The following is a 72,089-nucleotide window of genomic DNA, read 5'->3' on the forward strand; positions in this document are numbered from 1 at the left end:
AAAGGCGGGATATCAAGTCCAAACTCTTCTTCTTCTTCTTCTTCTTCTTCTTCTTCTTCTTCTTCTTCTGCTCCCATGCGGTGACAGCGGAAGAAACGGCACGGTTGTTTGTAGAACACATTTTTAGGCTGCATGGCGCCCCCTTGAGGGTTTTATCTGACCGCGGAAAACAATTTACTTCCCGGTTCTGGAGGAAGCTCATGAGCCTACTGCAAGTCGAGGTAAGCTTCTCGACAGCGAGACACCCAGAAACCAATGGGCAGGCGGAAAGGGCCAACAGTGTACTCCAGCAATACTTACGCTGCTACGTTAGCGAAAGGCAGAATGATTGGGTAGAGAAACTAGCGCTAGCAGAATTTGCGTACAATAATGCTGAACATGTGTCCACCGGTATGAGCCCCTTCTTGGCCAATTATGGGTGTCATCCCAGGGCGTTCCCAGGCAATGAGGAACAGAGCTGGAGTGTGCCTGCTGCTGAACAGTTTGTGGAAGAAATGGAAGCGTTACATCAACAGCTCAAGATGAACCTAGAAAGGGCTAAAGCCAGTTACAAGAAGCAAGCAGATAAACACCGGAGGGAAGGGGAAACCATTAGGGTGGGGGATCGCGTGTGGTTGTCCACTCAAGGGTTACCCTTTAAGGGAGGGTGCAAGAAGTTGCAGCCCAGAAGACTGGGCCCGTTTGAAGTTATGCAACAGATAAACCCAGTGGCGTTCAAGCTCAGGTTGCCCAACAACATGAAAATACATCCCGTGTTCCACAGATCCTTGCTCTCACCACACAGAGAGGGGCGGGAATTCGAGGGGCGGGAGGTAGAAGTCTTGCCACAACCACAGGTAGAAGAGAGGGAACACAAGAGCTCGGCCGCAGAGATGGTGGATTCAAGGTGGCGAGGGCGGCAGGTGCAGTACTTGGTGGCGTGGGAAGGAGAGCCCTGGTCGGAAAACACGTGGGTGCCGGCAGAGGCAGTTGGCGACGAGCAAATGGTGGAAGTGTTCCACCGACGGTTCCCATATAAACCTAAGTCCTTAGAGCGATTCTGGGAAGAACAGTTCGGCACCACGGAGGAGGAAGAGAGTTTCGAAGGGTTTTCAGAATCTGAAGAAGAATCGGATTGGGAGAGTCATTCCTTGGGTGGGAACCTTAGCAGGTGGGAAGAGGTGTTCACACCCACAGATGAGGAGGAGAGCTCTTTCAGGGGTTTCCTTGGCACGCCGACCAGAGAAGAGGCCGCAACAGAGCACCCGGGTCGGAGGGGGAGTGAAGGGGGCCCTGGGAGGGAGGTGGATGTCAGGGAACTGCCATCAGAGGCACGGGAGAAGGAGAGGGTCTCTGATTCTGCAGGGGAAGGTCCTAGCACTAGAGGGAGACTTAGCCGGGAAGAAGGGGAAGAGAATGAGTGTAACACCAGGGATCCAGGAGAGCAACGGGACAGGGAGGTGCAGGGGCTCCAGGACTCTTCGTTGGAAGTTAGCGAGAAGAGCCCAAGCACCCCACTGCCCACGCCCACCCTGCGCAGGAGACTCCCGCGCAGTGAGAGGCGAAAACGATTGGGCGTCAAACAACTCTTATGTTGGCAACGCTTTAAGAAACGCCCACAGTCAGATTCTACAAGTGACTAAGGGCAGCCACGCTACTATGGGCTGCATAGTCCGGAGGGTTTAACCAGGCAATCCGATGCTCAAACGGAGCAGGATTACGCACGAGTAACTCCCAACCATTACACGTAACTATTCATAACACATTTTTTAATAACTAGCTGGACTTCCTCGCATCTCCCTTCCCTGCGTTCTCTATAATAAAGTTGAAAACAGCAAATTATTACCTTATTTCAGTTCTTATTTTGTACTTCTCAAATATTATATCTCTAAGCTTCAAATAATTTTTATCAAATACTTATCATCTTAGTATAAACATAATATTACCTCAAATTTCAACCTTTCCTTAAACATCACTTAGTCCCCTATATCTTTCAACTATTTTGCTGGTGCCATATTATTTTCAATCGTGCAATTTCTTAGCATTCATACAGTTTGTGCTGTTTTTGTAAATAGTCCTTAAATTTTTTCCAATCCTCTTCCAATGTCTCTTCTCCCAAATCTCGGATTCTGCCAGTCATTTCCACCAGTTCCATGTAGTCCATCAATTGCGTCTGCCATTCTTCCAGCGTGGGCAAATCTTGTGTCTTCCAATGTTTTGCAATAAGTATTCTTGCTGCTGTAGTTGCATACATAAAAAAAGTTCTATTCTTCTTTGACACTTTCTGGCCAACAATGCCCAAGAGGAAGGCCTCCGGTTTCTTGGGGAAGGTATACTTAAATACCTTTTTTTAACTCATTGTAAATCATTTCCCAGAAGGCCTTCACTCTTGGACAGGTCCACCAGAGGTGAAAGAATGTCCCTTCAGCCTCCTTACATTTCCAACATTTATTATCAGACAGGCATTACATGCCGTGAACTTCACCCCGGTGGTCCATAACCGTTCCCAGTCATCAAACATAATGTTGTACCCAATATCCTGAGCCCATTTTATCATGGCTGATTTAACCGTTTCATCCTGAGTGTTCCATTTTAGCAACAAGTTATACATTATTGAAAGTACCTTAGTCTTTGGTTCTAACAATTCTGTTTCTAGTTTCGATTTTTCCACCTGGAATCCTATCTTTTTGTCCAAATTGAAAACCTCCTTAATTTGAGCGTAATGTAACCAATCTCGCACCTTATCCTTTAGTTTCTCTAAACTCTACAACCTCCAAGTGTCTCCAATTTTTTCTATTATTTCCCAATATTTCGGCCATTCGGCCTCCATATTGAGTCTTTTCCGGGCCTTAGCTTCCATTGGTGATAGCCACCTTGGGGTCTTATTTTCTAATAAGTCTTTGTACTTTATCCAGACGTTAAATATTGCTCTCCTGACAATATTGTTCTTGAACACTTTATGAACCTTTACCTTGTCGTACCACAGATAAGCATGCCATCCAAAAGCATTATTGAACCCTTCCAGATCTAGGACATCAGTGTTCTCTAAAAGTAACCAATCTTTCATCCAGCAGAAAGCTGCAGCTTCATAATATAACCTTAAGTCCGGCAGGGCAAATCCCCCTCTTTCCTTTGCATCAGTTAGTATTTTAAATTTTATTCTGGGCTTTTTGCCCTGCCAGACAAACTTAGAGACGTCTCTCTGCCACTTTCCAAAACATTCCACTCTGTCCACAATCTGTAGGGTTTGAAACAAAAACAACATCTTTGGCAATACATTCATCTTTATAGCGGCAATTCGACCCAACAAGGAACGTTTCAATCTTGACCAAGTTTCTAAATCCTTTTTAATTTCTAACCAACATTTTTCATAATTATCTTTAAAAAAATTCAAATTTTTGGCAGTCAAGTTAACCCCTAGGTATTTCACCTTTTTAACCACATTTAAGTCTGTCTCTTTCTGAAATCTTTCTGATTCCAAAGGTGTCAAATTCTTTTCCAAAACCTTGGTTTTTTGTTTGTTTAATTTAAAGCCCGCCACCCGACCAAAATCCTGAATCAATTCTAAAACTCTTTTCGTACTAGATTCTGGCTCCTGTAATGTTAAAACCAAGTCATCTGCGAAAGCTTTAAGTTTGTACTGTTTCGCTCCGACCTGTATTCCTTCAACCAACCGGTCCCCTCTGATCATGTTCAAAAGCACCTCCAGGACCGAAATAAATAGCAGAGGGGATATAGGGCAACCTTGTCATGTTCCTTTTTCAATTTTAAACTCTTCTGTCACCACATTGTTAACTGTCAGTTTAGCTTTTTGCTCTGAATAGATTGCCTCTATCCCATTTTCAAACCCCCGTCCCACTCCCATCCCTTCAAGGTTTTTCTTCATAAACTTCCAAGAAATATTGTCAAAGGCCTTCTCCGCATCTATAAAAATTAACACTGCTTTTGTATTGATATTCGTTTGCAAAAGTTCCAAAATGTCAATAATATTCCTAGTGTTATCAAACAAATGTCTGCCTGGGAGAAAGCCTGCCTGGTCTTTACGAATTACTTCATTTAACACTTTTTTAAAATCTACTTGCCAAAATGTCTGCAAAAATTTTGTAATCCACATTGTCCAATTGTTCTTTCCTCAATACATGAAATATTCTTCTCCTTTTTTCCGGGGAATTTCCTCCATTAATGTTCCAACTGAGAAGCTGCAGAGACATCCTGGACCAATCTGCTATTCCTTTGATGGTGGCGTCTCTTTCTTTTGGTCTTCTGATCCCAAAGGTGTAGGTATAGGCGGCGGTGGTGGCCAAGACCCAGGTCCTGCGATTCCTTTCTGAAGGTCCTCTCCGTGGTCGTTTACAAACTTTTCTTGATCTTCTGCTGTTTTAATTTTAACTTTCTTTCCTTTGAAGTTGAAGGATAATCCTTGAGGAAATTCCCACCTAAAAGGAATTGAGTTACTCCTCAGTAATCTTGTTAATTCTGTGTACGTAGATCTAAGGTCCAAAAGTTGTTTCGGGATATCTTTGTAGATTTCTGCTCTGCTGCCTTGAATAACAAGTGACTTTTCAAAATGAAGACTTAATATTTTATCTCTCTCTTGCCTGGATCTCAGGATAATCAAGCAATCTCTGGATCTGTCTTTTCTTACCACTTTCCCCAGTCTGAAGGCACTTACAATTTTGAAGTCCTTATCTTCTTCGATAGGCCAGAACTTTGAAAATTCTTTTGTCAAATAGTCAATTAAGTCCCCTTGATCAAGTTCTGGAATGGCCCTCAGTCTGAGATTATTTTCCCTATTTCTAAGTTCAACCATAGACAGATAGGCCTGCTGTTCACTAATCTGCTTATGCAGAGGCTTTACCTCTACTTGTAATGCTTCGGCCTTTCGGTTGGCTTCCGCAGCTTTTTGGTTGGCTTCCACAGCTAGTTTGCGATTCTCTGCAGTAGCTTCCTGAAGATTCCCAATTGCTTGTGTATGTTGAGCAACTTGTTCCGTCAATTTATTAATACTGGCTGCAGCTTGATCAATTTTGGCCGAATGTTCATCTGCTTTTTTGTCTAGGCTTTCCAATTTTCCCAAAATTTGTTCTAAAACTGCAGCAGATCCTCCTGCAGCCATACCTTCTAATAATGTCTGCTCGGTTTCTTCCTCTTGTGTCCCTAAAACAGCTGGGACAGATGATCTGCGTAGCTGTGAAGTCAGGTTGTTTGTGTTAATTGTTTAGCTTTCGCTTTAGCCGCTCTTGTTTTTCCCACGCCACTCATTCCACTCCTGTCTACGTGCCAAGGTCAAACTATATGTGCTCCCATGGGAATCCACAAGTCCAGAGAGTAAACAACAAGGCAGTAGAGAATAAAAACAAAAAGCAAGTCCCAGCCAGCTGTAAATCCAAGATCCTCTAGGGGGAGTGTAAAAGTACCTCAAAGGAAAGAATAAGGTTGTTCCACCATTAAAATCCAAACGGCTTTAAAAAGTGCCTTCAGCTCCCTTTTGACAAGCAGAGCTTGTCCCCAAAGTAAAACAAAGTCTCTAAGAAGGTGCGCGAAACAATGTCTCAGTTGTATCCAGTCTAATAACGCTCCAATGTAACAATTCCAATAGTTAGACAGTATCCGCAATTTGACAGTTCTGCTTAACTTGGCAGCCCGAGAATTTGGGCTTCTCAGTCATTTGTAAATCCACTAGGAAGAGGGAAAGTCAAGTCCAAAACCGACAGAGGATAAGTCAAATTTGCCTCTCTTAGTCTCTTAAAAGCAACTCAAATGTTGCACAAATAACGGAGCTCTAAAACCACTTCAAAGGTTTCCAGCTTGTCAAAGTCTTTGCTTTAATTCCTTAAGCACAGCCGGGAGACAGACTTCCTGGTTACATCTCCCGCTTTCGCCAAATTTAATCAATTTAGTCCCCAAATTCTTCAGTCCCTCTTACTCACGGGTTTGTAGTTTTAAGTCGAATATTCCAGGAAAAAAGGTTGGCGCTTATCGGCAGCAGCTGCGCGGCTTCACTTCCGCAGAAAGAGCGATCGACTCACAGTACCGCGCCAGCCCTTCCACATTCCAGAGCCCCTTACGGGGTTCCTTCTTCGTTTCGGGGGGCGCTTCTGGTACCCGCCGAGTCCCACGGCCACAGGCTCACTCTACCTGTGGTTTTCCGATGTGGGTCTCCGCTTCGCCGTAGCGGACGACCCGTTTCTGCAGAGCTTCCCCTTCACAACGCAAAGGGGACCGCCATTGCCGTTTCGCGCCGCCTCCGGAAGTCTCCTGTTTTGTTCCTTTCTAAGGAATCAAGCTCAGCCTTCATGGCACTTAACCATGGCTCAGCTTCCTTTGAATCCAAATCCTGGATTTCTTGGAAACTTGAAGGTTCAAATACCTTCTTGGAGCCTTTAACAGCTGCTACTGCTGTCTTAGCAAATTCATCAGCAAATCTCTTTGGAGGTCTGCCTTTTGTGGCTCTTTGTGACCTGCGAATTAGCCTTAAGTCCTCAACACTTTCCTCTTCCTTCTTAGGAGAAAAGTGGCCTATTGTGAACAATGGTTCTTCCAATTCTTGATCAGAGCTTTCAGAGGGTCGCATAGAGGCTTTCGCACTCTTGAAATCCTCTGAAACATCCGATTCAGTTTCAGACTCAGAATCAGAACCTTCATCAGTGGGTGTGGGTTGTTGCGGCTGCTTTTGCTGTTGCTTATCCTCAGTCTCATCACTGTCATCAGGATAACATTGGAAAATTCCCACATTCTCCCCCCACTTGGCATTGTACTCCACACTTCTTGTGAGCTTAATTGTCTTAGAGTCAGTCATCATTATTCTGTAAGAACCTTTCTGATAACCTAGAAAGATACCATGCAATCCACGCTTGCTTAACTTGGAGCTTTGTGGTGTGTGAACCCACATGTCAGAACCAAAAATTCTCATGTGTTTGATGTACGGTTTCTTGCCAAACATCTTCTCATAGGGGGTACAACCAATCGCTGATGATAACCTGCGATTGTAACTGTAAACAAAACACGAGAGAGATTCGGCCCAATAACTCTCTGGAAGATTGGCATCATGCAGCAAGGTTTTTAACCCTTGAAGCAATGTCTGATTTGCCCTTTCGCAAAGTCCATTCTGCCATGGCGAGCGAGGACTGGACAAATCGTGTTGAATTCCTTTCTCAGTCAGAAAAGCTTCAAACTGCTGAGAAGTGAATTCTCCCCCGCGATCAGTGAAAAGAGTCTTTATCTTCTTACCATGCACATTTTCCAACCAAGCACAGAATTCCTTGAACCTTGGAAAAGCCTCTGATTTTGCTTGAGATTGTACACATAAATCTACCTGGAAAATGCATCAATGAGAACCATGAAGTACCTATTTCCACCCAAAGAGGGCGATAGTGGACCAACTAAATCAGCATGAACAACCTGGTATGGTTCTGTAGCTTGCCTACTAGACACCTTACCTTTCGCAGCCATTTTCACCTTGTTTGCTGCGCATGCCTTGCACTTCATGTGGTACCTGCAGGGTTTAATAGTCATACCTTCAACCAAGGCAGGCATTTTAGATACTGCCTCAAAATGCAAATGACCAAATTTCCTGTGAAAATCGTGAACACAACCTGCATGCAAACTTTTGTTAGAACCTGCAATGCAACAAGTCTCATTCTGCACCACATCATCATAATACAAAACAAACAAACGATCAACACATTCAGCATGCAATACATAATCGTTTTTCTTTGTGATGGTGCATTTCTTGTTCTTGAAGGAAACGTCAATGTTCCGTTCATTCAGCTGCATAACACTGAGTAGATTGTGTGTGGCATCTGGTACGTAAAGCACATCTTGTATCGATAAGTCCAAACTGTGAAGAACAACAGTTCCGTAGCCTTGACTGGGGATCGTGTGGTCATCTGCCTGGTGAATCGCACCTTCCTGCGGTGTAAAAGACACGAACAGTTGCTTATCGTTGCACATGTGGTGGGTCGCTGCTGAGCCAACAACGAAGAAAGATCTAGACGTCTTCTGGACCTTTGCGACCTTTGGAGTGAAGCGTGAGACCATTGCCTTGTGCTGCGTTGTCCTGGACACTGGACCTTTGCCTTTGCTTTGGCCTTTTCCACGCGATGAGCTTCCGCTGCGCTGCCCTGTCTTGGCCCTGGGATATCTGCATTCCCTCTTCATATTGCCTAGACGTCCACACGAGTAGCATTTCACTGCCTTCAAAGCTTTGGCGCCATCTGGTGGTTCCACTGCAATCTGGGATGACGTCTGTGAAGACTCCCCCTTACCCATGCAGCTAGCACCCCGGCGGTCTGCTTCATTCAGAATCACGGCAGTAACATAGGCTACTGTGAGCTGAGCAGTTGACTGAACAGCAATCTGAGTGGCAATGGACTCCCAACTTGGACCCAAAGAATGTAGTATCATGAAGGAATACACAGCCTCTGGAAAGGTGAGTCCTCTCTGTTGCAGCTCATGTCTCAGATTCTGCATCTCCATCAGATGTGTACGCACATCTCAACCTTCAGCAAGAGCCATACCATGCAGCTTGGCATAGTAGTACATTGAGGAACCAGCTTCTGTTCTCAAGTGAGCCTCTCTTAAAGTGTCCCAAATTTCTCTGGCTGTGGTCTTATCACGCAACAGACAGAGCTCTTCTGGGGATACTATCAATGTAAGAGTTCCCATCGCTTTGGAATCTTTAGCTTTCCACTCGTCTGTAATTGGAGCTGGGGGGTTGTCTGTAATAACTTTATACAGACCCTCTTTCCGCAGAATAGCCTCTGCATAGAGAACCCAGTACGCATAGTTTTTCTTATTGAGCTTAGGAATCCCAAAAGCATCAGCCAGCTTTGCATCTGCCATCTCCGCAGCGTTTAATCAAGCTGCGTCACTGCTGCTTTCAAACCTCATTCCAAAAGCACTTTCAAAGGTACTTTCGGTTTTCAAGCCTCCCAAGCCTGTGAGCTTGTGCCTTAGAGCCTTTGCCTGTACCGCGGCAAAAACGCTTTAAAAGTTCAAAGTCCAGCCATAAAGCCATCAACTAGAATCTGGCAGGCTGCCCGGAGCATGAGCACATACCTCTCAACAATCAACTCGACGCACAGAGCAGATAACGCCGATCCGTTTCTCTGTCCCTCTGCATTCAGACTCGGCTTTTGGAGTCCATCCTTCAGTTTGACTGCGTTTTTCTGGGCCCGGAACCAAAAATGTTGTAATTGCAGAGTCCTGTACACAGCGGAAGGATGAGCAGTACGTGCCACATGCTTAACTTTGCTTTATTTTCATTTCAATGTTGAGAGATTACAAACATGCATCTTGCCTCTGCGGGAACAGAGAAGCAACCTTCTTCTCCTCGGAACAAAGAACACCCAAGAGAAGAGTGAAAAACAGGAAACCAGTGTACGTCACATCCAGTCTCCCATTCCCGTGGGAAAACCCAACAGTACTCTGTGGAATGCAAAACATTGTCCCGTGACAAGCACTTCGCTGCACAGTGAAGAAAGCAGAAACCAACAAAGACTTCCTTTAGGTCAGGGTATGGTGGTGGCACCTCTCCCTTTGTTTCCACCGCCAGCCCAGCCACCCTGGCCACTGTCATTCTTGGGGTCACCCCCCCAGACAGTGTTCCAAACAGTAAGCTGACCAAAAGGTTACTGACTGCTGATGCCATGACACTACTGGATCATGCAGTGCCAGCCAGCTCATTCCCAATATTATTGGGGGTCCTACCAGTGTGGCCACGTGAAAGGCAATGGTCTCCGTTTGCCTGGAAACCCTCATTCGCATTGGCGGGGTCTGGTGTGTCACTTCCCCTCCCAGAAGTTCCCTGCCATCGAATCCAGGGGCAGCAGGTGTAGTTGGTGCTCCAGAGCGAAGTCCCTGCTGAAGAAATTGCAGGAGCTGCCCGAATCCAGCAGCCCCTCAACCTTGACTGGGTGCCCATTCGGGAGCTCTAGCACCACTTCTATGGCTATAGCTGCCCTGGGGGGGTCAGGCTGGGCCACTTCTATTGGTTGCTGGCCTGGCTGCTGGCCCCGCTGGTTGGCAGCCAGGCGTTGTCGTTTCCCTGCGCCTGCCCTTCCTCCCCCTTCTCCTCACAGCCAGCAGCCCCCACCATCCCTTGCCAGGCCTTTCTTTGAGGGCAGACCCTGGCAAAATGTCCTGGCCGTTGGCAGAGAAAACACTTCTTGGTGGTTTTCCAATCCTTTCCCTCCCTCTTGCGACCTTCACTGGAGTTTGAAACCTCGCGCGCGCGCGTGCCATCTATTTCCATTGGCTCAGCCGCCTGGGAAAGCTGTCTCGGTATTTCAGGAATGCGGTAGTCATGGCAACGTTCCCCTCTCACTTCGCGTTTCTCCTGAGCCCGCGCTTCCTGCCGCACTCCAATCGCAAGCACAGCCTTGGTCAGCTGATCCATCGACTGTGGGCGGGGCGTGCGGGACAGCTCATCCTTCACCGTTGGGGACAACCCTTCCTCAAACAACATTTGAATAGGTTCAGAGTCCAGATCCCACCCGAGACGGTGAATCAACATTGCAAAGTGCGACCAGTAGTCTCTAACTGACTGGCTCCACTGCTTGCACCCCATCAGTTCTTGCCGAGTCACACTTTGCTGGACTTCACTGGAATACATCGCATCCATCGCCTGAATTTCTTAAGGTCCTTCAAGGCATGATTTTGCGTCGCATTAAGGAGCCTGATCCATTCCCTTGCCCCATCCTCCAGATGCCCTACAATGTAGGCTACCCTCTGCCCATCGTCAGCAAAGTCATCATGCTGCAGTTCCAAAGCGTACTCTATTTCCGTTTGGAACACATTGTAGTCCTGGGGTTTCCCCCAAAACTTGTGTACCAGCCCCGGTACCTTCCTTGCGATGGGGGTGGGTCTGGCCTGAGCATCCTGAGCTCGTCTTTCGTCCAGCCGCACCGTCAGGAGAGCTACATGCTGTTCCAAGTCTCGGTTTCTCTCTACCAGAACTTGCACTGCAGCCGCTTGCTCCGTCTCTCCGGCTCCTCTGGTCTGGCTCATGGTGCTGCCTCTCTGGAGCTGCGCACAAGCAATGTCAGTGACTGACGGATTGCTGTAATGGATTTAGGGGTTGCTCGTGCGTAAGTTGCCGCCACTGCTGGCGAGGTTACCTGGTTAAACCCTTTCTGACTGAACAGCCTCCAGCATCGTGACTGTCTCAGTCGCTGGCAGAATCCGTCAGTGGGCGTTTCTTGAACCTTTTCCAGCATAAAAGTTGTTTGACGCCAAGTCTCCTCCTACTCTCCCTGTGCGGAAGTCTTCTGCGCAGGGAGGGTGTGGGCAACGGAGTACCCGTACTCTCTCCGCTGGTCTCCGGCGAGGAGTCTTGGAGCCTCCTCTCCGATTCCCCCATCTGCCCCCCTTCTCCACTGGTGTTATGCTGATTTCCTTCCCCAGCAGATGGGCTGCCTCTCTCCCTACTGGGACCCTCTCCAGCATCCCTCTGGAGCCTTCCCTCCGCCTCTAGCTCCGATGGCAGTTCGTTGACATATGAATATGGAGGGGAAAACTCCAGACTATTAGCAAACAGATGTAGGAAAAAAGCACTCAAAACAAGAATACACTGTATCACCAAAAAAGATGGCAACATAACATTCTCCCCCAAAGAAATAACCTCAGAATTTGCAGAATTCTACTCCAACCTATACACCTCTCATAATCCACCAGAGGAGGAAATCAGAAAATTCCTAGCAGGACTGACCATGCCTACCTTAACTGATGAGAAACAGGAATTCATGGACAGCCCTATCACCCCAGAGGAAATAGATACGGTCCTCAAAAATCTGAAACCACACAAAGACCCAGGCCCAGATAGCTTCACAGCGGAATTCTATAGGAAATTCAAAGAACCCTTGATGCCCTACATGAACCGCCTATTCAATGACATAATGAAGGGGGGGGGGCATCCCCCAAACCTGGACCCACTCCAAAATAGTCTCCATCCCAAAACCACTGAAAGACAGCCTCAAAGTAGAATCATACTGCCTAATCTCATTAATAAACCAAGACTACAAGATATTCACATCAATCTTGGCCAACCGCCTAAAATTTTTCTTATGCAAGTTAATAGCCCCAGACCAGACCGGCTTTGTCCCTGGCCGCAATATAACAGACCCCATCAGGAAACTACTGAACCTGATCGAACACAGTAAGGCAACTAAACTCCCACTGACAATTATGTTCCTAGACATCCTCAAAGCCTTTGATTGCTTAGAATGGAAACACCTATTAGCAGTACTAACTAGCATGAAATTTGGCCCCAACTTCCTACAAATATACTCCCAAGCCTCAAAAAAATGCAGAACTAACAATATGGACTCTAACACTATAGCAATCCAAAAAGGCACGAAACAAGGATGCCCATTGTCTCCCTTCTTATTTATCCTGGCTCTGGAACCCTTAACAATCCGAATCTGAGCAGCCACAGTCTTCAAGGGAGTGGAAATAAAAGGCAGAACCTACAAAATAGGGTTCTTTGCAGATGGCCTAATGGTCACAACACCAGACCCCATAAACACAGCAACCTCCCTAACCAGAGAACTCAACACATTTGCAATGGTGTCGGGTCTACAGGTAAATTTTGCAAAGTCAGAAGCTATGTGCTTCAAAAGCCCTCCTTACACCCAAAAAGAATTCACTAATGTCACCAAGATAAAACTTTGCCACACCAAGTTCAGATACCTAGGGGTACAAATAACCAGAAACCTCAATAAGTTATACTTCCACAACTACAAGCCCCTGTGGCGACAAATAAACAAAGACCTAAAAGGATGGAACAACATGAACTTCACCCTCTCAGACAAAATAGTCATGATCAAAACGATCACCCTCCCAAAACTAACCTACCTATTCCAAACCCTCCCAATCTGGATTCCCCAAACCCAACTCCACAGATAGCAGAGAAAACTACACTCCTTTATCTTCTCACACAAAAAACCAAGAATAGGCCCCAAATGCCTGCACCTCCCCACCTCAGAAGGAGGATGAGGAATCCCCAACATAGAAGCATATTACAGTGCCAACCAAATATGCCATATAATCCCATATATACTAGAAGATGAGACAAAACAATGGATACACCTAGAAAGGCACACAATTGAAAATACCTGCATCACAGCATACCCACTCCTCCCAAACAAACTAAGGAAAATCCCCACAACACTTAACAGGTACACACAGACCATGCTCAAAGCATGGAAAACAGAAATAGGCAAACTATCCCCAACCCCATCCCCACTAATTCCCCTGGTGTACCACCCATTATTCCATCACACAGCACAAAACCTCCAGATAAAAACCTGGCAAACCAAAGGCTTATGCCATCTAATATACTTCTATGAAAATAGCAAACCTTTGTCAACACAAGAAATTCAAGACAAACTAGAAGACACCCAAATGTCCTGGTTAACACATCACCAATTACATGCCCTCTTAAACAATCCAGTAGTAAAATCAGCAGGAACTAGGCCCCTGACAACCTTCGAAAACCTCCTAACAACAAAGGGACACGGTAAAGGGATGGTATCCGCAATATACAAAATGCTACTACAAAATCCCACAAACTCCCTAGACACAATCAAAAAACAATAGGATGACATAGACTATGAGATTATCCCCACTCAATGGATCAGAATGTTGTCTAAACCCCCCTGTAAATCCATATCAACAAAAAGAAAAGAACTCACTCTGAAAATCACCTACAGGTGGTACCTAACACCAAGAAAACTAGCGCTAATACACCCAGGAACCTCACCAAAATGCTGGAGAGGGTGCACCTCCACAGACACATACCTCCACATGTGGTGGGAGTGTCCCAAAATCCAGCTATTCTGGACAACAGTCATACGAGAAATATGTAAAATAACCAAGCAAGTTATTAGAAATCACCCCAGAAATGGCCCTACTAAACATCTTCCAAGACAACAATGCCCACTTACACCACAAAGAACTCATAACCCACCTACTCTCAGCAGCCAGAAACATCATAACCAGACACTGGAGAGACCTGTCAGGAATAAACATGGACCAATGGTACCAAATAGTATGGGAAACAACCTTACTAGAAAAATTGACCAATAAACTGAAACTGACCCAGACAAATAGAAGATGCCTTCACCCTGGTATGGCTCCCCTTTATCACATACACAGCTCAACAAGACAATGACAAAAATCCACCAACAGCATACAAATCAATATGGCTAACCTGATCCAAAACACCCACCCACCCCACTCACACATGAAAACAAAGACCACCACAAATGAACAGCCACACCCTAGGCCAACCCCAACCTCTCTCATCACCAAAGGAACACAAGCGAACAGCAGAGAACCCACATAAGCAACACTGACACAAAACCCCACATATATTAAGTAAAATAGAAACATCACCACCTGACACCCCCCACTCATCTTTTCCCCCTCCACCTCTTTCCCCCTATTCTTCCTAATGTCTCAACAAATGAAAATGATTTGGTTTTTTTAAAAAATGCTACGTGGGGAAAAATATGCGAGACATTGCACACACCTTTGTAAATCAAGAAAATCTTTAATAAAAATACATTTTAAAAAAACAAAGAAACATCAGCCTTTAAACACATCAGCATGATGTGCAGTTGTCACACGGCTACGAGCCCATTTCTCATAGGCCATTAATGCAGGTCTGAATAGTGCTCCTTTGGGAACCCCCACCCTCCATGCAGAAAAAGAGCATCTGCCCCTGAAATCCTTTCATTTTAAAGTGTATGAATGACAGGCAGCTAAAAAACTGTCTCCTCAGATATTTGGGTCACGTGTCTCATAGAACAAACTCTGTGGATGAAAACAGCCTCCCCAGAAATGTGAGCTGACTTTAATCCAGCCTGCCATGAAATATCTCAGAAGTGAAGCAGGAGAAAGATCCGCAGTTTATGGCGGTGAGCTGACTTGGTTTTGAATAGGAGGGTGTGCGCTGCAGGGGACTGGTCGGCTTATGTGAATAGGCTGGTATGTAGAGTTAGGCCAGATGGCAAATCCTTAGAGTTGGGGTCGGGATGCATATGGATATGAATGAATGAATTTATTAATACGGTCACAGACCATCAACACACACAATATCACAGATCATAAAAAAAAATATCAGAAATACAGAGGACAATATGAATATAACAAGGATTTAAATATAAAAAATTAAAATTAATTATTAGTATGCCCCCTGTAATTAACATTTAGGGGTTTGGTATATGGATATGGAATGGGTTGGGGAAAGAGATATGGCCACTTCCAATCTACCAGGAAGCATTTTTTCTGCTAGAGAAACAGCTTGCACCAACAGAAGGAGGCAGCACTCCACAGAAAACCTCTCTGTCATACAAGCAGTCCTCTACAAGGAGATCCTTGGGCTGGGAGGGGGCTGGAAGTGACCATATTCCAGATGAGGGGGAGCATGAAGCCAGGCTCTGGGCTTTCGTTTCGTGTTGGAATGGAGATGTAAAATCACTTCTTTTGTATTCAGGTCAGGACAACAGATCCACGCCTGGAAGCTTGACGGCAGCTGAAGGGATCCACGGTGACCCAGGACAAGCTGCACTTGCTGGTCAGGTAAGGCCAGAAGTAGGCTTACCAGGCATACCCGGTTGCCAGGGACAGTCCCCGGATTCAGCAATCTGTCCCCGGCAGAAATTTGTCCCTGGAATGTCCCCAGATTTAATTCATGTCCGTGGACTTATGCCTTGGGACTTCCTACAATGCAACATGGCTAACGCCATGGCAGTAAGCAGCATCGGAGGCCCCGACTGTTGGGATCCTGTTGGGGAGATGGGGGCATTTGGCAGGCCCCCAGCTGGCTCCAGCTACCATCCGGCAGCCGGGCGATCTCCAGTCCTCGGAACAGCATCAAACAGCGACACAAGCCCCAGATACCTTTAGGGACTTGGCACACTCCAGTCAGCAGAATGAATAACTTCTCACAACGGAAGTGGTGGACAGAAACATGTGTAAGCATTATTTACAGGCGTTTATTCAGCATAGTTCAGGAACAAAGGAAAAACATGTCTGCTTCCTTTCGTGTCCAGCAAACAGCAGAATAGCAAAAGCAATATACAAACGGAAGTTCCCAGCAAGCCTGTGCTGGAAGTAAAATCCACTCCTGACTTTAGGGAAGGGGTGGAGTTGCAGGCTCACGCCCCCAACATCTGCGCGGGGCTGGCAAATCCTCAGGCCGCGTCAGCCCCAGGGCCAGCCAATCTCCTGGCCCGGGGGGCATGGCCTGGGTCACTTAAGGTCGGCGCGGCCCCGGGATCTCCCCTTTTTGTCCTAGCAGCAGCTGCGGTTTGTCTCTCTAGTCCTCCTGGTTTTCTTCGCTCTTTTGTTTGCTGCTGGTAGTTATTTTTCTTGTATTTTGCAGGTTTCCTTGTTCCCTCCACGAGAACTGCTCACGAGCCTGCCGGCTCACTCTCTCGTGGCGTGCCGTTCTCCTGGTTACCAAAGGGGCCGTTTTTCTCTTCAGGGGCTTTCTCGCTTGGCTTCAACAAGGGCTTTGCCTCCTTGCGACCTACATAGCCGCCGATAGTCAAATGGACCCACATAGCCGCGGATAACCTTGTCAGGCCCCTGAGGCTCCCTGCGCACAACATCGTCCGTCTCCAGGGCACCACCGCGGCTTGTCTTCGCACGGCGTAGAGCCTCTGCCGGGGCACCTTTATTCGCAGCTTGCAACTGTCGGGGGCACCCCGGAACCAGCCCACGACTTCGCCACCCGGTCACAGAGACCTTAGGGGCGGATCTTCGAGCGTGGGCTGCTGCAGCGCTCACGGCAGGTTTGATCTTAACGCAATAATAACCAGCGGGGGGGTCCAGACGCTATGGGACCGAGCTACTTTAAATAAGCGTTCCGGCGCGCACCGGAGGGTGCAGAAGAGCTTAGTGTAACGGAGTGCGGCTTTCTGCCTTTTTTTTGCTATTTTAGCCCACCGCGCGGGTGACATCGGCTGGGGGCTCCCGCTTTTCTAAAGAGCCGTCGGCTTTTCTTTCCAGAGCTGTGGGAACCACGTGGCCTCCCGGCTTAATACTAGGCACTTTCATACATGCCGGGCTCGGCTTGGAGTGGCAAGCGTCCTTTATTAATTGTCTTCAGCCTGCCTTGGTTGCTCTCTGGGCTCTGTGCGGAGCTAAGCGTTAGTGGTTGCCGTGGCTACAGCCGCACTCAGCCGCCATTTTAGGCAGACCACGTGGTGGCTCTACAGCGGCCATTATAGGTGAGGCAACACTCTGCCTGCAGTTTATTTTCCCCATATCCTTAAGGGCTACACTGTGTCCTCGTTAGTGTTATTTTGTGAGGACTGCCGCTACATTGTGTCCTTGCTAGTGTTATTTTGTACGGATTGCTGCTACACCTTCCAGAGTCGCTAGCATTTCCCCCTTATAGCTTCTGTTGCCACCAGCTGTTACTTTGTGTGTGGCTTTCGTAGCTGTCCTGTAATAAGCTTCGCTTTGAGAGACAATTACTGCATTTAAGCTGCTTTTAATTGGTTTTAATTTATGCAGCACGTATAAGGGGCAATTATAGGTGCTGCGCTTAGCAGCTGATTGTTATTCCCCTGCTGCTTTTATAAGACTGCCCAAATTATAAAGCTCAGTTCATATTGCTCAAGTTTAAAGGCTTCATCAATAATTTGTTGCGGCTTTAAAGCACATTGGATTGGACAATTTTAGCTTCTCTGTCGGTACAGGGGATCTTGCTTGGTGGTGCAAACTGATCTCTACAATTCCCAAGGCCCTGCAATTCAAATTTTAAGTGCATATTTAAACTGCAATCCAATTTAAAGGGAGTGAATTCATTTTGAAAGTGCTTAGCTCTGCAATTCATAGTTAAAGTGCATTGGTTTTAACATCTTTAGTTACTCAGTTGGCATGAAGGGTATAGCTCTGTGGTGCATTCTAATCTCTACAATTCATTAAGTTGACCATATTGAATACTTACCTTTAATATTAGAGGGCATAATTCCTTGGGCTCATTCGTAGGTGGGTTAACGTAGTTCTGTCCTGGTTTGCTGGGCATTTGAGGTGTATTTACCTCCTTTTACACTTCGTGGTTCACATCGTGATCTGCGTTGCTTCCTAATTGTTATCTGCTTTTGCTGCCAAGTTTTGCTTTAGGATTGCTAACAGGGGCAATTCTGAGGCACCAAACGCGGGGCAAGGTGGTTCTCAAACTCCCGCCATGCCTTGCAATCCTCAAGCCATAGCTCAATTCTTTTCTGCTATAGAAACCTTTTATTTACAATGCAGGCCAGCGGCTGCCGGTACTTCCTCATCAGTGGCGGCCTCCCAGGACTTTATCCCGGACACCCTTCCCAGTGAGCAGGTTCGTGCAGGTTCTTCAGGTTCTGCTTCCAGCACGGCACAAGCTGGCGGCGGGTCAGGCAACCGGCCTCAAACACGATCTCAATCTTCGCGTGCGCAGAAGTTGAAGTCCGGTGCTACAAAAGCCAGCGTTTCAGGGGCAGGCCCCAAATCATCAAGGCCTGGCCGCTCTAATGCTAACCAGCAGATAACTGATATACCTAATGTATTTCAGGATTCACCATCTCAGCCCATTCCTTCCGAGGGCGCATCAGGGTCCTCCTCAGAGGAAGAAGTACCTCCTCAGCAGTCAACATCGGCACCCATTGACCAAGCCCCTGAGGGCAGCAGTACCCAGGGAGGAAAGAGAAAGGCTAAGAGAAAACACGTCTCCAAGAATAAGAGAAGCGAGCCGTCTGATTCAGAGGATGAAACAGGTACCTCTTCATCAGATTGTGATAGTGACGCCCCCATGGAGAGCTACTGGGGGCAGGGGGAGGATATTGCTGGGGTTCCTCTGTGGATACACGAGAGAAGGGCCAATTCGCAACAGAAAACCTTTAACGGTACCCTGGAATGGAAGGGCGGTGCATTAGTGGAAGATGTTAAAATTTCTACTAACTTGTCTACTGATTTCATCTTGGGTAACCACCTTTCAAAAAGGAAAAGGACTAAGATACTCAATGGTGACTACATAGATATGTTTACATTGCTACCACCAGCCCATATGTCGGGGAAAGGGGAGAAGAAGCAGTTTTACAGGAAGAAAAGGTATAGGTCACCCTGGGCGGAGCGCACCTTTGAGAACTGGCTTAATGGGTTCCAGGTCTTCATGGGTGTGGATTCGGCATGTTACCCCAAACGTGGGATGCATCTGGCGGCCTACATGGCGCATGTCAGAAGGGCCCGTGAACTGGCGGGGGAGGCAGCTGCTCTAACGTATGATGAGGACTTTCATAGAAATACCTCTTTACTGCTGACCACCCGCTGGGACCTGAAAGACCAGAACTACTGGATGGAGCACGTGGGTCCCTACATCAAAAAGAAAATGCAGGACACGGCTAAATCTAGTAAGGTTGAAACTAAACGCTGAAAACAGTGTTGGGATTTTAACAGGGGTTCCTGCCAGCGCCTGTCTTGTAAGTACCTGCACGAATGTGAAAAGTGTTTAGGTAGCCATCCAGCAACAGCATGCTATAAGGGTAAGCAGCCCTTTTGGGGCGGCAGGGGTCACCTCCATCAGGGAAACTGAGGTGCCCCCGGAGGTACTCCTGGACCCTCCCAGGGCGCAGCAGGCAACCGCTACTAATTTGTTCCTCACGCTAGCTTACTCCCCCATCAAACTACAACCCCTAAAAACTCTCTTAGATTTATATCCTAATAGGAAAGCCGCCCTTCTCCTATGGGAAGGGTTTTCCCGCAGTTTCAGAATTCCGGTTTCCTTCACACCCAATTCCGGAACCCCCCCCCCAATCAAAAGTCGGTAAAAGATAGGCCCGGCATTGCCATGAAAAAGAGACAAAAGGAAATCCTGGCGGGGATGGTAGCTGGTCCATTTTCTGAACCCCCCATAGATCACCTTCAAATTTCACCACTAGGTATCGTGCCCAAAAGGGCCCCTGGGGAATTCCAGATGATACATAACCTCTCTTACCCAAAGGGTACCTCAGTTAATGATGCAATTCCACAGGAGCTGTGCTCAGTAAAATATGCATCTTTTGATCAAGCGGTAAAACTTGTTCGCAGTTTTGGTAGGGGCAACTCCTTGGCCAAATGTGACATTGAGTCGGCTTTTTGCCTTCTTCCAGTTCACCCTGAGGATTTTCACTGGTTGGGTTTTAAATTTGAAGGGACTTATTTTATAGATAAAGCCATGCCCATGGGATGCTCAATTGCCTGTGCGGCCTTCGAGACATTTAGTACATTCCTGGACTGGGCTCTGAAATTTAGAACCGGTTCTGAGGGGGTGGGGCATTATTTGGATGACTTTATTCTCGTCGCAAGTAATGCACATGATTGCGTGGCCCTGTTACAAGCTTTTATGTCCTTGGCCGAGGAGCTGGGCGTCCCTTTGGCAAACAAAGAACCCAAGGGCCCGGTCACCATTACCTACTTAGAGATTGAGCTTGACACAATTGCTCAAACATCATGCCTCCCTGAGGATAAGCTTACCGCACTGAAAGAACTTATTACCCAGCTATTGCCCCTAAAGAAAGTTACCCTTAAGCAGATCCAATCCCTCTTAGGTCACCTTAATTTCGCCTGTCGGGTGGTTTCCCCAGGCCGCCCCTTTTGCGGGCACCTGGCAAAATTGCTCCAGGCTTACGGGCACCACACCATAGGGTGCGTCTCTCTAAAGCAGTCAAATCAGATCTCGGGGTCTGGCTAGAATTTCTGGAAGAATATAACGGCATCTCTCTTTGGCAAGATAGCATGACACTGCAGGCCGATTTTCAGGTTCACTCAGACGCAGCAGGTTCCTTGGGGTTTGGCGTCTACTTCAGGGGTCAGTGGTGCGCGCAGCGGTGGCCTTCATCATGGCATGGTAAGCCTATGCTGCGGGATTTAACCTTCTTATAATTTTCCCCCATTGTAGTGGTGGTTCATTTATGGGCCGAACAGTTCAAAGACCATCGGGTTTGCTTTTGGACGGACAACCAGGCAGTGGTCTCAGTCTTGACTAAGCAATCTTCGTGCTCTCCCAGGGTGGCTGCTCTTCTGCGGTCCTTTGTCCTATTATTATTATTCTTGCCTGCGGCTAAATATGTATATGTCTGCCAAATTTATACCTGGCATTAATAACAGCATTGCGGATGCTCTGTCTCGTTTCCAGATGGATCACTTCCGCTCATTGGCGCCGGATGCGCAGCAACTGCCTCAGCCGTTTCCGGAGCACCTCTGGAGCCTTGGGAACAAGAAGTGTTAAAGGGAGTATTGGCATCAGTTGCCCCCTCAACCCTAAGATCTTATAAAAAGGCGTGGGCAGACTTCACAGCATTCCGTCAGAAAAAGGGGCTGGATAGGCCAGGCAAGCCCCCAGCCAAGTCAGAGGTTTTAAAATACCTCGTGCACCTTTGTGAGTTGGGGGGCGCACCTAAGACTCTTAATATTCAATCCGCAGCAATATCATTCTTCTGCAAAGCCATGTTCTCAGTCGACCCTTGCGCGCACTTCAGTGTGCGGAAGGCTTTAGAGGGGTGGTGCAGACTTCAGCCCCCTAGCTCTGATAGCAGAAGGCCCATAACATTCGACATACTCTTTCAAATACACAAGAAACTCAGGGCCATCTGCTGGTCTAAGTACGAGGCCAGATTATTTTCAGCAGCTTATTCATTCACCTTCTTTGGTGCCCTACACATAGGCGAAGTGGTCTGTGAAGACTAACTGGATTCAAATAACAGGGGGATCCTCTTGGACGAAGTGATTTTAAAAATTCGCAGTTCAAAAACCGATCAGCTTGGGAGAGGGGCGCTAATTTGCCTGCTAGCTACCCAAAAGACTGCTCCTTGCCCTGTAAAAGATGCAATAAGATACTTATATTTAAGACCAAACACCCCTGGCCCCTTTTTCATACATGCAGATGGCTCCCGCCTGTCAAAACATCAATTTATGAGGGTTATGTGCAAAGCAATTGCCGCTATGGGGCTTCCAGCTGAGGAGTATGCCACACACTCATTTCACATTGGTGCGGCACCACAGCCGTACACCTGGGTTTGCCGGCAGAGAGGATAATGGATCTGGGTCATTGGAAGTCCAACGCATACAGAGGGTACATCCGCAAACCATGTTAAAGATCCCCCCCATCATCTCCATCACCCCTGACCCTGCTTTCTTACTCTTTCCCTTTCAGGTGTTGGGGTGGTGCGCCTGTGGATCATCGGCCACAGCATTGTCCATTGGGCCAGAATCTGAGCCTTCACCAGGGGCTGGGGAGGCAGTCTAGAACTTCCAAACAATGTCAAAATATCCTGGATCACGCGCCGCGGAATGCGTTGGGCTGAATTCCTTCCTGCAATAAAAGCTAGAGCCGCCTTGGAAGGTCCCCCGGAGGCGGTGGTTATCCAACTGGGCGAGAACGACCTAGCCTACCGGAAGGGGGTGGACTTAATGTGGAATATTTTCGACGATTTTGGGGAGTTACGTGCTACCTTTCCTAATCTAACAATAATCTGGTCAAAATAAAAAAAAAACCTTCTAGTAGCACCTTAAAGACCAACTAAGTTAGTTCTTGGTATGAGCTTTCGTGTGCATGCACACTTCTTCAGATACACTGAAACAGAAGCTGCCAGAACCTTCTATATAGTGAGAAGGTGGGGAGGGGTATTACTCAGAAGGGTGGTGGGAATGGGAGTAATACCCCTCCCCACCTTCTCACTATATAGAAGGATCTGGCAACTTCTGTTTCAGTGTATCTGAAGAAGTGTGCATGCACACGAAAGCTCATACCAAGAACTAACTTAGTTGGTCTTTAAGGTGCTACTAGAAGGTTTTTTTTTATTTTGACCAGATTATTGTTAGATTAGGAAAGGTAGCACGTAACTCCCCAAAATCGTCGAAAATATTCCAACACGGCTACCTATCTGTAACTGGAATAATCTAGTCATCATTGCTTGAAAGGCGCACTTGGAGAGATTGCAAAAACACTGTAGCTGTGAATAAAGCCAGGAAGATCCTGGAGCGCTTGGCGGCACATAGAGTGGCAGCACTGGGGGGGGGGGGGCGGGTCATTGACCATCCTGGCATCCAGTTTAGCAGGGAGGCCCTCTACCACAAGGATGGCGTGCATCTTTCCGATATATGGTAACGATATATGGCTTGCAGACATTTTCACGGGGATTAGGGATTGGTTGCAGGTCTGAGGGTATTGGCGGCGAGCTTTGCTTGTGTGGCGGTTAGGCATTGGTAGGGGTATTATTATTATGCAAATGAGTTGAGGGGAGGGGCGCCATCACCTCCCCTAAATATTTAAGGGTAGTCCGGTAAAGGATTCCGGGGGGCGTTGCCTCATCCAGAACCTATGGAGGCTAGGGCCTAAAGCGCGTCCCCGAGCGGCGACCCCTCGGGGAGTGCCTAGGGATGTGCATGTCAGGGGCTCCCCCTGCTGGTGTTAACCCTTTCTGGATCTCATGCCGGATAGTCTGATAGGACCAATGCCTAAAGCCAATACCGCTCTTACCTGTAACCAATAAAGTTGTGGCCATTTTTCGCCCATTAACCTAAAATAACGGTGTCCTGTGTCTTCATTTATTCCAACTGGTGGGAGGCGGGAATTGCCATGCAACAGACATGTGACACACAACAGCCTGTTTCTTTTAAGGTGTAATGGAACTATACCCTAACATCCTCCCCCTTTCCATGTAACCTGTAGTACCCGTGGTTCAACCCAGTTGCAACCTCTGTACATAAACCTTACGTTGTTCTCTGTTAACAACCTTAGACAACAGATCTGCAGGTATTTCATTTCCTGGCATGTAGGACACCTGAATACACTCTCTTGCATGATGTAACTTTATCTGCAAGTATTTGTTTCTTTGCTTGCAACTCTCAAGTTCAGCAAAGACAAACAGGATCTATTGTCTTGATAAACCTTGTCAGGGGGTGGTGCAGTTGCTAGAGAGCAAACAGGCAAGACTCCGACCTGTCTTTTCCAGGCTTTATTCTTAGTGCAAACTATTTACACTGAAGAGCGCCATAAGTTCATGTCTGGCTCAGTCCTTCAAATAGCGGGCTATGCGCTTCAGAGCTTTCCAATCCTGAACAGTAGGATTGTCGGCATGTCTGCTAAGCAGGTTAGTGCTTACAGCTATGTCAGGTCTTGAACATCTCACAATGAAATTCAGCTTGCCTAGAATGCATCTGTACAGTGTGGTGTCAGAAAATGCTTCAGCAGTACTATCTACCTGGTAACCTGTCACCATCACTGTTTCTGCTGGGTTTGCATCAACCAAATTCAGCCTGGTTAATACATCAACAATTTTCTGTGTTTGGTGTACCAGAAAATTACCTGCTTGGTCCTTCTCCACCTGCAGAGAAGGATAGTTGGGTACCTCACTGTTAAGGGTATCGGGTGGTTGCTCAAGAGCAATCAGGCAATATGCCTCACTAGTCTGTTCTAAAGCTTTCTTATTGGTGCTAAAAAAAACCCTTTAGAATGCAGAGTGCCTCTATTCCATGTCTTGCTCATTCACTGGCAGAATCTGAAAGTGGGCAGTCCTTAAATCTTCCCCAGCAGAGTAGTTTCTTGACCCCCAGTCTGCGCCTCCCCTCTCTACGCGAAAGCCTACTGCGCAAGGAAGGTTTGGGTAACGGGGGACCTCCCTCCTCCCCGCTTTGCTCAGGCAAGGTGTCCTAGCACCACCTTGCATCCTCCGAGCCCTGCATCTCCTCCCCACTAGAGGCGTGGCTTCCTTCCTCCGCTGAGGAAGTGCTGCTTCCCATGATCTTTGGGGGCTCTCTGTATTCCATCTGCCTTTCCCCCTCTCTCACCTGAGCTGATGGCAGTTCCCTGACATCCACCCCCTCCTCAAGGTCCCCTCCCCATTGGTGAGGTCTTTAACCGTCTCCTCCTCTTGAGCGTCGGCAGGCGATGGAGGAAAACCTCGGAAAGAACAGTCATCACCCTCCGTTGATTCAAATGCTGCTTCCCATCCTCTTGGGTCCCTCCCCGCTGGTTGGACGTCCCAGTCTGATTCTTCTCCCCCCGACACTTCCCCGACCTCGTCCCCGTGGCCTTCCTCCTCCCCTGAGGAAGGGAAGCCTACGAAGTTCCCTTCGTCATCCGTGGGTCCGAACACCTCCTCCAAGAACCTCGCTGGGGGTTTAGGCTTATGTGGGAACAAACCATGGAACTCTTCCACCAGATAATCCTCTGTGATGGATTCTGCGGGGGCCCACATGTTTTCTGAACTGGGTTCCCCCTCTCAAGCCACCAAGTACTCTATCTGGTGCCCTCTCCACCTGGAATCGAGTATTTCCGTTGCGTCATTACAGCTTTCCCTCTCCTCTGCATGTGGGTGGGTGGACACCCCTTCCCCCCTCCCTGGGAAGCCCTGCCCCCTGTAATGCAAAAGCAGGGACCTATGAAACACTGGATGTATCCTCATGCTGTCCGGCAATTTCAGCCTGAAGCTCACTGGGTTTACCTGCTGGATTACCTCAAAGTTCCCCAACCGTCTAGGCTGCAATTTTTTGCAAACCCCTTTTAAGGGCAATCCCTGGGATGACAACCACACCCTGTACCCCACCCGTATGATCTCCCCTGGCCTGCGGTGCCTGTCTGCCTGCCTTTTGTAGACTTCTTTAGCCCTTTCCAAATTTAGCCCTGGGGTGACACCCGTAATTGGCCATGAAGGGGCTCATTCCCGTGGACACGTTTTTAGCGTTGTTGTGTGCAAACTCAGCTAGCGCCAATTTCTCCGCCCAATCATTCTGCCTCTCAATGGCATCCTATGCAGCCTAAAAATGTGATCCACAAACAGCCTGGCTGTCTCCTCTGCTGACACCGCATGGGAGCAGGCCACAAAGTGACACATTTTGGTCAGTAGATCGACCACCACCATCACCGTTGTCTTTCCCCTTGACTTGGGCAGATCTTTCATAAAATCAATGGACATCATCTCCCAGGGCCTCCCCGGTGTCGGTAAGGGTTCCAGTAACCCTGCTGGTGCAGTTCTTTCCCCTCTGGCACCTGTCGCACCTTCGGACATATTCTCGCACATCCTCCCTTACCTTGGGCCACCAGAACTGTCTGGTGACTAGTAGCATGGTCTTATGCTGCCCAAAATGCCCGGCTGTGGGGTTGTCATGGATCTGTCTAAGTATTTTGGCCCTCAATGGCTCCCCAGGCACATACAGTGCCCCTTTGTAGTACAAGAGCCCTCCTTTTTCCTCAAAACCCCCATTTCCCCCCTTTCCATCTCTGAGCTCCCTGATTTTAGTCTGAGCAAACTCCATCGTGTCTGGTGAGCCCAACCAGTTCTTCCTCCCCTACCAGTGCTCCCCCACATGACCCTCGGTCTTCTGGGAACATGTGCCTGGCCACAGGTGGTCCTTCCCCTTCCATGTACTCAGGTTTCCTGGAAAGTGCGTCCGCCCTCACAGTCCCCCCCCCCGGGACGTATTGTATCTCAAAGTGATACTGAGAGAACGTCTGTGACCACTGGACCTCTCTCTGGTTGAGCACGCGCGCTGTCCGCCAGTATTCCAGGTTCTTGTGGTCCATTCATACCTGGATCTGGTGCTGTGCCCCAATCAAAAAGTGTCTCCACTGCCTAAAGGCCACATATATGGCTAGCAATTCTTTGTCATAAACAGTGTAATTTTGCTCTGACTTGCTCAGTTTCCTGGAGAAAAACGCACAAGGCCTCCAGTCCTCCCCTGGCCCTTTTTGCAACAGTACTGCTCCGATGGCTCGGTCTGAAGCGTCCGTCTCCACCCTCAGAGGCTTCCCAGGATCCACGTGCAGGAGCTGCTCCTCAGATGTGAAGGCCTTTTTTAGCCTTTCAAAGGACTGCTGCGCTTCCTTGGTCCACGCAAACTTCTTCTTGCTCCTGAGACAATCAGTTATGCGCGCTGCCAAATGTGCAAAGTTCTTGATGAACTTCCAGTAGAAGTTGCTGAAACCCAGGAACCGCTGCACATCCTTCTTTGTCTTGGGGCTCTTCCAATCCAGCACTGCTTTCACCTTCTCTGGGTCCATGGTCAGCCCCTTGTCTGACAGTCGGTACCCCAGGAACTCGACCTCCCGGGCATGGAACTTGCATTTCTCCAGCTTGACCCACAACTGATGTTTCTTCAATCTCTCTAGCACCTGCCTGACATCTTTTACGTGCTGTGCTTCATTTTCTGAGAAGATTAAAACGTCATCCAAAAAGGCCACGCAATTCTTGTACAGCAGGGGGCCCAACACGTGGTGCATAAAGGCTTGAAAGCAGGCAGAGCCCGATTGTAGTCCAAATGGCATGACGAGATATTCAAACGCCCCCAGGGGGGTGAACATGGTCATCTTCCACCCGTCTCCCTCTCTCACTCTAATCAGATTGTACACTCCCCTGAGGTCCAACTTGGTAAAAATTTACCCCTACCTCACACGTGTCAAAACATCGTCAATTCTGGGTATGGGGAAGGCTATGGGTTCCGTTACACTGTTTAGGAGGTGGTAATCCACTACCAAATGGTGCTGGTTAGTCACCTTCTTGTCCACAAAGAATACTGGGCTCCCCCCTACGGCCTTCAATTCCCTTATAAAACCCCTCTTTAGGTTCTTGTCAATAAACTGCCTCAACTCTTGCATCTCTTGGTCGGACATCAAATACAGCTTGCCCACCGGCAACTTGGCCCCCTCTCTCTTGCTGAACACCTCCTTCAAATCCGCATATTGAGGTGGAACACGCCCATTCTCCTCCAGAGTCACCACCGCAACAGTGGCCATAGTCATTCTTGGTTCCTTCCCTCCCAGGCAATGCTCCAAGCAGTGAGCCAACCTAAAGGTGAGGGATTGTTGATGCTACGACACCACTGGGTCATGCAGTGCCAACGAGCTCATTCCCAATATAACAGGGGGTCCCACCAGTGTGGTCACATAGAATCATAGAATAGAATCATAGAATCATAGAGTTGGAAGAGACCACAAGGGCCATCGAGTCCAACCCCCTGCCAAGCAGGAAACACCACCAGAGCATTCCTGACATATGGTTGTCAAGCCTCTGCTTAAAGACCTCCAAAGTAGGAGACTCCACCACACTCCTTGGCAGCAATTTCCACTGTCGAACAGCTCTTACTGTCAGGAAGTTCTTCCTAATGTTTAGGTGGAATCTTCTTTCTTGTAGTTTGGATCCATTGCTCCGTGTCCGCTTCTCTGGAGCAGCAGAAAACAACCTTTCTCCCTCCTCTATCTGACATCCTTTTATATATTTGAACATGGCTATCATATCACCCCTTAACCTCCTCTTCTCCAGGCTAAACATGCCCAGCTCCCTTAGCCGTTCCTCATAAGGCATCGTTTCCAGGCCTTTGACCATTTTGGTTGCCCTCCTCTGGACACGTTCCAGTTTGTCAGTGTCCTTCTTGAACTGTGGTGCCCAGAACTGGACACAGTACTCCAGGTGAGGTCTGACCAGAGCAGAATACAGGGGCACTATTACTTCCCTTGATCTAGAAGCTATACTCCTATTGATGCAGCCCAGAATTGCATTGGCTTTTTTAGCTGCCGCGTCACACTGTTGGCTCATGTCAAGTTTGTGGTCAACCAAGACTCCTAGATCCTTTTCACATGTACTGCTCTCAAGCCAGGTGTCCCCCATCTTGTATTTGTGCCTCTCATTTTTTTTTGCCCAAGTGCAATACTTTACATTTCTCCCTGTTAAAATTCATCTTGTTTGTTTTTGCCCAGTTCTCTAATTTGTCAAGGTCGTTTTGAAGTGTGATCCTGTCCTCTGGGGTGTTAGCCACCCCTCCCAGTTTGGTGTCATCTGCAAATTTGATCAGGATGCCCTTGAGTCCATCATCCAAGTCGTTGATAAAGATGTTGAATAAGACCGGGCCCAAGACAGAACCCTGTGGCACCCCACTAGTCACTCTTCTCCAGGATGAAGAGGAACCATTGATGAGCACCCTTTGGGTTCGGTCAGTCAGCCAGTTACAAATCCACTGAGTGGTAGCAGAGTCAAGACTGCATTTTACCAGCTTCTTTACAAGAATATCATGGGGCACCTTGTCAAATGCCTTGCTGAAATCAAGGTAGGCTACATCCACTGCGTTCCCTTCATCTACCAGGCTTGTAATTCTGTCAAAAAACGAGATCAGGTTAGTCTGACATGACTTATTTTTCAGAAATCCATGCTGACTATTGGTGATCACAGCATTCCTTTCTAGGTGCTCACAGACTGTTTGCTTAATGATCTGCTCCAGAATCTTCCCTGGTATTGATGTCAGACTGACTGGGCGGTAATTATTTGGGTCCTCTCTTTTCCCCTTTTTGAAAATAGGGACAACATTTGCCCTCCTCCAGTCTGCCGGGACTTCGCCTGTTCTCCAGGAATTCTCAAATATGACTGCCAGTGGTTCTGAGATCACATCTGCCAGTTCTTTTAATACTCTTGGATGCAGTTCATCTGGCCCTGGAGACTTGAATACATCTAAACTAGCCAAGTATTCCTGTACTATCTCCTTAGTTATTCTGGGCTGTGTTTCCTTTGCTGAATCATTTGCTCCAAATTCTTCAGGTCGGGCATTGTTTTCTTTATCGGAGAAGACTGAGGCAAAGAAGGCATTGAGGAGTTCAGCCCTTTCTGTGTCCCCTGTTTGCATTTCACCATCTTCTCCTCGGAGTGACCCCACTGTTTCTTTGTTCTTCCTTTTGCTACGAACATACCCATAAAAGCCTTTTTTGTTGCTTTTAACCTCTCTAGCAAGCCTGAGTTCATTCTGTGCTTTAGCTTTTCTGACTTTGTGTCTACACGTGCTGGCTATTTGTTTGAATTCCTCTTTGGTGGTTTCCCCCCTTTTCCATTTTTTGTACACATCCTTTTTTAATCTTAACTCAGTTAAAAGTTCTTTAGATAGCCACCCTGGCTTCTTTAAGCACCTTCCATGTTTCCGTTTCATTGGTATTGCCTGACGTTGTGCTTTTACTATCTCCCTCTTAACAAACTCCCAGCCATCATGAACTCCCTTTCCTTTTAGTATTACTGTCCATGGGATTTCACCCAGCACTTCCCTAAGTTTTATGAAGTCGGCTTTCTTAAAGTCAAGAAATTGAGTCCTAGTATGCTTGGCTGCTCCTTTCCGCTGTATAGTATAGTAAACTTCAGAAGAGCATGATCACTCGCGCCTAATGATCCTTCCACTTCTACCCCACTAACCAGGTCATCAACATTGGTTAGGACCAGATCTAAAATGGATGTTCCTCTTGTTGCTTCTCCCACTTTCTGGACAATGAAGTTGTCTGCAAGGCCAGTGAGGAATCTGTTTGACCTTAAGCTCTTGGCTGAGTTTGACATCCAACAAATATCTGGGTAATTGAAGTCCCCCATTACTACTATCTCCCTTCCTTTTGCATGCTTGGCCATCTGTTCCAGGAAGGCATCATCTATGTCCTCCGTTTGGCTTGGGGATCTATAGTAAACTCCCACAATGAGATCTCTGTTATTCTTCTCTCCCTTAATTTTGACCCAAATGCTCTCACTTTGGCTTTGAGGTTCTAAATCTTGGATCTCTTCACAGGTATACACATCCCTGACATATAACGCCACTCCTCCTCCTTTCTTGTCTGGTCTGTTTCTCTGAAATAGATTGTATCCCCCCATTATTACATTCCAATCGTGGGACTTATCCCACCAGGTTTCAGTGATGCCTATTATGTCATATTTAGTTTGCTGTACCAAGAGCTCAAGCTCATCTTGTTTATTTCCCATGCTTTGTGCATTAGTGTACAGACATTGAAGTCCATTAATCATTCCCCTGTGTCTCTTATTTAAGGATTTTTTCCTCCCACCACTAGGTCTGCTCCATTTGGTCTATGACATTTGGATGATCATCTTCATCAATTGATAGACTCCTACCTTCAGGAGCACTGTCTCCCTCCCCCACATTAGTCTGCCAGGCCAACAATTTTCCACACTTATTTGCCGATTCAAATGTCTTTTGCCTCATCTGTTTGATCTTCCATTCTATTTCCTGATTCATTAGCTTCATATATTGTGTTTGGTATAGCTTTATCTCTTTCAGGATCTCCTGTGACTTTGGTTTTGCTCTCAGTTTTTTTCTCTCCTTCCTTTATTTCCCCCAGGATTTTATCCTTTTTTCATTCTGCATTCTCTTCTTAATTGCATTCTGTTGTATTAGGAATCCTCTCATAACCGCTTTGCTTGCGTCCCAAATTACTCTTTTTTCCACTGTAGTATTCATATTTATCTCAAAATAATCTCTTAGGGTTTTTTGGGCCTTCTTAGTCACCTCTTCATTCCTAAACACAGTATCATTCATCCTCCATCTAAAGGAACCAATTGACGTCAATTTCATTTCCATCTTCTGCACTGTCTGTTCTTCCTTTTTTCTCCCCCCCCCCTTCTCGGCATTTTACTTCTTTCAGGGAATTCCCTTAATTTGAGTATTTATATGTCCATCTGTTTATAAGTTATATAATATTTTTCTCCCACTTTATTGGTTGGGAAGAGAAAAAGAAAAAAAAATGTCAAAGAAAGCATTAGAGTCCTTTTTTTACAGTTCCCTATTCTTTACTTAATCTCCTTTTAATTATTGTGTCTGTTTCTATATTTTTATTTTTGCCCAGTAGGTGGTGCCATTGTCTCAACATACATTTTTAAACTTGTGTCCTTTCCTATATGGGCCACACATGTTGTTGTTTTCTCTTTTCGTTCTTTTCTCTCCTCTACTCCTCTCTCTATTGCTTTCAAAGTTTCCTCTTTGGCGTCTTTTCCTGTTTGTGCTCTCTGCAACTTCCATCAATGGCGACGCCTCCACGTTATTTCCTTTTTTTCTCACTAGAACACAGGTATATTAGTTTTATTCACTGGTCTGTATTGACTCCAGCAGTCTTATTTTAAATCGTCTTTACTTAAATCGGTACCAGTCCTTCTTTAACTTTAAACTTCGTTTTTACTTTTTCAATTATAATGTCCTACTTTTCTCAAATGTTGGTGTGCTGAATCATGCTCTTTTTAACTCCTTGTGGAGTGTTTTAACAAAGGTTGTCTGTGTAATGCTGCGGTCCCCAAGAAAAAGTTTTTTCTCCTGTCTCTCCCTTTCCCCCCACTTTCGCTTATGAGGGTTGTTAGTTACATTGACTTTTTCCGGTTTTCGTTTTTTAAGGAGTAGACATCTTGCTTTTAACAGTCTCCTTTTATAGGAGAGTTCAGCTGTTGAAGTTTGTGGGTCATAAATCCTTTGACCCACGGAGTCAGCTGCCTCAGCACTGCAATTAGTCTGATTTTACAAGCACTCCGACGTTTTTATGGCACCCACACACTTCCACTGCGCACTGCACTCTCTTCGCTGTTGTCGGACGTTAGCAGAGTTCATACACAGCATAAAAATGGCTTTGTCTGTGTCAATGTGGTGTCTTCAATAACGCAACTCGACACCAGTGCTTCTATTCTATCAACTGTTTATTTAGAAGCATACAGAAAACAAAAGAAAACCTACAGAATCTAGCTGCATGCTTGCAGCGTTCTGTCTCTAACAAAGCCACTTCCGAGGTGGCAAAGGAGGTGGGGTTGCGGGCGTCATGCCCATCCCCCATACGCGCAGGGGCTGTCTCCAGCCCCTGCGATAACATAAGGGAATCCCCGTCCATCTCACACCCCGGGCCAGCCAATCGGCTGGCTCTTGGGGGGCGGGGCCTCGGCTATTTAACCCGGCTGCAGCCGAGGCCCCTCCTCTTTTTCTTTGCTACATCTGACACGGTTTTACTTGGTTTTCGTTCTTGCTGCTTTGTTTTATTTTTTGTCCGCGATCGTCTTTATCTCCGCTCCAATTGCCTTCTTTTGCGGCTGCACCGTCGTTTGCCGGGCTATCTGTCGGCTGCGTTCGGATATTACCATCATTGCCGCGGCCGCAGCGCCAGCACCTCTTCAGAAATAATTCCTCCCCCTTTTTTATTCTCTTTCGTTCCTCGGGCTTCAGCTCCTAAAAAAGGAAGGGGCTGAAATCACTGGTGGTGGGGGGGTCTTTTCTTCTCTAGCTTGGGCTTATTTTGAGTTCTATCGGCGGGCATCAGGTATCCTTCCGAGCGGAGTTTTACAAGCGGTGGGGAAAGCTTTCCAGCCTGCTCCTTGGATCTTTTAGCTCATTCCTGTGTCGCCAAATCACGGCTGCAACCGAGAGCCTTTTATCCTCAGCACAGAAAACAATACTTCCCCAGTTGGGAGACCTTGATCCTTCCGGCACCAGCGGAGCTCCGACGGCTCTCAAGGAAGGGTATCGTATTTCTGAATCTGTTACTCTTTGCTAATTGCTTGACGGGAATTCTACTGCATATTCACGCTATTTGGGGCTTTTGTTAATTTTATTTTGCTGTTTCCGTGAGCGCCTGGGGAGCTCAAGCCGGACATTAGTTTACTGTTGCCGGGCAACGGTCGCCCTCACGCCGCCATTGTCAGAGGCCAACGTGTTGAGGCAGCGGCAGCCATCTTAGTTGTGGGTGCCTGCACATCGCCATTTTGGGAGGGCCATGTGTTGAGGCAGTGGCAGCCATCTCAGTAGTGGGCAGCCTTAGCCTCCCGCGCAGCTGTTTCGCGCAGCGTTAAAGCCACGCTAGCGCTCCGCTCAGCCGTGGGGGCGGCGGTTGGACGCAAGAGCCCTATAAAACGGGTTTGTTTTCCCATCTTAAAACACTAATTTCTGGGGCTTTCACCTCAATAAATTTACGTTGTCTGCTTGAAAGGTGGTTGCAGTGACCATTGCAGCTAACACTATTGCTTATTCTGTGCTTCTGTTACTATTTTATTCAAATCAGTGTCACTGGGCACGGCGTTATAAATACAATAGTAGCAATTCTAACCCACAGTTTCAGGTAGAGGTTACCCGTGGGTCTGCCTCTAACCTGGGTTATTTTTAGGTTTGTTTGGTGCGGTTTGGGGACTGAGTTTGAATTCTTCTCGTGCATTGCTCTATACATTTGAAACCCTCATTGCGCGGTCATTGTGTCCTGAACCTAGATCCTAGCATAGGACCTTCTCACAGGAGGTGGGAAGTTCCAGCTTTTTGCAGTTTCAAATAATAATAAAATAAAATAAAATAAAATAAAATAAACAGAGAACTTTGTGGGAAAGGGTAGCAAGAAATATAGATTGGGGAATAAACAATAATTGATTTCTGATACTGTATAAGTCTACCCTTCCAGCCCGGGCAGCCTGACAATACTGAACCATATACCTTAAAGACATTCATCGCGCACAGCTAGGCATCACAATTGATATTCATTGTGCCATTTGGTGTCCCCCGGTGTAGTCAATCCTGAACTGCACTGAGCTGGTCTAGTACATATTTGGCAACCAGTGTGGTTGATACTGAACTGCGCTGAGCTGGTCTAACGGCACAAACATTTATTCAAATAAATAAATAGATTAATAAATAAAGAAATAGATAGGTATATAATTAATTAGGACTACTTCATTAAGCTTCTATTATAAAAGGCAGTTAAAGAATTTGTCACATTCAATAAACAAACAAACAAATATTCGTATACCCATACACATAGAAATAATAATAATAATAATAATAATAATAATAATAATAATAATAATAAATATATATATACAAAATCAATTAAATAAATAAACAATACTAAAGAGAGAGAGAGAGAGAGAGAGAGAAAATTCAATTGAAGGGAGGAGATAAAATAAAACAACATTCGGATTTTATTGTGACGCTCCTCTCAGCATGCCTTCCAAAAAGAACCAGCAGGCATCTTCCCACAAGGGGAGCAAGGAAGCAAATCAAACCGATTCGCTGGTACCAGTCATACCATGCAACCCGCAGGCATTTGCTAAGTTCTTCGCGGCTTTTGAGACCTTCTATAGACAGTGTCGGCCAGGGGCAACTCGCGATCGCGGATGGGGATTCCAGGTCGTCTTATGAGGAGGAACAACAGGGTTGCCAAGACACCCCCGTGGTCGCTGCCCAGATAGGGGCAGACGCTGAACAGCAAGGTGGAAAAAGAATGTCTAAGAAGAAGCACACTACGAAGAAGGGCAAGAAGAGCAGGAAGTCCGATTCCGAGGACGAGACAGGTACCTCTTCCTCTGATTCAGATAGCGACACCCCCATGGAGGATTACTGGGGCTTGGGTGAAGATATTTCTGGGCTCCCTCTGTGGGTACATGAAAGGAGAGCTAATTCCCACCGGAAGGCCTTCAATGGGTCCCTGGAATGGAAGGGAGGGTCATTGGTGGAAGACGTAAAAACATCCACCAATGTGTCCACTGATTTTATACTAGCCAATCATTTATCTAAGAAGAAGAGGACCAAAATCCTCAACGGGGACTACACTGACATATTCACTCTCCTCCCTCCGACTAAGATGACAGGTAAAGGGGAGAAAACACGTAATTATGGGAAGTGGAGATATAGGACCCCCCGGGCTGAACGCACTTTTGAAAATTGGTTAGACTTCCGGAGGCGGTGCCAACGGCAATGGCGGTCTCCTTCTGAGTAGGAGGAGAAGCTCCGAGGAATTTTAGGGGTCTCGCCGCTACGGCGCAGCGGAGACCCGAAAAAACTGCAGGTGGGAGAAGCCTGCAGCCGTGGGACCCGGCGGGCGCCAGAAGCGCTCCCCCATTTAGCGAGGGAACCCCACGAGGGGCTCCGGAGCCGAGTGGGGGTAGTGCGGCGCTGAGGGGCGATCGCTACTTCCTTGGAGTGAAGCCGCGCAGCTGTTGCCGGAGAGCGCTGTACTCTTTCCTTTGAAATTTGGATTACAAACTTCAACCCGTGAGTAAGACTTTTAAATTAAGAGATCAAAGGATTGGATCACCTTTGATCGGAAAAAAAGATTTTGAACTTGGCACTGAAGCGGGAAAGACGCAAAAAGGAAGTCCGTCTTCCGCTCCTGTAGATAGAAACAAAGCAAAGACTTTCAAAGCTAAAGCCATAGAAATTAAATTGAAAAGGTTTGGATTTCAACGTCTGAAGTAAGAACCCCCCCTCCGGAGTGAGGGGAGAGGGGAACTTTGTGGACTTGACTTTGAGATTGAAAAGAAGGGGTAAAAAAGAAACCACTGCCTAACCCCTGATTTTGGACTGCCAGAGACAATAAGAAAGTGTTGCACCGTTTATAAAGATTTGCAACTGTCTGAGGTAACTCTGCTTTTGAACTGGAAGGGACTCTTTTGTAACAGCTGGAGTTGGAATTGAAAGAACTTTCTGTAATTGTTGCCTTTATTTGGAAAGTGAATGTAGGACAGGACTGCCTTTGGAAAATTGTTCTGAAAGTAACATTGTTGCAAAAGTACTCCCCTAGAGGAGGTTTGGAATATAGCTGGGGACTTTCCACTACAAGGTTTGAAATTCTTTCCATCGGAAAGGAATTTGAACTGCGCAAGTGACCTTGATGTCGAACAACAAAGCGATGGATCAGGATAAGCCCCAGCTGCAGTCAACAAGAAGTAAAACTAAACTACAACAACAAAGAAGACAATCAGTAGCAGCACCGCCTGTTGCTGAAAAAGAGGACACTGGACAAACTACTGCAAAAAGTTTAGGTGCTGAAGAAAATCTAAGTGCATCATTGGATAGAATATTTGGAGCTTTGGAAAAATTGTCAGCTAAAATCGATTTAAATACTGCAACTATCAGCTCCAATACGCAAGCTATTGACAGATTGGTACAGGAATCTAAATTGACAAAGAAAATTCCTGAAGAAGCCAGAGAGAAGGTGCTGGTGGTTGAAGGAAAATTGCAACCGATCAACAAGCAAATAGAAGAGCACAAGGCACAACTGTCCTTACTGGAATTGAGAGATAAACAGGCTAACCTGCGGATCAGGGCGGTACTGGAATCAGAAGAAGGTAGCTTATCTGAATTTCTTACACAGGAATTTGGAGATTTCTGGGATCTTGATCCAGATAAAGACTTTAAGATAGTGACAGCCTTCAGACTTGGCAGAGGGAATAAAGAGGAAAGAAAGAACAAGGTAAGAGACTGTTTAATAACACTTGGATCCAAAGAAGAGAGAGATAAAATACTAGGCCTACACTACCAGAAATCACTTGAAATAGAGGGTTCAAGGATTGAGATCTACAAAGATATCCCAAAACACCTGCTGGATCTTAGAGCGAAATATAGTGACTTGGTGACCCTGCTAAGAAGGAACAGCATCGTCTTCCGGTGGGAGTTTCCACAGGGACTGTCCTTTACTTACAAAGGGAAAAAAGTTAAAATAAAATCGGAAGAGGATAAAGAGAAGTTCTTGAAGGTGCATGAGGAAGATCTATACAAGGAAGTGGACAGCAGAGAACAAAGGCCGAGACCAGGAATTGTAGACCTAACAAAGCCAATATTGGAGGATAAACTAAAAGCGACACCACCCACAGACCAAGAGCAAACATTGGGAGCAGCTGGAGGAGAAGCAGAATAACTTCACAATGTCTCTGCAAGTATTAAGTTGGAATATTCGAGGTTTGAACTCCCCGGACAAGAGGAAAAAAATCTTTCATCTATTGAAAAAGGAAAAATTGGACTTGATGTGCCTGCAAGAAACTCACGTTACTAGAACACACAGGAAAGTTTTAATCAACAAAAGATTAGGACAAGAATTTATCTCATCAGATAAAGTTAAAAAGAGAGGAGTTGTGATCTACGCAAAAGAAAGTCTATCACCTAAATTTATTTTTAAGGATGAACAAGGAAGATTCGTGGCTATTGAAATACAATATCAAGGTGATAAATTTTTGATAGTAGGGATATATGCACCAAATGAGGGGAAATCAGAATTTTACAAGAAATTGCATGAGACATTGTTGGACTTTATGGACTTAAACATTATTATGCTTGGAGATATGAATGGAGTGGTGTCGACAAATATGGATAAGTCAGAAAGACAAGTGGTGACAAAAGATGGAAGACTACCGAAAACTTTTTTTGAACTGACGGACAATATGGACTTAATTGACATTTGGAGAACAAAGAACCCCCTAGACAAAGAAGGGACATTCTTTTCTGAAGCCCAAAAGACATGGACAAGGATCGACCAAATCTGGATAACAAGAGGAATGGCTCCCAAGATTCGAAAAGTAGAAATCTGCCCAAAAACTTGCTCCGACCACAACCCTGTGAAGATGGAAATGAAACAAATATCGACTGGATCCTTCAGATGGAGGATGAATGACGCCTTGTTTAGAGATTCAGAGATTATTAAGAAGGCCCAAAAAACAATTAAAGACTACTTTGAGATAAATTTGAAGACTACAGTGGAAAAAAGAACAATTTGGGACGCAAGCAAAGCTGTAATGAGAGGGTTTTTGATACAACAAAATTCAATAAAAAGGAAAATCCAAAATGAGAAAAAAGAGAAGATTTTGGAGAAAATAAAAGAAGGAGAGAAAAAACTTAGGACTAAACCAAAATCTCAAGAGATCCTGAGAGAAATTAAGTTACATCAAGTACAATATATGAAAATGATAAATCAGGATATTGAATGGAAAGTTAAGGAGATGAGACAAAAAACCTTCGAATCAGCTAACAAATGTGGAAAATTGTTAGCATGGCAACTGAAGAAGAGACAAAAATTAAATACCGTAACTTATCTTGAAGTGGATGGAAAAAACATTCAGAAGCCACAGGAGATCAGAAGCTGCTGTCAGAGATATTTCAAAGAGCTTTATACACAAGGGCCGCAGATGGAGTCGAAAATTGATCAATTTTTGAATACCAATGGATTACAAAAAAATTCTCAAGAAAATAAAGACTTTCTGAATCATAAAATATCTGAACAAGAGGTGGAAGGCGCAATTCAAAATATGCAACTGGGTAAATCTCCAGGACCTGATGGACTTACCTCCAAGTACTATAGAACTTTGAAAGACTGGTTAATTCAACCTTTGAAGGAGGTTTGTAACGAAATTATGGAAGGGAAAAAGGCACCTGAGACGTGGAAAGAAGCTTACATCACACTTATACCGAAAACTGAGTCTGAGAAGACACAACTTAAGAACTACCGCCCCATATCCCTGCTTAATGTGGATTACAAAATCTTTGCTGATATTTTGGCCAGAAGATTGAAAAAAGTTTTGGCAGAGATAATACATAAAGACCAGGCTGGCTTTCTCCCTGGAAGACACTTATCGGACAACACGAGGAATATTATTAATATTCTAGAAAAGCTGCAGTTGAACATCAATACTAAAGCAGTTTTGATCTTTGTGGATGCGGAGAAAGCCTTTGACAACATTTCCTGGAGCTTTATGAAGAAAAATCTTCAGGGGATGGGGGTTGGACAGAATTTTGGAAATGGTATAGGTGCGATATACTCTGAACAAAAAGCCAAATTGATAGTTAACAATATGGTTACTGAAGAGTTTAAAATAGAGAAAGGGACACGACAAGGTTGCCCAATTTCCCCACTACTTTTTATTTCAGTCCTGGAGGTTCTCTTAAACATGATTAGAAGGGACCAGCTGATCCAGGGTATTCAGGTCGGAGCCAAACAATACAAACTTAAAGCCTTCGCAGATGATCTTGTTATGACATTACAGGAGCCGATACCTAGTACAAAGAGGGCTTTAGAAGTAATCCAGGAATTTGGTCAAGTGGCAGGTTTTAAACTGAATAAATTGAAAACTAAGGTTTTGGAGAAAAATTTGACACCGATAGAAAGAGAAAGGTTTCAGAATGAGACAGATTTAACAATAGTAAAGAAGGTAAAATACTTGGGGGTGAATATGACATCTAAGAATGTAAATCTTTTTAAATATAATTATGAAAAATGCTGGTCAGAGGTGAAAAAAGACTTAGAAATTTGGACGAACTTGAAGCTTTCCTTGCTGGGTCGAATTGCTGTTATTAAGATGAATGTATTGCCCAGAATGTTATTTTTATTCCAATCATTGCAAATCATTGCTAAGATGGACTGTTTCAAGAGGTGGCAAAGAGACATATCTAGATTTGTCTGGCAGGGCAAAAAGCCCAGAATAAAATTTAAAATTCTCACCGATGCTAAAGACAGAGGGGGGTTTGCCCTGCCAGACTTAAAACTTTATTATGAGGCAGCAGCTTTCTGCTGGCTGAAAGAATGGCTACTTCTGGAAAATACAGATGTTTTGGATCTTGAAGGGAGTGACAATGTATTTGGGTGGCATGCATATCTTTGGTACGGCAAGGTAAAAGCGCATAAGGCATTTAAAAACCATATTCTCAGAAAAGCACTGTTTAATGTCTGGATAAGGTATAAAGACTTTTTGGAGAATAAAACTCCAAGGTGGCTATCACCTATGGAGGCGAAAGCCTTGAAAAAACTTAACATGGAAGACAAATGCCCAAAATACTGGGAAATTCTAGAATAGGAGGGTGACAAACTGAAATTGCAGTTATGACAAGCTTAAGGAGAAGGTGTGGGACTGGCTACATTACTTTCAAATAAGAGAGGTCTATAACTTGGATAAAAAAATTGGTTTCCAGGTGGAAAAATCAAAGTTGGAAACAGAACTGTTAGAACCCAATGTAAAGATACTTTCGAGAATGTATAATCTGCTGTTGAAATGGAATACTGAGGAAGAAACAGTAAAATCGGCAATGATAAAATGGGCACAAGACATAGGTCATAACATTATGTTCGCTGACTGGGAGAAGTTGTGGACCACCGGGATTAAATTTACGGCATGTAATGCCTTAAGAGAGAATATTATGAAAATGATGTATAGGTGGTACATGACCCCAGTCAAGCTTGCAAAAATATATCATTTGCCCGATAACAAATGTTGGAAATGCAAAGAGATTGAAGGTACATTCTTTCACCTTTGGTGGACGTGCCCAAGGATCAAGGCCTTCTGGGAAATGATATATAATGAACTGAAAAAGTTATTTAAATATACTTTCCCGAAGAAACCAGAGGCCTTCCTCCTGGGCATAGTGGACCAATCGGTGTTAAAGAAGGATAGAACTTTTTAATGTATGCTACAGCAGCAGCAAGAATTCTCATCGCAAAGCATTGGAAGACACAAGATCTACCCTCCTTGGAAGATTGGCAGATGCAACTAATGGACTACATGGAAATGGCGGAAATGACTGGCAGAATCTGAGATCAGGGAGAGGAGACGGTGGAGGAAGATTGGAAGAAATTTAAAATTTATTTGCAGAAATATTGTAAAATTTATGAATGTTAAGGACATTGAAATGAATCGCAGGGGTTTTAGCAACAAAGTAAAATGTAAGATTGGATTAACAACAGATAAATTAATAGGATATGAATTTGCTGAATTAACTTTTAAAAAGGGATACAAGAACGGGAGACGTGAGGAAGTCCGGAAAATAAGCTAATTGAAGATGAGAAATTAAGAAAGAGGGAATTTTTGTTTTTTGTTATTATATGTGTTTTCATCTCTTTTTTTTTTCTTTTGATGTGTTTAATGTTTGTATTTTTGTATTGTATTGTTTTTCTTTGTGACTTTGTATCTTCTTTGTCTTTTATTGTGAAAACTTAATAAAATATTTAAAAAACAGAAAATTGGTTAGATGGTTACCAGGTCTTTATGTGTGTAGTTTCCGCGGCTTATCCCAAGCGCGCAATGCATCTCATAGTGCACATGGCACATGTGAGACGGGCCTTCACAATAGCAGGGGAGACTTCTGCCTTATCTTATGACAAGGATTTTCGTAGAAACGCATCACTTCTGCCATCCACTTGCTGGGAACTAAGGGACCAGAACTATTGGATGGATCATGTAGGTCCATATGTTGAAAAGAAATCTCAGGATTCTCCTAAAGTGGGAAAGGTGGAGCCGAAGCGGCGTCAACAATGCTGGGACTTCAACAGGGGGGTCTGTTCCCGACCGGCGTGTAAGTATGCCCACGAATGCGAAAGGTGCCTCGGTAGTCATCTGGGCTCTGCCTGCATCAAAGGAAGGCAGCCCATTCAGGGCGGCAGGGGGTACTCTCACCAAGGCCCCAGGGGTACCTCCGGACACCCACAAGGGAACGCAGGGAACCGTCAGTAATGTTGCCCTCAACCTAGCGTTCTCACCTATCAAATTACACCCGTTAAAAGCCCTATTAGAATTATACCCCAATAAAACTGCAGCGAAATATCTCTGGGAAGGGTTTTAACTCAGGTTTTAGAATTCCGGTCTCCTTCCCACCCAACCCGGGCGATCCTCCCAATCAGAAATCAGTGCAGGAAATGCCTGAGATAGCCAGGAAGAAAATGTCAGTATCTCAGCTCACAGTCAGAGGTAAACTGGCCTCCCCCGGGCAAACTGAGTGAGATACTTGTTGACCTTTCCGTCTGCGTCTTCCGGCAGGCTAGGTCGTAAACTGGCGATTCTCCTCATTAGATGTGAAGAGAACACACACTCTGCTTCTCTCTCCCAGCTTCCCCCCCCCCCCAGGGAGGGGAAATGAGACAGACAGGAGTCTATTTACATGTCTTTTTATTCCTGTCATTCAGCAGTACACAGAAACGTGACTGCACCATTCAGACTCCATCAGAAGAGTTACAACTCCACCCCTGTACTTCCAGCACAGGTCAGATGACACTCTGAGCTAACATCCGGTGCTCAGTACAGAGAATAGACTCCCCCTTTTCTCCAACAGTACAGTTCGAGACAACAACATCCTGTTTTGCATTCCAGCCATCTGGAGCTGGCTTTTGCATTGCTGCTTTTATCCAACAATCTCCCCCAAAAGCATCAATAGGCAAAACATGATCCAGAGAAGAGAACAAACAGTTGTTATACATATAACAGTCCCCTGTTGTTTCAGTTCCACCCTTGGAACTCCCCACCACTGGTTTCACCAGTGTACCTCTCTGGTTGTCTGGCTTCCAAGGAATGAGTGCTTCTGCATTACCTTGGCTAGCTACTCTCTGTTGTGTCTTTGTCTCTGACTTAGACACTGCTTCAACCTGCTTTGAGTTGTTAACAATAGCAACACATGCAACAGCTAAGTTAGCAAACTCTTTTGAGTACCTCTTTGGTGGTACACCCTTTGTAACTCTCTCAGACCTGCGTATGAGGTTCTGATCCTCTGTGCTCACTGGTTCATCCTCTGGACTTTGTTGAGAACCGGTAGCAATGGCAAACAGTGGTTCTTCCTTCACCTGTGAAGGTCGATCCATTGTGTGAGATTTCCTCTCAATGACTGTTACAACTGAACTCTCTGAGCTATCACTGTCATTATCAGTACCACTGTAATCTGTGTAATCAGAAAAATCATCATCTGAATTGTCATCTGTGGGAAATGTGTGTACAACTACCCGCTCTTGTTCTGGAGCACTTTCTAGAAACTTTGTGAGAATCACCTGACCAGATTCAGACAAAACTACTCTGTAGAGACCCTTTTCATAACCCACAAAAATGCCTCTGGCATTCTTTATTCCACCTGGAGCTTCTGTTCTCACATGAGACCCGAAAACCTTAAAATAGGCAACAGAAGGTTTTCTATGGAACAGCTTCTCAAAAGGAGAACATCCCAACTCTGTTGAGACCTTTCTCACCCACACGTGAAGATAAGACGCTAGCGACTCGGCCCAATATTCATGTGGCAAATGTGAACTCAGCAATTGCGCATTCATCCCCTTTTGCAATTCTTTGTTCACCCTCACACAGACCCCCTTGTTCCACGCTTCGGCTGAAACAGCAACTTTGTGGTCTATCCCTTTTCCATCCAGGAACTTCTGAAACTTCTGTAACAGAAAAACTTGTTTGTCATCTGTGAAGAGACAATCAATGTTAGCATCATGCATATATATTTTTTTAAATTCTTTTCATTGAATTCCTTTTATACACACAACAAGAAAAAAACAAATACATTCATACTAAAAAGAAAAGAAGAAAAAAAAAGAAAAAGTGAGAAAAGAAAAAAAATCAAATAAGGTAAAAAAGAGGGGAGACAAAAAACTACAACAAAGAACATAAAAACAACGACTTCCTTCCCTACTGATTTCGGGTATATACTTTCAATAGTTTCATTTTTACCGCTGGTATATTATTTTTAGTTTGCACATCGGAAGTTTTAAAACAGACCTGCTGTATTTGGTAAGTTTTTAAAATTACCTTCAAAATAAACCATAAATTTGTTCCAATCCTCTTTTAGCTTTGTATTTTTGTGATTTCTAATTCTTTGTGTCAATCTTGCCAATTCAATAAAGTCGTATAGTTTTAACTGCCAATCCCTCACCGTTGGAAGATTTGTGCTTTTCCAATTTTGAGCGATTAGCATCCTGGCCGCTGCTGTTGAATATTGGAATAGAGTTTTATCTTTTTCCTGAATTTCTTTCCCAACCATCCCTAGTAAAAAGGCCTCTGGGTTTTGGGGGAATGTGTATCTAAATATCTTTTTTAACTCATTATATATCTGGTCCCAAAATTTTTTGATTTCCCCACATGTCCACCACATATGTATAAAATTGCCTTCTTTTGTTTTACATTTCCAGCAAGCCTTGTCTGCAGTTTTGTACATTCTATTCAGTTTTTCTGGTGTTAAGTACCATCTGTAAATCATCTTTTCCAAATTTTCCCTAATTGCAGCGCTTGCCGTAAATTTTAATCCCTCACTCCACAATTTTGACCATTTTTCGTATTCTATATTATGCCCCAGATCTATCGCCCATTTGACCATAACTTCTTTGATCTCTTCATCTTTAGTTTCCCATTCCAGTAGTATATTGTACATCTTAGATAATATCTTCGATTTACTTTCAATTACTTCAATCTGAAATTTCGACTTCTTTTCATTCATTCCTGTTTTTTTATCTTCTGTCCATTTTGCATTAATTTGATGATACTGTATCCAACCCGTCAACTTCTCCTTTAATTCTTCATATGGTCTTAGTTTCCAGCTGTCTTGGGATCTTACTAGTAGATCTTCATATGTCAATTTTCGCTCTTCCATATTTGTTTTTTTAATTGATAAGATATCTGTTGGGGATAGCCACCAGGGTGTTCTCCATTCCAGCAGTTTCTTATTTTTTTCCCAGACTTCATACAAAGGACCTCTAATGATATGGCTCGAAAACCTTTTGTGTACTTTTTCTTTATTTGACCAGAGGTAGGCATGCCAACTGAATCTATTATCGGCCCCTTCCAGGTCTAATAAGTCCGTGTCCTCTAAGGTTATCCAGTCTTTAACCCAGCAAAGACAAGCCGCTTCGTAATATAATTTTAGATCCGGTACTGCCAATCCTCCTCTCTCCTTTCGGTCTGTTAGTAATTTGAATCTGATCCTTGGCCTTCTTCCCTGCCATATGAATCTTGAAAGGGTCTTCTGCCAGTCCTTAAATATTTTAGTCCCTCTGATAACCGGTATGTTTTGAAATAGGAACAGCATCTTAGGGAGTATGTTCATTTTTATTGCTTCCATCCTGCCCAGCCACGAAAGATTTACCCTGTTCCAAACATCCAAGTCCTTTTTCACTTTGTTCCATGTTGGCGTATAGTTGTCTTCAATTAAATTTATGTTTTTGGGTGTAAGCCAGATTCCTAAATATTTTATTTTTTTAGCCACTTTGATTCCATATTGTCTCTCTAATCTTTCCTTCGCATCATTTCTCAGGTTCTTTGTCAACATTTTTGTTTTGGTTTTGTTCAGCTTGAAGCCCGATATTTTGCTGTACTCCTCCATAATCTCCAATACTTTGCCCACGCTTTCTTGCGGCTCTTCTAGGGATAACATCAGGTCGTCCGCATAAGCTTTTAATTTATACTCTTTAAATCCTATTTTAATCCCTTTTATCTCTGTTTTTGACCTTATTTTATTCGCCAGGACTTCCAAAGCTAAAATGAACAAGAGCGGGGAGAGGGGGCATCCCTGCCTTGTTCCTTTCTCTATTTTGAATCTATTCGTAAGGTTGTTGTTTATTATCAATTTGGCATGTTGGTTTGAATATATTGCTTGTATGCCTTTCAAGAATTCACCCTCAATCCCTGCCTTTTCCATCGATTTTAGTAGAAACCCCCAGGAGACATTATCGAACGCCTTTTCTGCGTCTATAAAAATCAGGGACGCCGGTATATTATTGTTAATCTCCAAATATTCAATTAGATTAATGACATGCCTCACATTATCTTTCAGAAATCTATTTGGGAGGAAACCCGCTTGATCTTTGTGAATTAACTTTATTAAACATTTTTTCAGTCTGTTCGCCATGATGTCCGCATATATTTTGTAATCATTATTTAGTAACGATATTGGCCTGTAATTCTTCATGTTCGATTTGTCCGTGTCTGGTTTAGGGATTAATGTTATAAAAGCTTCCCTCCATGATTCGGGTATTTTCCCTCCTCTTAGAATATTATTCATGGTGTCACAGAGTACTTGTGCTAGTTGACCTCCCAAAACTTTGTAATATTTGGCCGATAACCCGTCCGGGCCTGGTGCTTTTCCCAATTTCATTTTTTTAACCGCATTCTCAATCTCCTCCATACTAATAGGTCTATTTAATTGGGTTCTTTCTTCTTCTGTAACAGTTTTCCCTATGCAATTCTCTAAATATTTTTCTATTTGGGCTGGGTCTTCTTCTCCTTTCTTATATAACTCCTCATAAAATTTAAGAAAATTTTTTTGTATTTTTTTTGGGTCTACTATTAATTCTTCTTCTACCATTATTTTATTTATGACATTCTGCTTCTGTCTTTTTCTCAATTGCCAGGCTAGGAATTTTCCCGTTTTATTCGCCGATTCGAAATATCTCTGCTTCATTAACTTGATTTTCCATTCTATTTCCTGGTTCGTTAGTATTGAGTATTGTCTTTGTAGTATTTTTATTGATTGTAAACTTTGCTCGTCTTTCGGGTGTTCTATTAATTTCTTCTCGTACTCCCTTAGCTGTTTAAGTATTTCATCTGTCTTTTGCTGCTTTATTTTTTTCTTATGGATGAAAAAACCTCTTAAAACCGCCTTACTGGCGTCCCAGACTGTTTCTATTTTTGTTCCCGTGTTGAGGTTCAAGTCCCAATACTCTTTTAGTGTAGCCTTAGCTTTTTCGATGACCTCATCGTTGTCCAACAGAAAATCGTTCAGTCTCCATCTGAAGCCTCCATTTGATTCTCCTTTTAATTCCAAAGTTATTGAGTTATGGTCAGAGAAGGTTCTCGGTTGAATTTCACATTTTATCGTTCTTAAAGTAATTTCTCTTGAGGCCCAAATTTGGTCTATTCTTCCCCAGCTTTTATGTACTTCTGAGAAAAAGGTAAACTGTTTTTCTGTTGGATGCTTGTGTCTCCATACATCCGTTAGGTCCATGTTCTCCTCCAAGTCTTGAAATGATTCCGGTAACTTTCCTTGTTTTCGTTTTCTCTTTTCTGTTTGTCTGTCCATTTCTAATGTCGGCACTGCATTAAAGTCTCCCAATAATATCATCTTGTTATTTCCTAATTCTAGTAACACTTGTTCCAATTTTTTGTAGAACTCTGACCTATTTGTGTTTGGGGCGTAGATGTTTACCACGTCAATCTTTTCTCCTTGAAAGCTTATTTGAACCCCCAGTATCCTTCCTTCTTCATCCTTGTAGGTCAGTTTAGGTTCCCATTTTTCATCGACATATGTTACCACTCCCCTTTTTTTCTTTCTCCCGGAGTTTATGAATTCTGTTCCCAGGTTCTTATTTATTAATACATGTTTGTGCTTTTTGGTTACATGAGTCTCTTGTATACAAATTACATCCAGTTTTTTCTTCTTCAACACATTTGCAATTTTATTCCTTTTTGTTTTTTCATTCAGTCCATTAACATTCCATGTTAAAATTTTGAGATTCATTATTGCTTTTGTCTATTAACAAGTCAGTAATTTGTCGGTTTAAATTTTAAGTTTTAACCGATTTAAATTCGGGTGTTTTGATTCTCTACTTCCTCCTGTTCCTCCTCTGCCTCTTCCTCCCTCGCCTCCTCCCCTTCGTCCTCCTCTCCCCCCTCTCCCACTCCTCCCTCTCCTTCCGGCCTTCCCCCCACTCCCCACTCCCTCTCGCGGCCCCTCCCCCCATGACTCTCCATCAACCCCCCAAGCTCTTTTTCATATCTGCGAAGGAATTTACTGACTTCCTGAATCTCTGTTATCTTGAACCTTTTTGCTTTGTAAAAAAATGAGATCCCTTCAGGGAATTCCCATCTGTGCTGTATACCGTTCTTTTTCAAAGTGTTGACTATCTGTTTGTAGCCCTCTCTCTTGCGAAGAAGCCTAATTGGTATTTCCTTAAAAACAATAATTGGTTTCCCATCAATCATTAATTTCCTCTGATAGCTTTCTCTCAAAATTATGTTTCTCATCTCTATCGATCTGAAAATCACTAAGCAGTCTTCTGGAATCCTTTTCTGTTTGTTTTGTTTCGATCTTATTTTTATTCTAAAGGCATTTTCTATGGGTTGTGCAACTTCTTCTTCTCTCAATACTAGCCACCTCGCCAGTTCTTTTGTCATTTTTCCTTTTATATCTTTGTCCCTTGCTTCCCCTATTCCTCTAAATTTCAAATTTAGCTGCTTTTGCTTCATTTCCATCATGGCTAAATTATCTAAGACTTGATCTTGGCTTTTATTTAGTTCTTCAAAATTCTCCTTAATTTTTTCTACTTCTCTTCTCTGATCTTTCATTTCTTTCTGTGTTCTCCTATTTGAGTCCTCTAAGGACTTTGTTCGGACCGTTAGATCTTTAATTTTGTTTGAAAGTTCCCCTACCACAACCTCTATTTTTTTATCAAAAGATTCTTGCATCTCTCCTAACTTTTTTTCCATGTGTGTTTCGTTCTGTCTAAATTCCTCTTTTATTTTCAGCCATAAAGCATCCAAATCCCTTATTTCCTCTTGCCTTGAAATTTTCCTCTCTATTGGTGTTCCCACCGACTTTTTCCCGTCTCTCCCCACCATCTGCCCGGTCTATTCCGTCCCTCTTCCCCAATCCTTAAGGATAAACAAACTTATGTTTCTTACTGCTCACCCCTAGGGGGCGCACAATCTAGAGGGGGATTCCGTTGGCCAGCTCCTTGGACAGGTCAGAGCACTATTGTAAAATTCAATAAAAAGGGAAAGAGGAAAGAGGGGGAAAATAAGGAGAGGGAAGGGAATGGAGCGGGGAGGAAACTGGAAGAGGGAGGGGAACAAGAAAGGGGTACAAGAAAACCAAAAACAGTAAGGAAGGGTTTAAGATTCTTTCTTCTATTCTGACTTCAGCTACTTGTTTGACCTAATCGAAAGTTCTAGCTTTGACAGCAGTCCAGTGTTCAAACCTTGTATAGATTAATGTCTCCGTGGGGACAGCCAGAACTACGTAGACGTAGGAGGAGAGAAGGGGAGCAAAGGGTAGAGCAGTGCTGGGGGTCCTATAGGTTTCCGAGTCTTTCTACGGGGTTTAAATAGTCTGCAAGAGAAAGGTAGGTGGCTAGATTTCACTCCTAGTATCCAGCTGGAGTGAGGTGAAGGACAAAGCTTCCACCGCCCCCAGAAAGAAGGTGTTCTTCAGCTTAAACAGAACTGAGGGAAGTCACTACTTTCGTAGTTCTAGTTGAAGTTAAGTCTTAACAATGATTAAGTCCGTCGAAGTCCAGCCAAGTATCAAAGTCGCGCCAGGTTTCCAAGCCAGGTTTCACAGTATCAGCTTAGTTGCAGCCCAATGGAGATAGAGACTGGCGTACGTGCTCAAGCTCACACAAAGTTTTCCTCCCGCATCCGGCAAGCTGCTAGAGCTGCAAAAGCCGGCAAGAGCCAAAAAGTATGAAAAAAGAAAAAGGGGGGGGGACGGAGGCTCAAAGAAGAGGGGAGGGGATGGAGCGGGGAGGAGACCGGAAAAGGGAGGGGAGCAAGAAAGGGGTACAAGAAATCCAAAAACAGTAAGGAAGGGTTTAAGATTCTTTCTTCTAATCTGACTTCTTGTTTGACCTAATCGAAAGTTCTAGCTTTGACAGCAGTCCAGTGTTCAAACCTTGTATAGATTAATGTCTCCGTGGGGACAGCCAGAACTACAAGCCAGGGATGGGGGGGGCGGGGAGGCGGGAGGGAGGGGGTAGACGCAGGGGGAGAGAAGGGGAGCAAAGGGCAGAGCAGTGCTGGGGGTCCTATAGGTTTCCGAATCTTTCTACGGAAGCTGCGAGAGCTGCAGAAGCTGGCAAGAGCCAAAAAGTATGAAGAAAGAAAAAGGGAGGGGGGGACGGAGGCTCAAAGTCTGCAAAGGTTGTTTTATTTAACACCGCTGTCGAAAACCAGCGGGGCTGTTGGAAGTATTGAGGAGGGGGGCAGGGCTCGTCTCCTCCGTGTTTCAATCAGGGCTCTTCACCTCTCCCCCTCCTACCCCCTCCGTCTCCGTCTCTGGTTATCGTCTCCTTTCAATCTTCTAAATACTCCTTTTAGTCTCTCTCCAAACTTGCCTCCAGCGATCTATTTAATACAAAGTCTCTAAGGTCTCCTTTCCAAGTAAACACTATCTGTCTTGGATACTTTTGCCCCCTGAAACTCCCAGCGGGGACTTTCTCTTCTTTGTTTCTACAGCGGGTAAGTAAGAGTTTCTTTGTTTCACTCTCCCGATTAGCGTCCCAGCGCCATCTTAGCTCCGAAATGCAGATTGGGCTCCTTAGTTTAATCAGGTTATATCCAACACGCCTTGGGCTCCATTCTTCAAATTTTCAATTCTGACATTTGTTAGATAGCCCCAGAGGCGGTTGTTCTTAAAGTTACGGAGATTTGTCGCCACTTTCAGCTGGGGCTCGAAGCATTACTGCATGCATCATGCATGTTTTTAACCTTGTCACAAAACTCCTGAAACCTTTCTAAGGTCTCTTGTGTTTTTTCCATCACAAAAACCCAAGAATAATTAGTGAAACAATCCACACACACAAGGTAATATTGTGCACTGCCCCTAGATGGTTCTAGAGGACCAATCACATCAGCATACACCCGCTGAAATGCTTTATCGACCTTCTTGGTCACCTTCCTGGTGCTCACACCGGTCACACCTGCAAGAGAGATTTCGTTAGAATCAGAAGAATTACATTTCATGTAATCACTTTGATCAAAAGTCAACAAATACAGTCCATCTTTCTCTCTGGCAGTAAGATACAATTCTCCATCTTTGAAGATCTTGCAGCTTTTCGCATCATAGGACAGTTTCAGTCCTTTCTTTGCAATCTGCGACACACTCAGCAGATTAAATCTCAGTTCTGGAACCAGGTAAACATTGCTTATAGTCAAGTTCAGACTCTCAAGATACACAGTCCCAATCCCGGTCGCTTTCAGCTCCTGACCGTTGGCCTGTTTCACAGCGAAGCTTTGCTTCTTAAACGTCGAAAACAGTTCCCTGTGTGGACACATATGTTTTGTACAACCAGTGTCAATTATGAACGCGTTCCCAACATCTGGAGTGGTTCCTTTCGCCATCATAGCCTTTGCAGGTTTCACCTGGCACTTGGTACGGCTTTTGCCTGACGCCTCAGGCTTCGTAGAGCTGCTCTTCGCTCCTTTTGACTGGCGTGGCTTCCTACAGGTCCGCTGTAGATGCCCAGTCTGTCCACAATTGTAATATCGGACAGCACTCAATGCTATAGCATGCTCTGCAGTAGCACAAGCAGCGGGGAGATTTGAACTCTGTTCTTCCCTCCCCCTGTCCTTCACTTCCAGTGCAGCAAGTCTGTCGTGTTCATTCTGGACCACCGCACACACACTCTCCGCGGTCAGGTCCGCCGCAGGTAGGGAACCAAGCTGACTGGCAACAACCTTGTAAGTCCGATTCAGGCTGTTTATCATCATGAAGCAAAACACTTCCTCCTGTAGACGGAAATTGCGTTCCACCATCTGTTGACGCAGAAACTTCATCTCTGTCAGGTGCGCTTGGACATCTCCATTAGGCGCTAGTCTCAGATTGGTCAACTTCTCAAAATACAGCAACGCTGAAGAACCAGCATCTCTCTGATGTGTTGTACGTAGTGTGTCCCAAACCTCTTTCGCATATTCTAAATCCTGAATATGCACCAATTGGGAATCTGAGACACACAGAATTATCGCAGTCCTGGCCCTCACGTTCTGTGATTCCCAACCTCTGGTTGGTGCTGCAGGGATGAGGTTTTCAATTACATCAAAAAGCCTCTGATTCTGCAGCAGGGCCTTCATCTTTACAGACCAAGATGAATAATTGTCATTATTTAAGGGAGGTGGGTAAGGCAGAGCTCCCCCCTTCTTGGCATCCATCTTGAAGCCAAGCCTCTCTCTCACTTTCCAGCCTTGCTAAAACTCCAATAGCCTCTGCTGGATTGTTTACTGCCTTTCCAGGCAGACTGCAAGCTGTTTCTCAGACCTTGCACAGCATCGAAAACATAGTCAAAACAAACTTTCGCTTCCCAGGCCCTCTTTCAGAGCCATCTGCGCAGCCAGTAAATTTCCACGTCTCTGACGGGCGTTGCTTAGCAACTGTGCATACAGGAAAGCTTATCTCAACCACAAGAATTCGTGGAATGCAGGCTGAGCCGCTGAGCTGCAGGCCTCTCCTTCCGGAGCTGTTGTTTTTTTCAAACGCAGCTCCCGTGAACCAGAGAATAAATCATTCTGCGTTCACACTTTTAGCCCGAAATGCAGCATACCTTGAGCTCCGTTGCTTGGAAAACACTTTCTTCTGGGTCCAGACGTCTGTTCAGCTTCTGGCTGCTCTCAGACGTTTAGCTTCTCCCTTGGAGCAGAGGAGGACAATCCACCAGCCTCTCATACAGATGTTCGATGAATCGCAACCATCCTCTGCTACCATATGTCAGTATCTCAGCTCACAGTCAGAGGTAAACTGGCCTCCCCCAGGCAAACTGAGTGAGATACTTGTTGACCTTTCCGTCTGCGTCTTACGGCAGGCTAGGTCATAAACCGGCGATTCTCCTCGTTAGATGTGAGGAGAACACACCCTCTGCTTCTCTCTCCCAGCTCCCCCCCCCCCCAGGGAGGGGAAATGAGACAGACAGGAGTCTATTTACATGTCTTTTTATTCCTGTTATTCAGCAGTACACAGAAACGTGACTGCACCCTTCAGACTCCATCAGAAGAGTTACAACTCCACCCCTGTACTTCCAGCACAGGTCAGATGACACTCTGAGCTAACATCCGGTGCTCAGTACAGAGAATAGACTCCCCCTTTTCTCCAACAGTACAGTTCGAGACAACAACATCCTGTTTTGCATTCCAGCCATCTGGAGCTGGCTTTTGCATTGCTGCTTTTATCCAACAGAAAATTCAAAAGGAAATTGCAGCTGGGAAGGTGGCCGGTCCCTTCAACCAGCCTCTTATTGGAGGCTTACACATTCCTCCCCCCCGGGCATAGTTCCCAAAAAAGCCCCTGGGGAGTTCCGTATGATCCATAATTTCTCATATCCAAGGGGAGGTTCTGTCAATGACTCCATACCCCAGGAGCTTTGCACGGTGAAATATGCGTCATTTGACCAAGCAGTTAAGATGATCCGTAAATTTGGAAAGGGGGCGCTCCTAGCAAAATGCAATATTGAAGGGGGACTTCCGGGGAGGCGCCTCCGGCAATGGCTGAATTCCTCCAATCGGGAGGAATTTGCTCCGTGAAAAGCAGGGTCTGACCGCCACGGTGAAGGCGGAGACCCATAGAAATCACAGGCGGGAGAAGCCTGTGAACCTGGGATTCGGCTGGCACCATTTGCGCCTCCCCTACTCGCGGGGAAACCCTGTTTTGGGGATCCGGAGCGACGTGGGGTGAGTGGCGCGGTGCTTTGAATCGACCGCTTCTTTCACGGAGTGAAGCCGCATTGCTGTTGTTTTTTTTTATAAATGTTTATTGGATTTTCACAAATTATAAAAACATACACAATACAAACATACACACACAAAAACAAACATGTATAATTTCGAATCCTTTTTTTCTTAAAACTTACTTCACCGACTTCCCCGTACCTCCCCTTTCTGCATCCCAATTCCCAAATTTGTTTCAGCAAATCCTCCCCCTTGATTTTAACTAATTTTTCCTTATTCTTTTCTTTTACTTAATCTTTTGCAGCTGTAATCCCCTATTTTTTTTTAACCGCAACATTTTAGCACTCATTAATTTTACAATATTTCTTAAGATAAATTTTAAATTTCATCCAATCTTCTTCCGCCGTCTCTTTCCCCTGGTCTCGGATTCTGCCAGTCATTTCAGCCAGTCCCATGTAGTCTATCACCTTCATTTGCCATTCTTCCAGAGTGGGTAGGTCTTGTGTCTTCCAATACTTTGCGATGAGTATTCTTGCTGCTGTTGTAGCATACATAAAAAAATTCTATCTTTCTTTGACACCAATTGGCCGACAATGCCCAAGAGAAAGGCTTCTGGTTTCTTAGGGAAAGTACATTTAAGTACCTTTTTCATTTCATTATATATCATTTCCCAGAAGACCTTAATCTTTGGGCACGTCCACCAAAGGTGAAATAATGTACCTTCAGTTTCTTTACATTTCCAACACTTATTATCAGACAAATGGTAGATTTTTGCTAGCTTGACTGGGGTCATGTACCACCTATATATCATTTTCATAATATTCTCTCTTAAGGCATTACATGCCGTAAATTTTATACCGGTGGTCCACAACTGTTCCCAGTCAGCAAACATAATGTTATGGCCAATGTCTTGTGCCCACTTTATCATAGCTGATTTCACTGTTTCATCTTGTGTATTCCATTTCAGCAACAAGTTGTACATTCTTGACAGATTCTTAGTATTGGGTTCTAACAGTTCTGTTTCTAATTTTGATTTCTCCACCTGGAAGCCAATTTTCCTGTCCTGTTTGTAAACCTCCATTATTTGGTAATAATGGAGCCAATATCGTACTTTAACCTTCAATTTCTCATAACTCTGTAATTTCAGTTTATCTCCCTCTTGTTCCAAAATTTCCCAATATTTTGGCCATTTGGCCTCCATGTTAAGCTTTTTCACGGCTTTTGCCTCCATTGGCAACAACCACCTTGGGGTTTTATTTTCCAACAAATCTTTATATCTATTTTTTTTTAATATATTTTTATTGCTTTTTTCCAGTTATCATATCAAACAACAAAAGAAAAAAGAAGAAAAGAAAAACAAAAAAAGAACCAAAGAAATCCAACTTTCAATTACATTTCTCCATAACTTATTGGACTTCCCCACGTCTCCCTCACCCTGCTTTCTTTACAATAAAATGTCAGCAAATTAATGGCTTGTTTCGTGTGTTATTAATATTTTCAAATAATTCCCTTTTAGGTTCAAAATACTTATTATCAATTTGCTTTTACTTTAAACTAAACACAATATTATTTTAAACTTTAGTCCTTTCCTAATCATATCTTAATTTCCAATTTACAAAATCTTATTGCTGAAGCTTAGTTTTCCAGTTCATGCAAATTATTGGCATTCATATAACTTATAATGTTTTTGTAAATAGTCTTTGAATTTTTTCCAGTCCTCCTCCGTTGTTTCTTCTCCCAATTCCCGGATTCTGCCAGTCATTTCGTCCAGTTCCATATAGTCCATCAATTGCATGTGCCACTCTTCCAGTGTGGGCAAATCTTGTGTCTTCCAGTGCTTTGCGATAAGTATCCTTGCTGCTGTTGTTGCATACATAAAAAATACTCTATCCTTCTTTAACACTTTCTGGCCAACAATGCCCAGAAGGAAGGCCTCTGGTTTCTTAGGAAAGGTATACTTAAATACCTTTTTTAACTCATTGTAAATCATTTCCCAGAAAGCCTTTACCCTTGGGCAGGTCCACCAGAGGTGAAAGAATGTCCCGTCCGCCTCCTTACATTTCCAACATTTATTATCAGACAAATGGTATATTTTAGCAAGCTTGACTGGGGTCATGTACCACCTATATATCATTTTCAAAATATTTTCTTTCAGGGCACTACATGCCGTGAATTTCATACCGGTGGTCCATAACCTTTCCCAGTCTTCAAACATGATGTCGTGCCCAATGTCTTGAGCCCATTTTATCATGGCGGATTTAACTGTCTCGTCCTGGGTGTTCCATTTAAGCAGCAAGTTATACATTCTCAAAAGTACCTTTGTCCTTGGTTCTAACAGTTCTGTCTCTAGTTTCGATTTTTCCACCTGGAATCCTGTTTTTTTGTCCAATTTAAAAATCTCTTGAATTTGAGCATAATGAAACCAGTCTTGCACCTTATGCTTTACTTTTTCATAGCTCTGTAATCTCCAATTATCGCCTATTTTTTCTAACATTTCCCCATATTTCAACCAACCGGTCTCCATATTGGGTCTTTTTCGGGCCTTGGCCTCCACTGGTGATAGCCACCTCGGGGTCTTACTTTCTAATAAGTCTTTGTATTTTATCCAGACCATAAATATTGCTTTTCTGACAATATAGTTTTTGAATGTTTTATGAATCTTAACCTTGTTGTACCACAAATATGCATGCCACCCAAAAGCATTGTCAAACCCTTCTAGATCTAGGACATCAGTGTTTTCCAATAACAACCAATCTTTCATCCAGCAGAAGGCTGCAGCTTCGTAATATAACCTTAAGTCCGGCAGGGCAAACCCCCCTCTTTCTTTTGCATCTGTTAGTATTTTAAATTTTATTCGGGGCTTTTTGCCCTGCCAAACAAACTTCGAAATATCCTTCTGCCATTTACCAAAACATTCAGCTCTGTCCACAATCTGAAGGGTTTGAAACAAAAACAGCATCTTTGGCAATACATTCATTTTTACTGCTGCAATTCTACCCAACAAGGAAAGTTTCAGTCTTGACCAAGTTTCTAAGTCCTTTTTAACTTCTAACCAACATTTTTCATAATTGTCCTTAAACAGATTCAAATTTCTGGAAGACAAATTAATCCCCAGGTATTTCACTTTTTTAACCACAGTTAATTCTGTTTCCTTCTGAAACTCATCTGTTTCTAAAGGTGTCAAGTTTTTAGCCAGAACCTTGGTTTTTTGCTTATTCAACTTGAATCCCGCCACCCGACCAAACTCTTGAATCAATTCTAAAACTCTTTTTGTACTAGATTCTGGCTCCTGTAATGTCAAAACCAAGTCATCTGCGAAAGCTTTCAGTTTATATTGTTTCTCTCCGATGTATATTCCTTTTATCAGCCGGTCCTCCCTTATCACATTCAAAAGCACCTCCAGGACTGAAATAAATAAAAGAGGGGATAAGGGACACCCCTGTCGTGTTCCTTTTTCAATTTTAAACTCATCTGTCACCACATTGTTCACTATCAATTTAGCTTTTTGTTCAGAATAAATTGCTTCTATACCATTTTCGAACCCCTGTCCCACTCCCATCCCTTCCAAATTTTTCTTCATAAACCTCCAAGAGATATTGTCAAAGGCTTTCTCCGCATCAATAAAAATTAACACTGCTCTTGTATTGATATTTGTTTGCAAAAGTTCCAAAATATCAATAATGTTCCTAGTGTTTTCAAACAAATGTCTGCCTGGAAGAAAGCCTGCCTGGTCCTTGTGAATTACTTCATTTAGCACTCTTTTAAACCTACTTGCCAAAATGTCTGCAAAGATTTTATAATCCACATTTAGGAGTGAGATGGGACGGTAGTTCTTTAGTTGAGTCTTTTCAGCTTCCAATTTAGGAATCAATGTGATGAAAGCTTCTTTCCACGTTTCCGGTGTCTTCTTCCCCTCCATAATCTGGTTACAAACCTCCATTAATGGTTGTGTCAAATAGTCTTTTAAGATCTTATAATACTTGGAGGTAAGACCATCTGGGCCTGGAGATTTGCCAAGTTGCATATTCTGGATGGCGCTCTCAATTTCCTGTTGTGTTATACGATAGTTTAAGATTGTTCTCTTTTCTTGAGATAGTTTTGGTAATCCATTAGCTTTTAGAAATTGGTCTATCTCAGTCACTTCCTGAGGCCCTTGCGTATACAGTTTTTTAAAATATTTCTGGAAACACTTTCTTATTTCTTCCGGTTTCTGTACATTTTTCCCTTCCACCTCCAGATTGGTAACAAAGTTCAGTTTTTGTCTCTTTTTCAACTGCCATGCTAGCAGTTTTCCACTTTTATTCGCCGATTCAAAAGATCTTTGTTTCATTTGTTTGATTTTCCATTCCACTTCTTGATTTATTAATTTCGCGTATTGTGCTTGGTAGAACTTAATTTCTCTCAGAATCTCTTTAGACTTTGGTTTTAATCTCAATTTTTTCTCTCCATCTCTTATCTTCTCTAATATCTTATCTTTTTCCCATTCCAGAGTTTTTTCTTGATCGTATTCTGTTGTATCAGAAACCCTCTCATTACTGCTTTACTTGCGTCCCAGATTATTCTCTTTTCCACCGAGGTGTTCAAGTTTATTTCAAAGTAGTCTTTTAAGGTTTTTTGGGCCTTTTTCACAATCTCTTGATCTCTTAGAAGAGCGTCATTCATTTTCCATCTGAAGGAACCAGCTGGAGTGAGTCTCAATTCCACTTTCAAAGCATTGTGGTCGGAGCAGGTTTTTGGGCAGATTTCCGCTTTAACAGTCTTAGGTGCCAGTCCTCTAGATGTCCAAATTTGGTCTATTCTTGTCCATGACAAATGGGCCTCAGAAAAGAATGTTCCTTCTTTTTCTAGGGGGTTCTTTGTCCTCCAAATGTCAATCAAATCCATACTGTCTGTCAGTTCAAAGAAGGTCTTAGGTAGCCTGCCATCTTTGGTTAGGTTTTGGTTTTGCGACTTGTCCATATAAGTAGAGACCACCCCGTTCATATCTCCCATCAAAAGGATGTTAGAATAGTCCAAATAATCCAGCAATATCTCATGCAGCTTCTTGTAAAATTCTGACTTCCCTTCATTTGGTGCGTAAATTCCTACTATCAAAAACCTTTCTCCTTGTGCTTGTATCTCAATTGCCAAAATTCTTCCATGCTCATCTTTAAATAGAAATTTCGGTGACAGGTTCTCCTTTGCATAAATCACAACTCCTCTTTTCTTAACTTTGTCTGATGAAGTAAATTCTTGGCCTAGTCTTTTGTTGATTAATACTTTCCTATGGAGCCTAGTCACATGAGTTTCCTGCAAACAGATAATGTCCAATTTTTCTTTTTTCAATATGTGAAAGATCCTCCTTCTTTTTTCCGGAGAGTTCCCGCCATTTATATTCCAGCTTAGAAGTTGCAGAGACATCCTGGATCAATTTAAGAGTCTTCTTGAGGTGTGTCTTCTTCGTCCAAACCCGATGGTAGAACAGGTGCTGGTTCAGGTAGGGGTGCTGGCCCGGCTCCTGCTACTCCTTTCCGAAGGTCCTCTCCGTAGTCGTTCAAAAATTTTGATTGGTCTTCTGCTGTTCTGATTTTTATCTTTTTCCCTTTGATAGTGAAAGATAGTCCTTGAGGGAATTCCCACCTATAAGGGATTGTGTTGTTTCTCAATAGTCCTGTTAGATCCTTGTATGTAGTTCTTAAGTCCAATAGTTGTTTCGGGATATCTCTGTAGATTTCTGCTTTTTTACCTTGAATCACCAGTGCTTTTTTAAAGTGTAGGCCAAGTATTTTGTCACTTTCTTGCCTAGATCTCAAAATGATCAGGCAATCTCTAGCTCTGTCCTTCCTCACCACTCTTCCCAATCTAAAAGCGGTGACAATTTTAAAGTCCTTATCTTCTTCTATAGCCCAGAACTTTGATAATTCTGATGTCAAAAAGCCAACCAGATTGTCTTGTTCAAGTTCTGGAATTGAGCGTATCCTAAGATTATTTTCCCGATTTTTCAGTTCCACCATAGACAGATAGGCCTGCTGTTCGCTGATTTGCCTGCAAAGTGGCCTTACTTCCTTTCTTACTTCCTCTGCCTTCTTATTGGCCTCCTCTGCTTTCTGATTTGCTTGTTCAGCCAGTTTCCGATTTTCTAGGGTTGTTGTTTGGAGGTTCCCAATTACTTGTGTGTTTTGGGAGACTTGGTCAGTCAGCTTGTTGATAGTAGTTGTGACTTGATCAAACTTTGTGTTTAAAGCAGCAAGCTGATCCAAAATTTTCTGAGAAACTGGATCAATCCCTCCTGAAGCCATATCTTTTGAAACTGGCTCTTGAGTTGGTTGAGCACCTTGTCCTTCTTTCAATGTTAAAACTGTAGGGACAGATGATCTACGTGACTGTACGGGCTGTACAGGCAATGTTGTTTGTAGCAGTAGCTGTTCTGCCTTTGTTTTAGCTGCCCTTTTCCTTGTGCCACTCATTCCACAGCTGTCTATGTGTAAGTCCCATGGGGAAAAAAATCCAGGAAGGAAAAAACAAATACCAAAAAGATAGTCCAAATAAAAAGCAGTTCCCAGAGATTAGTTAGTCCTATATCCACTAGAGGGAGCTTCCCTGCAGATCAGTGAGAGAATAAATTTTTCCACCCTTAAGCAGAAGCCCAAGATGAAAGAAAAAAAAAATTTAGAGGTACCTTCAGTGTCCCTTTATACTTAAAGAGCTTTCCCCCAATACCAACAAAGTTTCAATAATAGGTGCAAGAAACAGTTTCTTCCTTATTTGTATCCAACCATGCTTAACAGTAGCAAGTCCACTTTTAGTTACAGTTTCTGCAGTTTGACAGTTCCTTAATGTCCTGGCAGCCCCAGCATTTGGTTATTTTGTAATCCACTTAGCAGAAAAGAGGAGAAGTTTCCGTTCAAATCAATCACTTCCCAGCCTCTTAATCTTTTTCCCCTTTCAGATGGTTAAATTCCAATTTGCACAATTTTAACAGCTTCTTCTTAAAATCCCTTTCACAGCGCTCTCAGCTTGCAAATGTTTTTTGCTTTGATCTTAGCAAAGCCGGAAGGCGGACTTCCTGTTTTCACCTCCCGTTTTCAGCCAAATTCTCCTTTAAAGTTTAGACTCAAATAGGTACTTGTAAATCCTTACTCACGAGTATGTAGTTCTGTAGCCAAATGTTCCAAGAAGAAAGGACAGCGCTCATCAGCAGCAGCCGCGCGGCTTCGCTTCCGCAGAAAGAGCGATGAACTCACAGCACCGCTTCCCCTTTCACGTTCCGGAACCTCTTACGAGGCTCCTTCCCCGCTTCTGGGGTCGCTCCTGGTGCCCGCCGAGTCCCACGGCCACGGGCTCACTCTACCCGTGGTTTTTCTTGATGGGTCGTCGCTGTGCCGCAGCTGACGTCCCTTTTCCGCGGAGCCCCTCTTCAGAGACCGAAGAGGACCGCCATTGCTGTTTCGCGCCGCCTCCGGAAGTCCAAATCTTTATATCTAATCCAAACATTATATAATGCTTTCCTGACAATATGATTTTTAAAAGCCTTATGAGCTTTCACCTTGTCATACCATATATATGCATGCCATCCGAAAACATTGTTAAAACCTTCCAAATCTAAGATGTCTGTATTCTCAAGAAGTAGCCAGTCTTTCATCCAGCAGAAAGCTGCTGATTCATAGTACAGTTTTAAGTCCGGCAGGGCAAATCCCCCTCTTTCCTTTGCATCAGTTAAAATCTTAAGTTTTATTCAGGGTTTTTTGCCCTGCCAGACAAACTTTGAAATATCTTTCTGCCACCTCTTGAAGCAATCCATCATATCCACAATTTGCAATGTTTGGAATAAAAACAACATTCTAGGCAAAACATTCATCTTAATAACAGCAATTCGGCCTAACAAGGAAAGCTTCAAATTTGACCATATTTCTAAGTCTTTTTTTACTTCTGTCCAGCATTTCTCATAATTATCTTTAAATAGATTCACATTCTTAGATGTCATATTAATCCCCAAGCATTTCACCTTCTTAACCACAGTTAATCCTGTTTCATTCTGGATCCGCTCCCTTTCAGTAACTGTTAAGTTTTTCTCCAATACCTTGGTTTTTTGTTTGTTCAACTTAAATCCTGCAACTTGACCAAATTCTTGAATTAATTCTAAAACCCTTTTCGTACTAGTGTCTGGCTCTTGTAAAGTAAGTACCAAGTCATCTGCAAAGGCCCTCAATTTGTACTGTTTGGCTCCGACCTGTACCCCTTTAACCAGCTGGTCCCTTCTAATCATATTTAGCAAAACCTCCAGGACTGATATAAAAAGTAATGGGGAAATTGGGCACCCTTGTCGTGTCCCTTTTTCTATTTTAAATTCTTCCGTAACCACATTATTTACAATTAGCTTTGCCTTTTGTTCAGAATATATTGCACCCATACCATTCTCAAATCCTTGGCCTACCCCCATCCCATGTAGATTCTTCTTCATAAAACTCCAAGAAATATTGTCAAAAGCTTTCTCCGCATCCACAAATATCAATACTGCTTTAGTGTTTATGTTCACTTCTAATAATTCCATAATGCCTATTATATTCCTCACATTGTCTGACAAATGTCTTCCTGGGAGAAAGCCTGCTTGGTCCTTATGAATCTCTTCCATCAGTACTTTTTTCAATCTTTTTGCCAAAATGTCTGCAAAAATTTTGTGATCCACATTGAGTAATGATATAGGGCGGTAGTTCTTAAGCTGAGTCTTTTCAGTCTCTGTTTTCGGTATGAGTGTAATATAAGCTTCTTTCCACGATTCTGGTGCCCTTTTCCCCTCTAGAATTTCATTACAGACTTCCTTCAGAGGTTGTAATAACCACTCCTTCAAAGCTTTGTAATATCTGGAAGTCAACCCATCTGGTCCTGGAGATTTGCCCAGTTGCATGTTTTGAATGGCACCTTCTATCTCTTGTTCAGTTATTTTCTGGTTCAGATCTATTTTACTGAAGCCGCATTGCTGTTGCCGGAGAGCGCTAACTTTTTCCTGTGGACAATTGGATTTTAAACGACTACCCGTGAGTAGAACGGAGAATTGGATCTTGAAACACTTTAATTTGGCGCCGAAGCGGGAAGGCTCTAAACAGGAAGTCCGCCTCCCGTTTTGTAAATAGATTGAAGCAAAGACGTTACAAGCTAAAGTCTTTGAAAGCTTTTGATAAAGGATTAAATTCCCACGGGACAAAAATATATAACCCCTCTTTGAAGCAGGAGAAGAGAGGGGAAGTTTTGGATTTAGTGTGCCTGCAGAAGAGAGTCAAAATTTAATTGCCACTGCTCTGAACCTGGAAAAGGGCTGCCAGATGACGTTCGGGGAATGTTTATTGACAGAACGGATTTGACAGCTAGCTAAAATAAGAAAGGTACTGTTTCCATTGTCCTCTTCTGCGTTTAAAAATGGAGGAAAAAGTAACCAAAAATTGAAACTATTGTTATTTGCTTGAGTCGTGCCTGAAAGAATTGATACAAACGGAGACTGTTTCCCTCTAGAGGGAGCATGTGAAACTCTCACAGGAGTGTAACAGGGAGATCTCCAGCTGCAAGATAAGATTCTAAAAACTAGAGTTTGACCTTGGATCATTCAAAATGCCGATAGGAGAAGCTATTGTGACTGTATTATACAAGATAAACTACTCGCTGGAACAGCTCCATAAAAAGACAGATGATACGATCTCTAAAATTGACAACTTGGAACAGAACGTGATTAATTTGAGTCAAAAAGTGAGTGCTAATACAGAAGCAATTCCGGATGATGTGAAAATGATGGAGAAAAAGGAGAAAGCTGATGATGTGAAACCAAAAGTAGAATCATAGAATCATAGAATAGAATAGAATCATAGAATCATAGAATCATAGAGTTGGAAGAGACCACAAGGGCCATCGAGTCCAACCCCCTGCCAAGCAGGAAACACCATCAGAGCACTCCTGACATATGGTTGTCAAGCCTCTGCTTAAAGACCTCCAAAGTAGGAGACTCCACCACACTCCTTGGCAGCAAATTCCACTGTCGAACAGCTCTTACTGTCAGGAAGTTCTTCCTAATGTTTAGGTGGAATCTTCTTTCTTGTAGTTTGGATCCATTGCTCCGTGTCTGCTTCTCTGGAGCAGCAGAAAACAACCTTTCTCCCTCCTCTATCTGACATCCTTTTATATATTTGAACATGGCTATCATATCACCCCTTAACCTCCTCTTCTCCAGGCTAAACATGCCCAGCTCCCTTAGCCGTTCCTCATAAGGCATCGTTTCCAGGCCTTTGACCATTTTGGTTGCCCTCCTCTGGACACGTTCCAGTTTGTCAGTGTCCTTCTTGAATTGTGGTGCCCAGAACTGGACACAGTACTCCAGGTGAGGTCTGACCAGAGCAGAATACAGTGGCACTATTACTTCCCTTGATCTAGATGCTATACTCCTATTGATGCAGCCCAGAATTGCATTGGCTTTTTTAGCTGCCGCGTCACACTGTTGACTCATGTCAAGTTTGTGGTCAACCAAGACTCCTAGATCCTTTTCACATGTACTGCTCTCAAGCCAGGTGTCCCCCATCTTGTATTTGTGCCTCTCATTTTTTTTGCCCAAGTGCAATACTTTACATTTCTCCCTGTTAAAATTCATCTTGTTTGTTTTGGCCCAGTTCTCTAATCTGTCAAGGTCGTTTTGAAGTGTGATCCTGTCCTCTGGGGTGTTAGCCACCCCTCCCAGTTTGGTGTCATCTGCAGATTTGATCAGGATGCCCTTGAGTCCATCATCCAAGTCGTTGATAAAGATGTTGAATAAGACCGGGCCCAAGACAGAACCCTGTGGCACCCCACTAGTCACTCTTCTCCAGGATGAAGAGGAACCATTGATGAGCACTCTTTGGGTTCGGTCAGTAGTACAAGTGGGATCCTTAATTTCTCAGAAGCAAATTGAGGATTATAAATTGAGGTCTTTCATGACTGAATCTAGCAAAAGTCAAATTTTGAGGCTAGGATCCCGGCTTGGATTGAAGAAGGAAAGTTGGAAAGAACCCTCTATCCAGGGATTGACTGACTTTTGTGACATGGACTTGGGTTTGGAGGAGCTTGAAGCTTTGGGGGTCGCTAGAATTGGAGGAATCTTGAAATACGTTCTGAAACACTCTATGGATTTATTTTCAACTTTGGAAATTTGGCTGAACTGTCCAGAAGGAACAAAAGTATTGCTAGGCTGGAGTTTTCCCGAGATTTGCTCCTGAGTATCAAAGAATATGAAGAAGACCTGCAGAAGGGACTTGGAAGAGATTTAAGAGCCTCAGATATAAGAACACCAGGTTAATGGATTATATGGAACTGACGGAAAGGACTGGCAGAATCCGAAGCCAGGGAGAGGAGACAGTGGAAGATTACTGGAAAATTTAAAGTGTTTATTTAGAAATTTTGTTAAAGTAATGATTGTTAGAAAAATGGTGGAATGATATTTTATGGATTTAGCAGAAATGCTATAAGAAGTTGGGTGTATATAAGTAACTTACCTTTAATGGGAAATAAGGTTAAAGAATATCTTACTTATAACATGACAAGAAGGGAGGTGTGAGGAAGTCGAGGAAACAAGGGAATGAAGGACAGAGTATGGAAAAGGAGGGATGTTTTTAAAATTGTTTTTGTCTTGTTTTGTTTATGTGCTTAGTTTAATGGGTTTAGGGTGGGTTTGTATTGGTTATATATTGTATTGTTCTTGTTTTTCTTTTTTCTTGTTTTTTTCTTTTTTCTTTTTAGTCTTTTCTCTCTTTCTTCTACTTTTTTGTAACTTTTAAAAACAATAAATATTATTTTTTAAAAAAAATGCAATATTGAATCTGCCTTCCGCCTCTTCCCAGTGCACCCCAAAGATTTTCGCTGGTTAGGCTTTAGATTTGAAGGGTCTTATTTTGTCGACAAAGTGATGCCTATGGGCTGTTCGGTGGCCTGTGCAGCCTTCGAGGCTTTCAGTACATTCCTGGATTGGGCACTTTGATTTAAAACAGGTTCCATCGGGGTCTTGCATTACCTCGATGACTTTATTCTCGTGGCAGCTACAGAACCCCAGTGCACCAATTTGCTGGCGTCATTTATCTCTTTAGCGAAGGAACTTGGAGTCCCTTTGGCGGCAGACAAAACAGAGGGCCCGGTTACCAAAATAGTGTACTTAGGCATTGAATTAGACACGGTTGTGCAGTCCTCTAAGTTGCCAAAAGAAAAATTAGTCGCCCTTAGGGAATTGATTCAGCAGCTCCTGCCATTGAAAAAGGTTACCCTCAGACAAATTCAGTCCCTGTTAGGTCACCTAAATTTCGCCTGCTGGGTGGTATCTCCGGGGCGCCCCTTTTGTGCCCGTCTAGTTAGATTGTCGGTGGGCCTGCATTCTCCGCAAGACAGGGTGCGCCTTTCCAGGGCGGTCAAGTCCGACCTGGAGGTATGGCTTCATTTTCTTGACAATTACAATGGCTGCTGCATCGTGAGTGTTGGAGAAGGCCTCTCCCTCCTCAGGCTAATTCCATCCGGCCTAGGGGGCGGGGCCCAGGCTCACCTTCGCCACAGCTTTAAGAGGCCTCATTGGGGTCTGGGACATTGGGGTCTGGGACATCGCTGCTGCTGCATCGTGAGTGTTGGAGAAGGCCTCTCCCTCCTCAGGCTAATTCCATCCGGCCTAGGGGGCGGGGCCCAGGCTCACCTTCGCCACAGTTTTAAGAGGCCTCATTGGGGTCTGGGACATCGCTGCTGCTGCATCGTGAGTGTTGGAGAAGGCCTCTCCCTCCTCAGGCTAATTCCATCCGGCCTAGGGGGCAGGGCCCAGGCTCACCTTCGCCACAGCTTTAAGAGGCCTCATTGGGGTCTGGGACATCGCTGCTGCTGCATCGTGAGTGTTGGAGAAGGCCTCTCCCTCCTCAGGCTAATTCCATCTGGCCTAGGGGGCGGGGCCCAGGTTCACCTTCGCCACAGCTTTAAGAGCCACATTGAGGCCTGGGAAATCGCTGCTGCTGCATCGTGAGTGTCGGAGAAGGTCTCTCCCTCCTCAGGCTAATTCCATCCGGCCTAGGGGGCGGGGCCCAGGCTCACCTCTGTAATAGCTTTAAGGACACTGGTGCTGCTGCAGCAAATGTTGAAGATGTTTATATATATATTTTAAGGTGTTTTAAAGGTGTTTTTATTGTTTACTTTGTTGTACCACCGTGAATGGTGGTTTTATCTATGTATTTTTGTTTGTTCCATCTTGTTTTGTTTTTGGGGTTGGACATCGAGTGGGGTGGGGATTGGTTTTGTTTGGGCATAATTGTTTTGGTTGTTTTGTTTTCTAATTTGTAAATGGAGGTTAGTATGAGGCTTGGGATTGCTACCGTGGAGGGGCGAGGGAGGTATGGTGGTGGGGGCAGATGTTATAGGGGAAGGGGATCGAGATACGGATATGCTCGTACCCCTTCCAATCTGCGCCCCATCCCGAGAGACGAGGGTAGGGTGAGCAAGGATTACACACCTCCTTCACTGGTGTTGTGCAATGCCAGGTCTATAGGCAACAAAACCGCTACCCTGCAAGATTTCTTTACCTCGCAGGGGGTTGACCTGGCTTGTGTGACGGAGACCTGGGTGCGCGAAGGGGTAACTGTTACCTTACGAGAGATGGCGCCCCCGGGTTTCTCCGTCCTCCACCAGTCATGGACTGTGGGCCGGGGGGGAGGGGTGGCAGTATTAATCCGGGAAGATTGTTCTTTCAGGGCTCTACCATCACCATCGATCCCCGGCATTGAATGAGTTTGCCTAGTGTGGGGCTCCGAGGAGAGCTTGGCTGTCTGGCTGGTGTACCGGCCACCTAGCGCACCAGCAGCCACCCTGTCAGGCCTGCTGGAGGCGGTGGCCGGCTGGGCCTTGGAGTTCCCTAACCTATTGGTATTGGGAGACTTCAACTTCCATGCTGATGCCACTCCCTCCTCACAGGCTCTGGACCTGGTGTCTTCCATGGCGACACTAGGGCTCTCCCAGTTTGTTTCGGGCCCCACACATCAAGCAGGCCACACGCTGGATTTGATCTTTGGTGCCGGTATAGATGTGATCATGTCTCCTTCGATGAAGGTGCCATGGTCTGATCACTACGCTCTGAAAGCCAGGATTGACTTTCCACCCCCACCCTGCTTAGGTGGTGAGCCGATTTGGGCTCGCCCGCAGAGGCTGATGGACCCTGATAGATTCCGTCAAGCCTTGCGGGACCTTGCTCCCCCTGGCGACTCATTGACTGAGCTTGTTGAGGGCTGGAATACCCAGCTCCTGGCAGCCATCGATGAGATCGCAACTAAGCGCCCTCTGCGACCCCGCAGAAACCGGGCTCCCTGGTTTACCGAGGAGCTTCGGAAAATGAAGCGGGACCTCAGACGGCTAGAGCGAGTATGGCGGGGTGCCCGTGACGGAACCTCAAGAACATCTTATAGGGTTTTTATGAAAACCTACGAGATGGCAGTGAAGGCCGCTAAGAAGTCTTACTTCTCGGCCTCCATTGCATCCGCTAGCTCTCGCTCGGCGCAATTATTTAGTATAATTCGGTCTTTAACGTCCCTTGAAGGACAGCCAAATTTAAATAACAATCTGACACACAGCTGTGAGGCATTTGCGAGCTTTTTTGCGGAGAAGGTCCTGTTGCTCCGCCATGACCTCCCTGCCAATTTGGATACAATAAAGGAACTGGAGGCCCCTCGACTGTCCTCGGGTCCAGTATTGGACCACTTTGACCGGATATCTCTAGCCGATGTGGACAGATTCCTCCAAGCTGGAAAGCCCACCACCTGTCCTCTTGACCCATGCCCGTCATGGCTGATTAGAGCGTGTCCAGACGAGGTGCGGGCCCCCCTGGGGGATATCATCAATTTGTCCCTTGGCACCGGGATATTCCCAGGGGAACTGAAGGAGGCGGTGGTGCGTCCGCTCTTAAAGAAAACATCATTAGATCCCTCAGATCTATCCAATTACCACCCGGTCTCGAATCTTCCATTCCTGGGTAAGGTGATTGAGAGAGCGGTTGCTGAACAGCTTGGTAGGTTTCTGGATGAAACATCTGCTTTGGATCCATTCCAGTCTGGCTTCCGCGCTGGTCATGGGACCGAGACGGCTCTGGTCGCCCTAACAGATGATCTCCATAGGCAGCTGTATCGAGGCGGGTCGGGGCTGCTGATTCTTCTAGATCTGTCAGCAGCCTTTGACATGGTCGATCACGAACTCCTGGACCACCGCCTTGCCGACGTGGGGATCCAGGGCACAGTCCTTCAATGGCTGCGCTCGTTTCTCTCTGGTCGGGGACAGAGGGTGGCGCTGGGGGGGAATTGTCATCGCGCCACTCCTTGGTGTGTGGAGTGCCTCAGGGTGCGATTCTCTCCCCGATGCTTTTTAACATCTTTATGCGCCCCCTCGCCCAGCTTGTCCGGAGTTTTGGGCTGGGTTGCCATCAGTATGCTGATGACACCCAACTCTATCTGTTGATGGATGGCCATCCTGACTCGGCCCCAGACACACTGACCAGATGTCTGGAAGCTGTGGCTGGATGGTTACGTGGGAGCCGGTTGAAGTTAAATCCTTCGAAGACAGAGGTCCTCTGGCTGGGGCGGGACGATATGGGATTGAGGGGGCAACTCCCATCTCTTGCGGGGGTGCAATTAGTGCCAGCACCGTCCGTTAAGAGTTTGGGTGTAATCTTCGATACCTCCCTCTCTATGGAGTCGCAGATTACAGCTATAACAAAGGCGGCATTTTTTCATCTCCGCCAAGCTAAGCAGTTGGCCCCTTATCTCTCTCACCCTGACCTAGCCACTGTGATCCATGCGACGGTCACCTCCAGACTGGATTATTGTAACTCGCTGTACGTGGGGCTGCCCTTGAGACTGACCCAGAAACTCCAGCGGGTGCAGAATGCCGCGGGCGAGACTCCTTATGGGGTCTTCGCTGCGAGATCACATTCACCCGGTATTATACCAGCTGCACTGGCTCCCGGTGGAGTACAGGATCAGGTTTAAGGTGTTGGTTTTAACCTTTAAAGCCCTATACGGCCTAGGACCCTCGTACCTACGGGACCGCCTCTCCTGGTATGCCCCACAGAGAAACCTACGGTCTGCAAATAATAACATCCTCAAGGTCCCAGGCCTCAGAGAGGTTAGGCTGGCCTCAACTAGAGCCAGGGCCTTCTCGGCTGCTGCTCCAATTTGGTGGAATGCTCTGTCACAAGAGACCAGGGCCCTGCGGGACCTGACATCTTTCCGCAGGGCCTGCAAGACAGAGTTGTTCCGCCAGGCCTTTGGTCAGGGCACAGCCTGACTCCCTCCTCTGGCAACCTGCACAGAATTTTGCTTAATTGGTTGCCTTCAATTTGATTTAATTAATTTTTATAATGAAAAATTTTTAGATTGTGTAACCATTTTACTGTTTGATTATTTGACTGTTGTTAGCCGCCCTGAGCCCGGCTTCGGCTGGGGAGGGCGGGATATAAATAAAATGTATTATTATTATACCACTATGGCAAGACACCATGCTGCTCCACGCTGATTTTCAGGTGCAGTCCGACGCGGCAGGTTCATTAGGATTCGGGGTCTACTTCAAGGGTCAGTGGTGCGCCCAACGCTGGCCCCCTGAGTGGCAGGGAAAGCCCATCACAAAGGACCTTACTTTCTTAGAATTCTTTCCCATCGTAGTGGCAGTTCATTTGTGGGGGGAGGTATTTAGTAACCACAGGGTGTGCTTTTGGACCAACAATCAGGCAGTCGTAGCGGTCCTTTCAATGCAATCCTCGCGCTCCCCTAGGGTGGGAAGCCTCCTACACTCCTTTGTCCTGCTATGTCTTCAGCGTAACATCTATTTTTCTGCCAAGTTTGTGCCAGGCGTTAACAATGACATCGCAGATGCTCTGTCTCGTTTCCAGATGGATCGCTTCCGCTCGTTAGCACCAGAGGTGCAACAATTGCCGCTGCCTTTCCCGGAGCATCTCTGGAGCCTTGGGAACACAAAATAATGAAGGGAGTATTGGCAGCATTAGCGCCATCCACTCGGAGAACATACGCTAAGGCGTGGGCGGACTTTCTAAATTTCCGTAACAGAACAGGCAACTCGAATACCGCATCCCCCCTTCAAAATGGGAGGTCCTGAAATACCTATTACACCTAAAAAACTTAGGGAGGGCATCTAAAACATTGAACATTCAGTCGGCCGCTATATCCTTCTTTTCTAAAACGGCCTACTCCACAGATCCATGCGCAGACTTCGTAGTGCACAAAGTGCTCGAAGGTTGGCGCAGGCTTGAGCCCCCCAGCAAGGATAAAAGGAAACCATCACATTTGATATCCTTTGCCAAATTCACAGAAAATTGAGAGCTATATGCTGGTCAAAATTTGTAGCTCGGCTATTCTCAGCAGCATATTCTATTGCATTTTTTGGAGTGCTCCGGGTAGGTGAGGTGGTATGCGAAGGTGGCCCGGATAATGCTCAACGGGGTATACTGTTGCAGGACTTGACCCTCTCGCGCTCAGACCTGATTGTACAAGTCCGCAGTTCTAAGACCGACCAGCAAGGAAAAGGAGCACTGATTAGATTACTTCCAACGAAGAAGGCAGGGCCTTGCCCGGTAAAGGATACCAGGCGCTTCCTATATTTGAGACCTAGGTTGCCCGGGCCTTTATTAATCCATAGCGATGGTTCTCCCCTGACTAGGCACCAGTTTACAAGGGTGATGTGGATGGCAATCGCGGCTTGCGGCCTCAATGCAGCAGAGTTTGCAGCTCATTCCTTCAGGATTGGGGCTGCCACTACTGCCGTTCATATGGGCCTCTCGGCAGAAAGAATTAAGGACATGGGGCGATGAAAATCCGATGCTTACAAGACCTATGTCAGAAAACCCAGATGACTGATCTTTCCTTGTCCTTTCATTTCCCTTCTAGGAGACACAATAATTTGGATATGGATCGTGGGCCACAGTATCGTGCATTGGGCTGCTAAGCGGGCCGCTATGGTGGGCTGGGGGCTAAGACTCGGTTTACCGCCAAACATTGATGTCATCTGGATGGCTAGGAGAGGGATGCACTGGGCCGAGTTCATGCCGATGGTCACAAACAGAGTGGCGATCGAGGGTCCCCCAGATGCTCTAGTAATACAGCTTGGGGAAAATGATCTAGCATACCGGAAAGCCATTGATTTGCAATGGAATATTTTTGGAGATCTTGAGGAACTACTCACCTCTTATCCCAGCATTAGCATTCTGTGGTTATCTTTGCTAGAAAGGCGTACGTGAAGAGATTGTCGCTCCCCTGCGGCGGTGAATAGAGCCCGAAAGATCTTGCAGCGTACTGTGGCGCGTAGAGTGGCGGCTCTGGGGGGAAGAGTCATTGACCACCCCGGGATCCAATATGCCAAGGTGGCCCTCTACAGAGATGATGGCGTACATCTTTCCGAAGCAGGAAATGATGTTTGGCTGAGCAATATCACTGCAGGGAT

This window comes from Podarcis vaucheri, assembly GCF_965113315.1.
Source record: "Podarcis vaucheri genome assembly, chromosome: W".
NCBI classification, from domain to species: Eukaryota; Metazoa; Chordata; class Lepidosauria; order Squamata; family Lacertidae; genus Podarcis; species Podarcis vaucheri.